Genomic DNA, 72,089 nt, shown 5'->3' on the forward strand with positions numbered 1-72,089 from the left:
CTATAACTGTTGAACTAGTTTCCCCACTACGTACACAAAATGGAATCACTCTTGCTACAACATTTAGAATTGTTACTCAGATCAAAAGGAGAGGGAGGTCTCAATAAACTGTACTTGAAGAAAACAGCGATCATGAGGTATTATGAGGTACGGGAAACATCCTATATAATAAAGCGTTCTTACCATCTTATTATTGGGCTCAATTCAAATCAATGAATCAACTTAGTTATCAAAAGAATATGGATCTACTTTTTTCATTACCATACTTCGATAACAAATTTTCTAAGAAATCTGTTACATTTCTGGTCAATGATATTTAATATGTGTCGTTCCTCTGAGAAATGAGAATTTTCACTGTAAAGGAATACGAGGGGGGAAAATGGGCATCATTGCTTTTTATTCAGTCCAATAATTGTGTCTCGATTGAGTCCAGATGATGAAATCTATGTACAACAATGACCGTACACTCGTATACTTACTGTCATCTGTCTGAGGTGCGGACAATATCGTACTGTGTTTCATCTTCACTTCCTCCACGTTGGACGCTATCTTATCTATCATCTGACGAATTTCTTCAACCTACAAAACACAAAGAGTAAGATATATCATTTTTTACGTGTAAATAATCAAAAGTACCAAATACGGCCATTCAATTTCAATATACATGTATATGATGTTGAAAAGTAAAAACTTTGAATTTCCGACTGTTTGAAATACATGTATTTTATCCATCATTAATACAACAAGAAAGTCAGTTATGGACTACCGGTATTATGTTGGGTCTTTTCCAAAGTCTCTCTCTCCTTCTTAGGAAAATTTTCGTACCCTATATTAATTACATTTTTTATCATGTGAGAGGGTGTTTTCTACAATGACGTCATTAGCATGCACAATTAGCATGTAAATTGTTACTTAAATCTTACACATTTTTACTTTTCTTAATATTTTTGTACATTTTTCTCAAGTTTGATTTTTCTTGAAGTCTGTTGGATCATCTAGAGGCACGCAGCTTTAAGTTTTGAGCAATCTTGATGTGCTGATTATTCATTTTATTTATTATGATAATTCAATCTGCCAAACCTGATATGAAACCTTAATATAATCATAATAAACCTTGAAATAACATGTATTTCAAGAGGTCAAAATTAATACAAAGTTCATAACCTTCATCTATCTTCTGGACAAAAAAAGTCAATAGACATTTAATTTTAAATACATTATTTCTGTCTATAATGTCGGCTATATATAAACAGAATTTCTATTTCATTTCACAATCATTGAGAATTTTATTATTACATTTGATATGGCAATATAAACAAAACTGCTATGCTTGTTTTCTTTTATAAGCCTGTCATTTTAACTTGGCTACTTGTTGTAATAACATTTCTTTAGATTTATTCATTCTAATCATTCTCTACTTTATAATTACTACAATATTCACAGTGGATTTTCTTTGCAACACTGCTTTTTCTTTTTTGTTGGGTTTAAGTCAGTTAACTAAAATTGGCGAGGTCATAATAAAAATAGCTTTCAGCATATTAATAATTATAGGAAGACCTCAGGGGTTTTTTTTCAGGCATCAGTCCTTAGGAAAATTTATCAACCTTTCATCAGCTTGCTGGACTGTTTCCTTTCTTAAACAAGAGGGCCATGATGGCCCTGCAGTCGCTCACCTGTATATAGGCCCCCGTAGCGGGGCCAGTTTAAACCCCAGGGCTTTTATTTGAACAAACTTGGTAGACACCCATTAGAAGATGTTTCATGCTAAACATCTAAGGTCTAGCTGGTCAAGTTTTTTCTTTACACATATAGTTAAAAACAATGACACACCTGGGGCAGGGCCAGTTTGGACCCAAGGGCTTTTATTTGAACAATCTTTGTAGACACTTACTAGAAAATGTTTCATGCTTAATATCTGAACTCTAGCTATTCGGATTTTTCGAAGAAGATTTTTAAGTTTTTGCTATACACATATAAGAAAAATCAATGACCCCCGGGATTGGGCCAATTTTGACCCCAGGGCTTTTATTTGAACAAACTTTGTAGACACTCACTAGAAGATGCTTCGTGCTTAATATCTAAACTCTAGCTATTTGAGTTTTTTCAAAGAAGATTTTTTAAGTTTTTGTCATACACATATAAGGAAAATCACGACCCCCCCCCCAGGCGGGGCCAATTTTGACCCCAGGGCTTTTATTTGAACAAACTTGGTAGACACTCACTAGAAGATGTTTCATGCTTAGTATCTAAACTCTAGCTATTTGGTTTTTTTCAAAGAAGATTTTTTAAGTTTTTGCTATACACATATAAGGAAAATCAATGACCCACGGGGCGGGGCCAATTTTGACCCCAGGGCTCTTATTTGAACAAACTTGGTAGACATCAATTAGAACATGTTTCATGCTAAATATCTTAGCTCTAGCTCTTTGTGTTCTTTAAAAGAAGATTTTTTAAGTTTTTACTATATGGATATAGGGAAAATCAATGACCACCTGGGGCGGGGCCAATTTTGACCCCAGGGCTTTTATTTGAACAAACTTGGTAGACACCCGTTAGAAGATGTTTCATGCTAAATTTCTTAGCTCTAGCTCTTTGGGTTCTTTAAAAGAAGATTTTTTAAGTTTTTACTATATGCATATAGGGAAAATCAATGACCCCCTGGGGCGGGGCCAATTTTGACCCCAGGGCTTTTATTTGAACAAACTTGGTAGACACTCACTAGAAGATGTTTCATGCCAAATATCTAAGCTCTAGCTCTTTGGGTTTTTTAGAAGAAGATTTTTAAAGTTTTTTCTTTTGTTTGCCATGGCAACCAGAGTTCTGCATGGAATTAAATTCTTTGAACAATTTTCAAAGGTGACCACCAAAGGAACATTCCTGTGAAGTTTGGATGAAATTGGCTTAGTGGTTTATAAGAAGATGTCATTTAAAGTAAAAAGTTTACGGACGCCGGACGGACGACACACGCCGGCCGGACGCCGGACGAAAAGCGATCACAAAAGCTCACCCTGTCACTTTGTGGCAGGTGAGCTAAAATTTTAAAACAACAAGACTTTGTTTTACCTCCATTAGGAAAATCAAGACTTTGACATAATAATTATTCTGTTCAATCTTAGTTATTTCAATATACAGACATACTTGTGTAATAGACCACCTCCAAATAAAAATCAATTTGTAAACTAAAAGAAGGCCTCTCTTATAGTAGACAACCTTTTATTGAAGAAGTAGACAGGCAAAGAAATCTCCAAATGTATTCCATCTGTCTATAAAGACCATGTTCGGTCTCTCATATGGATGGGATGGCCTCTGTTCATGGGTTTGACTGTATAATGATTACATGAGAAACATGTTATGAATAGGAATAAAAGAATCATATTGATTGTGTTTGTTATTTGTGAAGTTTATTCCCTTCAGCATAGTTTAAGTTGAAATATATGTAAAATCTTTCCAAAATCATACATCAATTGCTTTGCCCGATTGCTAAATTTTGTAACATAACATACACACTGTTTCTTGTCAAAAGTTGTCCATGTTGTATCTTTACAATTTTATTACAAATGTATAAGTGTTATTCTGACATTACTTTTAAAGAATATCTTAACTTAAATTTTCATAAAAGATTACGTTATGCTCAATTTTGATATTTGAAATATTGATAATTGCTATACAGTCTTTTATAACTAAGAAAAACAACATCTTTGAGTATGCACTGAGAAGAATGATACTCTAGAACAAACACAGTGTGAATTCACAAAAAAATGGCAGTTATTTAAGAAAGTACCAAATTAACTTGACCAGTATTAAGGAATGCATGCAGCCTCCTAAACATAGTTTGTGAATTCTTTCTTTCAGATTAGAAATATTCAGTAAGAATGTCTATAAAGATTTCAATCAATTTCTGAAATTAAAGTATTCTACCCAAAGATGAGCATAGTATATTTTTTAACACACACTGGAAGCATCATAAATTTTAAAATTAGGCATACTTAAATGATATATACATAAAAGATCTCAAGTCAATGTAATCAATAAAAAATCTTTTATTATCATTTCCCTCAATGCAAAATCACTCGACTTCTTTTCCATTCACAGATAAATCGAGAGTTCCGACATGAATGTGGAATATATATCGTCCTCCAAGCATATACGTACAAAAAAATTGTAAATGGTGCTGTTTATTGATTCCACGTTTACCATTACATTGACAGTTATGAATGATGCTGGGACAATATCGCCCATCATATACACACACACGAAAATTGCTCAAATTACACTGTAGTTATTTGTACGCTTTACCGCTGCAGCCAATTTGCTGCGTTAGCAGAATTTTCATTCAATATGAAATTTTATGACTGTCTTCTGGAAAAAGATACTGGGACAAGATATAAAGTTTGCGCAATGTTCTTCACTTGATATTTTCGAGCGAGTTTCTAAAAATTAGATCCTCAGCGACAGTAAAAGACTAAAAACTCTGAACAGCAAATTAAGTTTTGCTTCACTCACTTTGAAAATGAAACGTTCTAAAACTGTGTGGCAGGGTATTGATTTATAATAATAAAGATTTGTATTTTGTAAGGAACATGTAAAAAATGATTGAATAAATACTGCTGATCAATATCCTACCGGGGAATGTGATATAAATATAAAAGTCTTTATCAATCAATTTTGTTTACTGCTTGTGCAGAATACAGTTCTGAAAAAAGTGCAAGAGGAACTCAATCATATAGTTTAGCAGACACCGGAATATAAACCAATATTTGCATGCTTGCTTTATTGGGACTGCTGCACCCACAACTCTCCCCCTACACCCCCCATCACTCCCACTCTTTTTTTATATATTTATTTCTTTAAACTAAAAGAAAATTCAGAATAACACCTTATAACAGCATAATTACAAACTTATGATTGTGATCATTTTGCTTAAATTGAAATATTGTTTCATGTGTAAAATTCAAATCCTTTATTCTTTTTATTAAAATATTCTTTTTAATAAAATATTCTTTTCATCAATATATTTTTTCTGTTAAAATATAATTCTTTTCATTAAAATTGAAATGATAAGTGATCATTTAAGGCATTGTGAGTGATAATTCATTTTTGTTATACGATTACAAGTTGCTGACTTTGATTGTTCATTTTTGTAATACTGAGATAAACTTACACAGATTATCAACAAAAACCAGTTTTCAACAAATATGATGATGTATTCAATGATTTTTTTTTTTTCAAAAAAAAAAGAGAAGATGTCTGACATTTCCAGAAATAGACCCTGAGAGACACAATTATGTTTCTTTAAAGGAATCTTCAATAAACAAAATCTCGTCAAATTTCTAAAAATAGTCAATATAGAATTAAAAACATCAGAAATAGATGTATGAACTAGAAATGTGTCATCATGCCACGGATGCCCCCGCATGCAGCCAAAATTTCAAATGTTATAATATTTAGTTCCAAATTTGTTTGCACAAATTATTTTTTTCATTCTAAGTTCAAAGCCCTTAAAACTTTTCAATGTTAACACAAACCATTTTTATACAATGTTCAAGGCACTGAAATTATTCAGTCTTAACCATTTTTATACAATGTTCAAGGCACTGAAATTATTCAGTCTTAACCTTTTAAAAATAGCATATTGCATATTTGTAGCCAACATAATGGCTATATACATTTCCACAAAAGTATGAGTGCTGAAACTGAAAGTTCAAATTTTTTCCAACATTCAGGAAAGATAAGTTTGTCTAAAATCATTGAACCACGACCAAATTCAAACTTAAACTGCTTATTCCTAAGATGTATCTATATTATTTTCAAAGTGAAAGGGACATAACTCTGCCAAAAATCATCGAACCATGACCAAATTCCAACTTGACCTGCGCATTCCTTTGACATATCCATATGTCAATTTTGAGTTGAATATGTAACACTGTTGGGTTGATAATGAACAGAAACTGTAAATTTCATATCATTTTCAAAGTGAAAGGGGCATTACTCTGCCAAAAATCATTGAACCATGACCAGATTCGAACTTGGTCTGCGCATTCCAAAAACATATCCATATGTCAAATTTGAGTTGAATGTGTAATATTGTTGGGGAGATAATAAACGGAAACTGAAAATTTCATATTATTTTTAAAGTGAAAGGGGCATAAACTCAGCCAAAAATCATCCAACCATGACCAAATTTGAAATTGACCTGCGCATTCCTTTGACGTATCAATATGTCAAATTTGAGTTGAATGTTTAATACTGTTGGGGAGATAATAAACAGAAACTGAAAATTTCATATTATTTTCAAAGTAAAAGGGGCATAACTCTGCCAAAAATCATCGAACCATGACCAAATTTGAACTTGACCTGGGCATTCCTTTGCATATCGATATGTCAAGTTTGAGCTAAATGTGTTGTACGATTGGGGAGATAATGAACGGAAACTGAAAATTTCATATTATTTTCAAAGTAAAAGGGGCATAACTCTGCCAAAAATCATTGAACCATAACCAAATTTGAACTTGACCTGCGCATTCCTTTGACGTATCCATATGTCAAGTTTGAGTTGAATGTGTTGTACCATTGGGGAGTTAATGAACGGAAACTGAAAATTTCATATTATTTTCAAAGTAAAAGGGGCATAACTCTGCCAAAAATCATCGAACCATGACCAAATTTGAACTTGACCTGTATTTTCTCAAGACATATCAATATGTCAAGTTTGAGTTGAATGTGTTGTACCGTTGGGGAGATAATGAACGGAAACTGAAAATTTCTGTTATTTTCAAAGTAAAAGGGGCATAACTCTGCCAAAAATCATCGAACCATGACCAATTTCGAACTTGACCTGTATTTTCTCATGACATATCCATATGTCAATTTTGAATTGAATGTTTTGAACTGTTTGGGAGATAATGAACGGAAACTGAAAATTTCATATTATTTTCAATGTAAAAGGGGCATAACTCTGCCAAAAATCATCGAACCATGACCAATTTCGAACTTGACCTGTATTTTCTCATGACATATCCATATGTCAAATTTGAGTTCAATATGTGCAAGGGTTATTAAGATAATGAACGGAAACTGATGATGACGGAAGGACGGAAGGACGGAATGACGGAATGACGGAACAGGGTAACACTATATGCCCCTGCCATTATATGGCGGGGGCATAAAAATAGGCGATATTTTGATATAGAATTTTAATGATTACAGCAGATCGGGGCACAAGGAAATAATGTGTGTTACAGACTATTGTTAAATATTCTGTCAGATCTGCGGTAAAACTGACGTAACTGTATATAAATAATAGAAACTGATATTATGATCTGGTACCGAGGCCATGGTAATGGTAAATCAATGAACATTGGAGAAGAAACATGTAAATTATATATCATATTAAGTAATATTGGCTGTAAGTGATTTGTTTCAATAATCGAGGGTGGCGCTATGTCGTAAATCACGGTTATGTCTTGCTAACTGAGCCTCCAGCTACATTTTGTTAACATTATCCAACTATAGATTTCACTGATTAATTGAATTCTGTAAATAATTAATCTATTTATTGCTGACAATTGCACAATAACTAACCAAATTGATTTAGTAGTTTCAATTGGTACTAAGTAAATATTGCTACAAAATCTATAATGCATGTTTTTTGAGCAAATTATGCACTTTTTTTAACCTTGAGATAAAAAATCGAAAATATTCTTTAATAATTAACTGTCGTTTTTTTTTCAAAAACCTTGAGGACTGGTATAAAAATATAAAAATCTAGGGGGGGGGAGCGGGGGGAATCTTTTATGTTATCAATGGTTTGAAAATTGTTTGATTCTTACATCTTTATGAATTTTCTATGTAGTTCTAAAAACAATGAGGAAATTAAAAATCATTCACCTATTATAATTTATTATAATTCTCAGTAAACATTCTAATCTGTACTGATGTTTCCTGACATGCCTAAATTTATGCACTTATTTAATAAGAAAGACAAAAAAAAAATGATAAGAGTGAATTTGGTTTATGAACATATCCTGGTTTAGATATGTAAAATATGGAAATACATACATATTTTGATTTTAAATTACAGTGCACAATGTATGTCGGCAGCTGTAGCTCTATACTTCTGACATAAGTCTCTACTGTATCAAACATTATGCTAGATTCTGGTCAGACTCAGCAGTAAGGTGTTAGGTAGGCTTGCGTTACACAGGCGAACTTCTGTATCCATCAAGGAAATATTAAATCCATATCAGACTGCTTGGACATAAGTATTATGTTGCTGGTTATTAAATCACTTAAGTTTGAAATTTGACAACCAACAGTGTACATGCACAGCCTGGTCACAGTGGTCAGACTACATGGATATGCAGGCTGGTCTGGCTCTATACTGGGGGCAAAGACTGATAACTTTCAGTTCCAGAGGGTCAATTCAGTACCTCCAAAGAAAGAAACATAAAGGAGCCAGATGGCTAAAAACATTCAGTAATTAGGGGATGAGGCCCTAGCCTCTTGCTTTTGGGAAGAATCATCACACAAAAAATGCAAATTTGGGAAGTAAAAAAGCCTTTGAAGACTTTGGGAAAACTGTGTGATTTTGAAGAAAATTTTCACTGCTCTTCCTTTATAGGCCTCGGATATTTACAGTGAAAAATCACTGACATTGCTTGGGGATTTTACCCAGCTAAGAGGTCATATTGCAACCCCCTGCTCTACTTACTCCTTCCTAAAGTCTGAGACAACACGGTCTTTTACTCTCCCTTTATTTCCATCCAGTTACAACGACGCTGAACCAAGTACCCCTGACTCAGAGCTCTAAGAGATAATTTTTTCCCAAGTAAAGCTGACATATAAACATGTTTCCAATACTTAGCTAAACACACATCAGACGTGTCTCTATGCAGCTGACCAGTCCTAATCAAATTGTCACAATAAATTCCCTGTCTTCTCTGACATTTCATTAGACTGGATATTTTCCCACAGAATTTAACCCTTAACCTGCTGAATCTATGTAATGGATTTACCCTGCTTTAAATCTCTGGAAGAGTCCATTTCTTATTTAAATATCGAAATTACAAGCAAAAGTACATTTTATACCGAAAGTAACAATAGAAGGTGATTTTGTAGTTTGGAAGATTATCTGTTTAACAACATAGATTCATAAATCTTTTACTTCTTACTCAAAGAACCATTTATTTTTTTCCTTGAGGAGATTAATTTCTGCTTGAAGTCATGCAAGGCTGCCCTATGCCCCTATCCACCACTCTTTGCACGCAATACTTTGTATTTGTTCCAGCTAGAGGAAGGATTTGTACACAAAAGAAACAATTAATCATATAGAATACACAGCAAAAAATGGAGTTCATCAAAAAATATATTGATAATTGTCTTCATCAAAAAATATATTGATAATTGTCTTCCTAAAATTGGGCTACTAACAGTATTCAAGCCGGGTCAGACTGCACAAAGTCATTCAGATTGGCCTTGTAATATACTCTTATTGGTATCGTTTCAGCACCTTGTTTGCCCATTTTTCAGTAGTTCATGTTGAATTTCAATCTTTCTTGAATATCTTAATCCATTTCTTAAATTATTTAAATGCCTGGATTATATATTATTCTTAAAGTTACTTTTTCTTTCACGTTTTCTTAAAGGTATGATAAAAAGAAAGGGGGTGGGGAGGCAAAGTTCTCAAACTGTGACCTGCATCTATTTTTTGAATGTTATAAATAAAAAGTATGATCTGACAGCTAATTGGATAGCGTTCTGGCATGTAAAAAAATGCAAATGCCTTACACTTGATTTGAATCCACAGTAGGCGAATCAGACAGAACCCACAGTAAGGGAATCAGACAGAACCCACAATAAGGGAATCAGTTAGAACCCACAATAAGGGAATCAGTCTGAACCCACAATAAGGGAATCAGTTAGAACCCACAGTAAGGAAACCAGTCAGAACCCACAACAGAACTCACAATGAAGGAATCAGTCAAATCTCACAGTTAGGGAATCAGTAGAAGGCCACTGCAGTCCCATTGGTTTAAACTGCCGTGTTGGTATTTTAACTCCAGAATCTTTCAAGGATTGGAGAAAGTCTCAAAATAGAACTTGTTAATGGAAAATATCTTCACTTGTTTCTTGACTGTGCAAAAGTAAAAAATGGACAAGTTTTCTAGAGAAAACACAGTTTGAAAACGACTTTTTTAACAAAACTCAGAAAATTTTCATCATGATTAATTAACCTAGATTAGTCATTAGAAATGAATGAATTCCTTTAATGGCCAATTGAGACTGCAAAATGTCTTGGGCAAAGTACCTGCTTGAAATTTTTATCAATTTTTACACTTTAAGAAGTTGGAAAAAAGATTTTAGCCAGTGTGACCCCTACCAAGTATTGTTTGAGGGCAATACACTGTGATGCAGTTTAGGGCATTTGGTAATGTAGCTAGGGCATTGATTGATGTAACAAAGAAACTTGGTGATTTACAAAGTAAATTATGTCTGCAAGATATATTGTTATAATGAAATTATTGTTAAATGTATAAACTGTTCATCATAAAGTTTTTTATATGTATGCCTCATGGGCTTTTAAGCCTAATGGTTCTGATAAATAAACTTTGTACCTTACATATTTAGTGGTGTACCTAGGGGACTTAGTGATGAAAATAGGGCTCTTAAGTAATGAACCTAGGGCACTAAATGATGTACTTAATACAACAGTGATGAACCTTGGACATTAAGTGATACAACTAGGGCACTAGGTGAAGTAATTTGGATAATGAAAACTTTTTTCCCCCAACAATTCCCACCTTTGAAGACATTTCAATTAGAGAACTCATTCTCCTAAATAGTAATTTCTGGTAAGTTTTATTGGCAAAACATACCATGAATCAGATCATCCGTTATCACACTGTACTTATAAGACAAAACATTTCATCACCGACTCAATATCCTAGCAATTCAGACATTTTCTCATTTTAGCCATCAATAAACATATCAGCTTATTGATGAATGGGTGTGTATGATATAAAAGAATTATGACACATAGCTTTTTTCTCTTTCATTATGTGACTCAATTTTTTCTTCCCTGTGAAAATTATGAGTATTAATTCCTTTTATCAAATCAAAAGCAAATTTAAGCTTGATAAAAATTGTATTGTCCTTTTTTTCTTAAAAATCTTTGTAAATCATTCTTTACCTAGAAAGAACATTTACAGAATTTTACTGTTCAGGTTATTTTGGCTTATTTTATAGACACTAATTCTGTTGTATTCTTCATTGAAAATAAATTTATTATCATTTCCCCTAAAATTGATGGTCCAAAGTTTCCTTATGTAAACAACTGTGTTAAAGGTGTTGTAAAGTGTTTGAGCTCTTTCCGTTTCAGTTAAGGACAATATTTTCATACTTGTACGCAATTTATGATGTTGACTGCCCAAACGTCTTTTTTTCCAGTCCCAAGGGTGTGGGTCATGCACCCATCTGTGATAGTCAATACCCAATTTGGTTATGAATATGATATATATTAAAATCTTAATTGTTTTATTACATTACCTGTGCGAAGAACTCGTCCATAAAGCCCCCAGAGTCCACCCCAACTTGTACCTCTTCAGCCTCGTCATCATCACTCTGGGTCTAAAATATAAAATGTAAAATACTTTTATTACTCCAAGCTTCTTTAAACTTATCCCTGCTAGTAAAGGCCCAATATGCCTAAGAAATGTTGTTTTTTTTTGTTATTTCTCAAAAGGTCTTCTTATATTTGGTGTCTTGTTACATTTTATTTTCAACTCTTTCGAGAATTTTCTATATGGATATAGAAACAACATAATTTTACCATTTATAAATTATTCAAAAATATTTCATTGGATATAGCTATATACCCGTAGAATCTTAAACTAATGACTGTTGCTTCAATATTATTCTTAGTATTACAAGGGCATTTCTAACAATACAGAAGAGAGATATCAATACTTCCTTAAATATGTGACTAACGAAAATATAGAGGATATTTGTTTAGTTCAGTGTAAGATCGGAATATATTTCACCGAGTGAGCACCAAAAGGTATATTTCACGAGTGGCGCAGCCACGAGTGAAATATGATCTTTTGGTGTTCACAAGGTGAAATATATTTAGATCTTACACTAAACTAAACAAATTTTCTTTTTATTATATGCAAAGAAACGTTTTAAAAGACATTAAACCTAATACTTAATGAAAAGCGCGCCAAATAATAATACAACGTGACGTCATTTACGACGTCACGTCATGAAGTTGGTACCCAGTACTGTGCACGCTGGTATTTCACTGAAACAACGTAAGGGGCTTAAATTCAAAACAGTGAAATTATCAAAGTGGTAATTTCACTGTTTCAAACAGTGAAATTACCAGTTTTATATCACTGATATATTTCTATAAACCACCGAAAAGCATGTAATAAATTTATATTATTTGTATAAAACAACACAAAATATTATTCTGTTTCATATCAAGGGGTATTGTTAAATCACTACGATTTGTGAAACTAGATTCTTCCATAATGATCCTTGTCTTGAAAGTTCTGAATCCCACTTTCACCACATTATTAATAGTTTGTATTGTACATGTACAATACAAAATATTATGTAAAGCTGGAAAACAAGTGTGAATAAGTTGCTTTACTCTCAAATTCATTTTTGTGTATATAGGAAACATGTAGGTTTGAAATTTTATTTTTTTGACACTTACAGCATATTTAACAACAGAACTGCTGTGATACCAAATATCTAAATTGATCACATGGAACTCTTTCATTCCTCCAGCTTCAAATGTTGTTAACACAATTGTTATGTAATACGATACATGTATGTTAACTTCTACAATAATAAAATTCTGCTACATTTCACCATCCAAAGAATCAGAAACTTATGCCGATGACTAGCTATTTGTAACAATGGCAAGTTTAAATTGAATCAAGCAGGCAATATTTTGTCTCTTTCCCCAACAGAAATAGAACAAATCAGCACTTAATTTCTTGACCTTTGTCTCTACATGTATTGGATAATCAGTTCAAAGAAACGCTTGATTAGATCACAGAAAATTGCTTGCCGCAATCTTCAAGTCTGATGTGACATGTTTTCATTCAGTTGCCAGAGTAACAGTGAAATTGCTAACCAAAAAAAAAAAAAATCTTTTCATACCTGCAAAAAAGGGATGTAACCTAGTCTTGTACATAGTGTCATAAAAAATCACAGAAAAAATAGGAATTTAAGGAAAACCTTACATTAATAGAAAATTTTAAAAAACAAATGAAACCAACAGATTTTTGAAAAAAGAAAAGGAAACCAGGTTAAGTTTTGATAATAAAATAAGATCTAACCTTGTGCAGTTTAATATGCACAGGCAAAATATAATCCCTTTAATCTATCACAATTGAAAAAAAAAGTTATCCCTCCTTCATAAAAAGGAAACAATTAACTTCTTATAATTGATCAGATCTAGGGCAGGAAGTTCAGGTGGTTATTATTCTATAGAAACAAAAGGTTACTTTGACAGGTGCTGACAACTCTATATGAAAATTATCACAGGAAATGCTTCCCCTTGTTTGCGCTAACACTTTTTTAACAACACATTACATAAAGTCTTTAAAATCCCTTTTCACTTTTAATCACTGCACTTAATAGATCCAATTGTGGCAACAAAGAATTAAGAAGTAAGATTATTAAAGCTAAATAATTCTTCACTTGTAACAGTTTGTCATATCATAAACATACTGTATATATATGCAGGTTAATAGTCATGTGAGAACAATACATGTTCTTATATTGAAATATTACATTAATATATTCATTAAAATTACCAGCTGTTTTATTACAGCTGAACATATTTTATATGTACATTTAACAGTAACATTGTGTTCAGATTTTTGCTGCATTCACTATAATCAGGACTTGTTAAAAAAGAAGAAATTTTCTTGGATACATGTACATGTTTTAAAAGGTAAGTCAGTTAATCAATATGCCTACATATTAATATAATGTCATTCTCAACTCTCTATAAGATATTTGAACATGATGAGAAATTTATGTCATATTTATGCTTTTATAATAATTATAATCTTATAAATGTATACTCTTTTAAAGGAAATCCGCTGAGAAACATAAAATGAGGATTTGTTACATTTTATTAAATCAGCTGGGGCACTTAAATAGAAAGATGTGCAAATGATAAATAAGATATATATTTAGAAGCTTAGAAATGAATTGAAAATCGTATTAATTTTTATGCTGTTCTTAGCCCTATTTGTTTGCAACATTTTTAATTTAAGGTCATTTTCACAGTTAGAGTAATTATTCTGAAAAAACTGAGTAAACCAATAAGCATTAATCTCGAAAAAATTATTTCAAGTCAAAAAACCTCAGTGGAGTCCCTTTAAAATGTTGCATGAATCAATGTACACATTTTTTTTTAACAGAATGAATGAAGGTAACCTATACATTGCCAATTAAATCCATTTAATGTTAACTTAATCCTCTACAGCAATCCAATAAGTTTTTTTATGAAACTAATGAAAAAAATATCTATTTCTAATGGTTTCATTTCCACAATTTTTGCTCAGTCATTTAATTGATTAATCAAATAATTAATTAAAAGATGAGAATCTATATTTAGTCAGTGGTTGTTTCTTTCGTTATAAACTGATATTTCGAATCAGTTTTTTATGGAACTAAAGAAAAATTATCTATTGATTATAATAGTTTCATTTCTCAGAATTTAACTCATTCAATTAATTAAAAAAAATCCATCCTATCAGATGAGAAAAAAATTCCAGGTAAGAATCCTCATGTTTTAAATTATCTAGTTCTAGTCTGTGGGTGTTTCATTCTTTATAAACTGATCTTTCCTTAATAATGTCAGATTTTTTACAGACGTTCAAAACATCATTTTTAAACTTACTTGATACTGCTAACACTGTCACATGACTAGTACACTAGAAGGCTTTATTGAAACTCTTTGCTGTTTATAATTGTCTTTCAAGAAAGAGTGCACTTCCAATAGTTTGGTAGCCATTCTATCCATCATTATTCAAATGAAGGGAGGGAGACATTTCAAATTGTCACCATTTTTGTAAATGAACAATATTGACAAATAGAAGGAAGTTCATTTTATATAACGTTTAACCTTTTAATATTAAACATTAAGCATTTAAACTCCTTTAGAAAAGGTTTAACATTTTTCTATTTTACGGTTAAGACGGTCATAATCATACTGATGAATTATATTGGATATAAATGCATACTGATATAGGTTGAAAAAGTGTAACTGTATGGATACAGCAGCTGACTCCTGATAGGAACATAATCATTATAAGAAACCAACAATCATTATAAGAAACCAACCAGAGGTGACAGTTATTTTGCTGCTTATATTACAGACTTCAATAAAGGGCCTCAAGATATCCAATTGAAATTTTCTTTAAAATCATGCAGTTTTCCCAACAATTTGAACTTAAACCTGCATTTTATACTCACAAATTAGCAATTTTAGTGATAATTTTCCCATAAAATCCCAATTTAGAAGTAAGTGAGAAAAGTCACTGGGCGAGATTCCCTTTCTACCTCTTCAATCCAGACTTGTGCAGCAGAGTTCAAAAATTCAACTCCTTCACTGGTATTTACAAGTAGAATCTGGACAAGTAGAAAATTCAGGACTGAAAATTATATATGTTCAAATTCCATGATGGAAAACTGGAAATCAAGCCAATTATTTTTGGGTATGCACAAAACGCAAACTCATACAGACTAATCTGACTATCCACAGGTGCATTCAATTCACGCTCCCATCAACAATTTCTACAGTTTTACATGTACATACCCATAAATTATTGGCTTGGTTTCCAGTTTTCCTTCTTAAATGTAACTTTGAAAACGTCTGAAATACATTTATTCCAAAGTTCTGTCTTTAACTTGCCGACATCAAATTAAACAAGATATGTTTGTAAAACATGTATGCCCCCTATCAGCAGCCAATTATTCATGTGATAAGGTAATTATGCATGACTTCTGACCCAGTGATCAAACAATTAATAAGGGTTATCAAGTATCTACTGGTCATGACCTTGACCTTTGACCCCTTGACCCAAAACTCAATAGGGGTCATCTGCTGGTCAAGACAAATCATCATACAAAGTTTGAAGTTCCTAGGCCTAAGCGTTTTTACTTAATTGATCAGAAACCGTTTTTTACTTACAAGGTCAATGTGACCTTGACCTTTGACCCCAAAATCAATAGGGGTCATTTGCTGGTCATGACTAATCACCATGCCAAGTTTGAAGTTCCTAGGCCTAAGGGTTCTTTTATTATTGATCCGAAACCGTTTTTAACATACAAGGTCAATGTGACCTTGACCTTTGACCCCAAAATCAATAGGGGTCATCTGCTGATCATGACCAATCACTATGCCAAGTTTGAAGTTCCTAGGCCCAAGTGTTCTTTAGTTATTGATCAGAAACCGTTTTTACTTACAAGGTCAATGGGACCTTGACCTTTGACCCCTTGATCCCAAAATCGAAAGGGTAATCTGCTGGTCATGACCAATCATCACACCAAGTTTGAAGTTCCTAGGCCTAAGGGTTCTTAAGTTATTGATCGGAAAGCAATTTTTACCTACAAGGTCAATGTGACCTTTCCCTTTGACCCCTTAACCCCAAAATCAGTAGGGGTCATCTGCTGGTCGTGGACCAATCACCATACCAAGTTTGAAGTTCCTAGGCCTAAGGTTCTTTAGTTATTGATCGGAAACTGCTTTTTTACCTAAGAGGTCAATGTGACCTTGACCTTTGACCCCTTGACCCCAAAATCAATAGGGGTCATCTACTGATCATGACCAATCACCATACCAAGTTCGAAGTTCCTAGGCCTAAGGGTTCTTTTTAGTTATTGATTCCGAAACTGTTTTTACCTAAGAGGTCAATGTGACCTTGACCTTTGACCCCTTGACCCAAAATCAATGGGGGTCATCTACTGATCATGACCAATCACCATATCAAGTTTGTAGTCCCTAGGCCTAAGGGTTCTTTCGTTATTGATCGGAAACCGTTTTTACCTACAAGGTCAATGTGACCTTGACCTTTAACCCCTTAACTCCAAAATCAATAGGGGTCATCTCCTGATCATGACCAATCACCATATCAAGTTTGAAGTCCCTAGGCCTAAGGGTTCTTTCGTTATTGATCGGAAAACCGTTTTTACCTACAAGGTCAATGTGACCTTGACCTTTGACCCCTTAACCCCAAAATCAATAGGGGTCATCTGCTGGTCATAACCAATCACCATACCAAGTTTGAAGTTTCCTAGGCCTTAGGTTCTTTTTGTTATTGATCGGGAAACCGTTTTTACCCAAGAGGTCAATGTGACCTTGACCTTTGACCCCTTGACCCCAAAATCGTTAGGGGTCATCTACTGATCATGACCCAATCACCATACCAAGTTTGAAGTTCCTAGGCCTTAGGGTTCTTTACTTATTGATCGGAAACCGTTTTTGCTTACAAGGTCAATGTGACCTTGACATTTGACCCCTTGACCCCAAAATCAATAGGGGTCATCTACTGATCATGACAAATCACCATACCAAGTTTGAAGTTCCTAGGCCTTAGGGTTTCTTTAGTTATTGATCGGAAAACCGTTTTTGCTTACAAGGTCAATGTGACCTTGACCTTTGACCCCTTGACCCCAAAATCAATAGGGGTCATCTACTGATCATGACAAATCACCATACCAAGTTTAAAGTTCCTAGGCCTTAGGGTTCTTTAGTTATTGATCGGAAAACCGTTTTTGCTTACAAGGTCAATGTGACCTTGACCTTTGACCCTTGACCCCAAAATCAATAGGGGTCATCTACTGATCATGACAAATCACCATACCAAGTTTGAAGTTCCTAGGCCTTAAGGTTCTTTAGTTATTGATCGGAAACCGTTTTTTTGCTTACAAGGTCAATGTGACTTTGACCTTTGACCCCTTGACCCCAAAATCAATAGAGGGTTCATCTACTTGTCATGAACCAATCACCATACCAAGTTTGAAGTTCCTAGGCCTAAGGGTTCTTTAAGTTATCACTCGGAAACCATTTGGTCTACGGACCGACGGACCGACGGACCGACGGACCGACGGACCGACAAGTGCAAAGCAATATACCCCCTTTTTTTCAAAAGGGGGCATAATAATAAGTACATTTGTTATTCATTTAACAAATAATGACAGTTTAAACATCATGCATGAAATGCAAGACTAGTAGTGTAACATGCAGGGAAGTGGAGTTTAGCAGAGTGATTTAACGTTTTTTATCCCTGTTAACCCATTACCACATATATACGCGAAACAACGCACTTTCGACCCCCCACCCCTTTTTTTAGGCCTGAAATAGTGAAAAAATGTCCTATTTGGGCCCAAAACATAAGTTTTCGTTTTAGAAATGTTGCTTTAAAAATTTAACACTTTTTCGGCGCCGCCCCCCATCCAAAAGATACATCAGGGGCTTGCCAGAAAGGGGATGTGCCCCCTTCTGTTAGGGGGGTTTGAAGAAAATTTTGGACTTGTGAGAGGCTAAGAATGACCCCAGGTCGATCATAATGTAACGTTTAACCAACCCTGAAAAGCCTTTGACTCTATCTCAATCCCTTGAGCAGTTGCAGCACTTTGAAATAAATTTTGATGGAAAAAATCGAGGCAAATAAGTGATTTTTGGCAATTTTGAGATGTCCCCTCGTTGCCATGGTAACAGGAACTTTAAGACTGAGCATGTCGTTACAAAGGCAATGGTCCAGTCAACATTTGTGCCAAGTTTGATTAGTATTGAAGAATTTTTCATAGTTTCATAGCAGTTTGAACTTGTAACAGGAGACTTTTCAGTGAAAACGGCCATTTTTCACAATATGCTCATGGGGGAAAGGGTTAAGACATCCATCTTGAACTAAAAGTGCCAAAATTCAGTTTAAAGCACTGATTCTGCAGACTAGATTTTTGTGGGGGTAATTTAAAGGAAGAACCAAGGCTTATTTGCATTAAAACATTTACCCTGTCAGATATCTGTTTACATCAGAAACTTTGATATTTTGGCCACTAAAGCCCAGGGCTATCTTTTGTGGTGTATTTACCCTTGTGAGAAAGGGTCAGCAAGCACAAATCGCTTGTTAACCCAGACCGTACATGTCTAAATCTCAGATTCCATGACTTGATGTGTAACAGTTAAAAGTCAGACAGAAAATGTGCCAATAACGACACAGAACGGGTTAGCAATTTAAACATACATGCAGTTACCGGAAATAAATGAATTTTGGATACTCAAAAAATAATTACTGATTGTCGTTATTGGGATGGCACTAATAATAGCAGAAATAATTTAATGAAAAGCCATCCAAATAAAGGTAGATAATGACTGTCATAGAAATCTCTAAACTTTCTTAAAAGAAACATCCCTTCTAAAAATTCAAGCGTAAGGGAATTTGCATACAAAACCCTGGTTAGATTCCCAGCTTGAATATACCAGTTCTGTCTGGTGTCCTTACACTCAGCAGAACATCCACAAAGTTGAAATGGTCCAGCGCAGAGCTGCGCGATGGGTTACTGAGGACTATCCTACATACAGCAGTGTCTCCCTTATGTTACACCCCAGTTACACAGAGCCATCAGTGACCGGTAGTTTTTTTAGCCAAATTATGGAGTGAACTGATGACAACTTATTTAATACTGATATCACCTATTGGTCACCTGTTTTCCACCTATCAACTGCTATTGGGGAAAGATAAGTTTTATCGGTGAAAAATTACCGATCGGGATTTTTAAACATGTTAAAAATTGTCGATTACAAATAACCGACAGCAACCTATATCACGAGATATGCAAGGTCTTCACCGATCGGACAAAGATAACCAAATATGAATCACCGGCCATATCTGACGGAAAGTGTTAAACCACTGATGACTAGCTCTTCTCCTTTACATTTCTTCTTTAAAACTCTCGCACAGACACGCACCTGCATATAATAATAGAAAGAGGGTGTTGCAGTATAAATTGATAAGATAGAAAACTTGATTTGCAAATTTCATTCCGTCATTCATAAAATTAGTGCGTCAAAAAGTTGAAAAACACAAGAAACTCAGAGCAGAAACACTGTTAAAGTGAAAAAATACCTTTACCACTTAAACTGTATTTATAACTCAGACTTCCCTAAAGTTAAAAAAAAGTGTCAGACATTCGGTCTGACAAACCATGAAAATCTATTGGACCGAAACGAAATCTGTCAGACCGAATAAAATTAATCAAAATCAAAGGAAAACTTGTTTTTGTATTTCTAAGACACTTTTCAGTTTTATTTTTTTGCCGTAAAAATCGGCACAGTCTGTACAGCGCATTTTCATCTCCTCCCTGTCATACACCGAGTCACGGTCCTGCTTCCATTTTTCATTAAATTTTGTCTCAGGTCCATTCTTTTCATCCTTTTACTGCTGTTCTGCGCGCTCCTCTGACGTAAATTTAAGTTTTTTCCCATGTTTGTCACCTTTAGCGACGTGGAAAAATGCCGGACAGTCGGACCGAATAAAAATTGTCGGACCTCATAAAAATTTATCGGACATGTCCGTTGGACGAAGTCTGATAACTCTTTTAAATAATGGTAATGAGAGGTACATACATCATGATAATTCTGTCATAATCAATAATACTGTGATAATGTTAAAATAGAAAGAAATATGTTAACACTGTTGGGATTTGAACCTACAATTTGATTTCAGTAAAAGATTAAGATATGTCAACTTCAGTCTACAATTTAATTTTAAACAAATTCTGACAGATCGAAAAATAACATGTATCAGAATTCAGATATTAAAGAAATATAATGTCTTAGTCAATGAAGTGCACATTTGCATCTATTTCTTTAAAATACTGAGTATTAAATGGATAGAAACAAAAATAAATTTTGATGTAAGTTATTAAATAAATCATTTTATTAAATTTGACAGTGAGTCAATATTTAGCAGCGGACTTTTGTATGTCAACACCGTTTTTTACTTCAGTGGAAACACCTACCGCTTTCAGGGCCGGCAGGCGGTCTTTTGTCATCCTGCTTTACTTTCAGCACAAACGGCTGGCTATCCACATTAAATTAACACCAATTTTTTATTCCAAAAATCTACAGAACCGCCATGAGTTATGTTAAAACGGGAAAAATCAATACAATTTTAATATATACACTAGTCTCGCTTCCGCTGTCACTGCGCAAGCGTCAAAAATTCATCTCAGTCTTTCCGGATCCGGCCATTTAACTCAAGGTAATCGACTAGTTTCGAAAGAAGGAAGTTCTTTAGATTAGGGACACAATTTCTGTTGTTCATTTTATTTTTTAATTAAGATAGTTTTGTGTAAGTTTTTTCTTGATTTTCTTACGATTTCCTAATGGAAATGTCATGGAAAATTCCCGCCAGTTTGGTTCAAACCGGCTCTTACCGGATTTTGAAGTACACAAAATTGCGCCATAGCTGAGAAATTTATATACGTTTTTAAATCTGTTCACATCACTTACACAATTATTTACAGGCGACAGGTATTCTTTTGAAATGTCTTATATATTATACAGTTAACACATTTAATATGTATTTTAGCTTAATTTCGTATATTTAATCGCGTATTGTTCTTCATTTTTGTACGGTACTTTGTTTCGTTTTCATTTTAAAATTGGATGCGCATTTATTGTTTCATTTATTTGTTGGCAAGATTTTGAGTTTGGATATTTGTGAGTTTTGTCTCTCAGAGAAATTGTGACCGCTATTATAAATGTTTGAGAATCATTTTTACAGAAAACAAAAATTCTCTGGTTCTCTTTCATTATCAAATTTTCTTGTTTTGTAAGGGCATCTTTGTCTATGTAAGTATGTTGTCTCTTAGATAGCATTTTTTAGTAACAAACATGATAGTTTTAATTAATATGAAACTGATTTTATAATTGTTTTTTTCTGAACCAGTAAATAAAGGCATGCTCTCAGACCAATAAAAGTAAACAATGTATAGCCTAAATGTATATATGTATGTGAAATGATAATAACTGAAATTAATTTGAGAGTTAGCTTAAGATAAGACATTAAATCACACCAAACTTATGGTTTAAAAACGGCAAAATTTGTATCATTTTAGCATCAGAAAAATGTGCAGCCTGACTGGGACTTGAACCTGGGACCTTTGGAATACCGTTCCACGGCTCTACTGACTCTGCTATCTAGCTGTTGCACTTTTTCTCCCCTAAATAGTGAACAGTTCTGAACCGTGACATAATCCCCTGCTTTATTGAAATTCGACCTTGAATTTCACAGAGTGACAGAGCAATGTAAATTAAACTGAGCTTTATCAAGTCACAAGCACATGTTGGGCGCCAAATGTCACAGGGTGAGAAAAATGTGCAGCCTGACCGGGACTTGAACCGGGGACCTTCAGACAACCGTTCCACCGCTCTACCGTGAGCTATCCGGCCGCTTACACCCTTTCGCCCCTAAAAAGTGAACAATTCTGAACCGTTATCAATTTTACTTGAAGAAAAGGGAAATAACTCGTATTTTTTCACTCTATATACCTCGATTATTTACGTAGTTCATATGATATATAGACTTTCAATGGGTGTATTGTGCTGGGAATCTGACAATCTTTTATTCATTCACCGGGCATGTCAATTAAGTGAAGCATATCCTGATAAAACTTCTATTCTGTTAATAAACCAAGTATCAAATTATAAAAAAAACTTATTACGTACATAAACTACCAAATAGTTTATGGTAGGTAAAGAAATTCTTGCTTCTCATGCATTCAGTTTCATTATTATTCATATTAAATTTGAAGTTAAAGTTGTGTTATTTTATTTAAATGTTTTATATTAATTTACTTCAGGAAAACACTGAAAGTTAACAATGGCTGAACAACAGCAAGTTGATTTACCAACATTCAAAGTAAGTCGGTATGACAGCATGTCACATTGTTGTTCCCTTGTGTGTAGTTTTTTGTGGTTGTTTTAACTGTACAATTTGTATGTTAATAGAATTTAGGCAGTTTGGCTGGACTGGGGTTATGGCAATCTGATGAAACTCTTGACTAAAATATTTTTACATTTAATAAAAGAAATATAACAAATTGTATAACCCTAATCACATTAAGTTTGTTCAAGAACTTTTTGTCCACAGTAAGTTCATATTTAAACTGACATTCAATGATATTGAGTATTTTGTTATTGGTAAATCTTTAGGTGAACTAATAATATTTTGTTTGTCTTTGTATGTTTTTGGTTTTGTTTAGTTTTTCCAAAAAAAAAAAATTGCCATTTTAGCATTTTTTAAAATATAGCTAATACTTGCAATTTATTTGAACTTCAGCTTGTGTTGGTGGGAGATGGTGGTGTTGGCAAAACAACATTTGTGAAACGTCATTTAACTGGAGAATTCGAAAAAAGATACGTAGGTATGTAAAAGATTCTGGTTTAGTAATCAGATAAAGTTTTGTTTTCTATCATATAATGTCACTTCAAAATTTCTAAATGACATGTAGGCCAATGCGACCATCGCAAATACATTTTTCATTTATTAGGACAAATTGGGAATTTTCATATCCTGAAAGAGGGCTAATTGGGAATGTTTTGTGTCAGGATTATAATATCAGTATTTTCGAGAAATGTGAATCATTCTGAATTCTTAAAAAAATGTTCATATTTAAGAAATGAAATACTAAAGGTTTGTCATGAATTGAATTGACAATATATTTGAAGTTTGTCTCATAAAACAATAAAGAAGGAAAGAATTAAAGTGGTATTTAACCTTTCTGTGGAGTGTAAGCCGTTGTTTAATTAAAATGTTAGTTTTTTAATTGGAAATCTTTTCATCAAATTACAAGACAAGTTTAGCTTAGTTTCATTACAATCAATATATCTTCGGTATTTTTGTACACTGATTTACCTTTAAACATTACAGAAACCAGATTCTATCACTGCCTTATTGTGTTATTATTGCAACTTGAAAAAACGCGGCACATTAAAATGGCTGTCAAAACATTTAGTTAGAAATGTTTACCAATGTAGGGATGTTGTGTGTAAGTCGCTTAAATTGGTAGTTAAATTACCATGATTTTAAACGGTATTTATAAAGAATACTTGGGGGGGTTAATATATTAATGTAATTGGCATAGGTACATGTACGAAATGGGAATTGGTCCATTTACCAGACCTGTGTAAAGAAATATAAAGACGCTGAAAACTTAAAAAACATTCTTTGTTATAATGCCAACTTGACAGATTTTTGATAACCACCCAGTCCAACTTTGAACCATCTTTTATTTTTCAGCCACCCTTGGAGTAGAAGTACATCCATTGAAATTCTACACCAACAGAGGAGAAATTTTATATAATGTATGGGATACAGCTGGTCAAGAAAAATATGGAGGTCTTCGTGATGGCTACTATATCCAAGGTAGGTATACTTGTAAATCTTAAACCCTGTGAAGTTTGTGTACTGGTTATTCCCTGTTCTAAATTTGGAACAATTTATTTGAAGTTGAAGGAGTTTCAATATCAAATTACTAGAATTGTGATACCGTGGGTAGATATTTGTGTACACTCGCATGCAGGTTCTGCAGACCCAAGGCAAATAAACTTGCTGGAAACTAAGTTGATATATATTGCTGTTGAATAGTCATGTAATTGCTCTTTTTCCATAAATAATTAGTTATAAGCAGTCATCACTTAGTAAAATTTCTTTTAAACACGGTAAAAGTTTGCAAGTATTCAGTTAAAAATTACATTAATAAACTGTAATATCCACAAAGTTATCAAGCATTCAGTTAAAAATTTACATTCATAAATCATTATTTCCACTTTATCCATTCAATGGTAATTTTTAAAAGATGGTAACCTTTCTATGTTACTTAATATGTTTTTTATGCCAATTTACAGGTCAATGTGCTGTGATAATGTTTGATGTCACGTCAAGAGTAACTTACAAAAATGTGCCAAACTGGCACAGAGACTTGGTACGAGTGTGTGAGAATATTCCTATTGTCTTGTGTGGAAATAAAGTTGATATCAAAGACAGAAAAGTGAAAGCCAAAGCTATTGTATTCCACAGGAAAAAGAATCTCCAGGTATTGTATTAATTAGAAATAGAAAGTATGAAACTAAATAAACAATACTTGCTATGTTAGGTGTTACATGTTTCTGTAACATCTAAAATAAACTAGTCCTGCTTGTTTCACCGTCTCATTCTGCATTTCATATGTGATTTTCAAGATTAACTGCAACTTAAATTTACAAATAAATTTAACTGTATTGAATAATGGATGCACCCATTAATTAATTGGATCCAGATATTAAGTTAAAGACAGATTGAATATAGACAAACTTATTATATATTTCAATGAAGGAAAATCGAAAGTCAAGTTGATATTTTGGGTATGTATAAAAGATATGTTAAATTGGTGACAGTGGCATGAATCGAATGCATCCATCTGTGAGTGTTATATACAAAACATTTTTGACATATAGCTCAAAATAGTGACTAAGCTTCCAGTTTTCCTTTGTGAAATGTAAATATAAAATATTTTCATGCTAGCAGTCTTCTACTTCATTGAATTTCCACTTTTCCATGTTGATGAGAAGACGTTTTTCTACCTTTATTATGTACATTGTACTTGTAAATTATACAAGTGGAATTTTCAAAATCAGTAAATTCTGTTTTAAGTAATCGGTAATGATAGCAAGAATTAGGAGCCTACAGGGATTAGTTTGAAAAAAAATTAATGTGGAAATAACAAATTTTGTATTCTTTGATAATTCTATTATTTATAAGTAATTGATTGTTGGTGTTTCAGTTAAAATTACAAATGTTTCTTTGTTTTAGTACTATGACATCAGTGCCAAGAGCAATTACAATTTCGAGAAACCTTTCTTGTGGTTAGCCAGGAAACTTGTTGGTGACCCAAATCTTGAATTTGTTGCCATGCCCGCCCTTGCTCCCCCAGATATCACAATGGACCCAGAATTACAAAAACAGAACGAATTGGAACTTGCAGTAAGTAACTCCTAAACATACTGGAAGGGTGACATTGACTGTTTATTCAACTTAAGTATTCTGTAATTTATAAGTCTATGTGCATATGTAATTCATGATTTCAATAAAATACTTTGGGTTTGACAGTCTAATTTGAATCCCTTTCTCAAAAAGTGCTAAAAAGTCCTTGAATTTAATAAGTGCTTAAATTTGCTGCAAATATGCTTGAATATGATTGAATGACACAGTGTTTGTAAAAATCTGCATTGGAACAAAAATGATCCAATTAAGGAAATGTTAGTTCAATGTCAACAGTAAGGGAACTAATTGCAGTTGACAAGTTTAGGTATGAATTGAACATAGTTGTGCCCCTTGTTCTATAGAAACTGAATACGAACAAGGATTCAAATAATGGTTGCTAGTCATATTACCGATATTTGTTACACTATATATGTGTGAGTGGATGAACAATGATAATTAAATTTGCTGGTCATACTCGAATATTTTAGTTGCACAATACATCAATACATGTATAAAAAATTTTACATAATGAAGTGTATGTTATTTAGTAGTCAAGAATAGTTTCCAATGTTTTATGATTTTAAATGATAAATGTGCCACAAATTGTGCCTGAAAAATGGGAAAAGGTGCTTTTAAGTGCTTGAATTTTGGCATGAGACAAGTGTACAAACCCTGTTATTGTTGGAGCAGTAGAAGTAAAAATGATTTCTGCACATTATTTTGTAGTACATACTATTAGATAATTGCCTTCTTATTAATTTCATGTTGGTTAATACAATATGCTTTTTCTGTTTACAGCAAGCGGTGAACTGCGCCCTGCCTGATGACGAAGATGACTTGTAATGCACACTCCACGCTAGCTCAGTTATTGTTTATTTATATGTGAACTTGATAACTCTTCATTTGCCTTTCACTGTCTCCATATGGTACAGCTAAAATGGATATTTCTTGGTGCAACTTTTTCAGATGGACTTTTTATATGAATGATAATGAAACACTTGTAACTTTATAAAGATTGCTTTAAAGTTTGAACAAAAAAAAAAATGGCTAGGATCCCAAAATATGGAGGCAAAAAGGTGCTGGTGTTGCAACAGAGATATTCCTATGGAATGATAACAAAGAAAAATAGCAAGGATAGAAAAATGGGGAAATAGGATTGTGGTATAAGTTACGTAAATCAAAGTGGAATTTTTTCATAAAAAGTTCATAGATAGGAAAATGTCTGTTCCCGGTCTTTCTTTTATCTATCCTGATGAAAGTCATTAATTAGTGCTTTGTATAACAATCGAGGATGATTTGGTATTATTTTATTATGCACATTGCTGAGGCATGTCACTGGTGACTTTATGGAAAAAAAATTATGAAAATTTGTGTAAAAATGATTGATGGAAAAATGATTGAAACATATTTGGATACAGGCGTTGTACATTTTATTGAACAATTTCCATATTTTCAACTCTGCCATAAAATATCCAGTGACCATGCTTAAACTCAGTATGTTAATGTCATCACTGAGATTACATCATATATATATCAGCATCAAATATTTGTCACTTAGTTGGGTTGTTTTTCGATACCAAATCTGAATGTAAAAAAAGATATGTTGTGATGGAATTGTGTTCAACTCGTCATGTGTAATTTTGTCTGCATATAGAAGTCTGTTTAAACATGACTCGTATTTTTTGTAGAGAATTTCCGACCACTGTATTTATTTGAAATTTTAAAAAAAAATTGCTCAATCGGTATTATAAAGCGAACTATTTGACAGATATTTCCATTTTTAGATCATTGTGTGAAATTTAACCCAAAAGAATTAGCTCAGTCTTGAAATATTTCAAAAATTATATGCCTTGAAATTTTAAGTGTGAAATATAACCTATCCAAGACAAGCTGATTCTTTAGATTTGATTTCATTCTTTTAATAAACACCTCTTATAGTTGCATTTAAAAAAGAAAGTTACCCTGTGGTATTTATATTATAATTTATCAAAGTTTTTTTAACTACTATTAAAGAAAATTGGTTTTGTTATAAATCTGACTAAAAAAAATGTTCATTTGAATTTGTAACTATCCTTTATAGAATGCAACTGTATGATATAACAAGTGTTTTACTGTGCAATTGTGTTTTTTCAACCAAGAATTTGTGTGACAGAATTTTTATTTTTGTAACTGTAATATACAAATTGTCTTTTTTTAGAGAGAGAGGGAAAAAAAAGATCAATATTATTTTTGGAAAGCATAAGTAAAACTAGCATGTTTTCAACTGATATTTACATTTTGTTTGATGTTCAAGATGGCTGAATACATGCTTGTAAAGCGAATATACATATATTTTGTTTATGTTTGGGATGTTAACTTCAAAATTCTCATACAAAATTGTATTCAGTCTTCATATTAACATTGTTGAAAATCCATTGTAATTGCAAGTATATGAAATAAAAGTAGAAAAATTATCTTCTTTTTTTTACTCTTAATAAATGAGCTGCATATAGTAGTGTTTCCTAAATTAAAACTGCCGAACGAACAGTGTATCTAGTGCTTTTTAGCTCACCTGAGCATATGCTCAGGGTGAGCTATTAGGATCACTCTTCGTCTGTTGTCCGTTCACACTTTTAAAAGGACATCTCCTCTGAAACCATAAGGCAGATCATAATGAAACTTCACAGGGATGTTCCTTGTGTGAAGCTTTAACAAAGTTGTTCAAAGAATTCCATTCCATGCAGAACTCTGGTTGCCATGGCAACAGAATGAAAAAACTTTATATATCGAAATTGGCCCCGCCCCAGGGGGTCATTGATTTTCCCTATATGCATATAGTAAGAACTTAAAAAATCTTCTTTTAAAGAGCTAGAGCTTAGATATTTAGCATGAAACATCTTCTAATGGGTGTCTACCAAGTTTGTTCAAATAAAAGGCCTGGGGTCAAAATTGGCCCCGCCCCAGGGGGGTCTTTGATTTTCCCTATATGCATATAGTAAAAACTTAAAAAAATCTTCATGTTCTAATGGGTGTCTACCAAGTTTGTTCAAATAAAAGCCCTGGTGTCAAAATTGGCCCCGCCCCGGGGGTCATTGATTTTCCTGAAATGTGTATAGCAAAAACCTAAAAATCTTGAAAAAACCCAAATAGCTAGAGTTTAGATATTAAACATGAAACATCTTCTAGTAAGTGTCTACAAAGTTTGTTCAAATAAAAGCACTGGGGTCAAAACTGGCCCCACCCCAGGGGTGTCATTGTTTTTAACTATATGTGTATAGTAAAAACTTAAAAAATCTTCTTTTAAAAAACCCAATGAGCTAGAGCTTAGATGTTTAGGATGAAACATCTACCAAGTTTGTTCAAATAAAAGCCCTTGGGTTAAAATTGGCCCTGCCGGGGGGAGGGCGGAAGGAAGATCATTGTTTTTCATTATATGTGTGTAGTAAAAACTTAACAGCATGAAACATCTTCTAATGGGTGTCTTCCAAGTTTGTTCAAATAAAAGCCCTGGGGTTTAAACTGGCCCCAATCCGGGGGCCTATATACAGGTGAGCGACCTCAGGGCCATCATGGCCCTCTTGTTTGAACTCAACTGTCTGAATACCGACTCCTACATGGACATTAGTTAGAGACTGCAGACAACTTCTGTTTTGTTCCACCGAGTATAAATATTTAATATTACCTTGGATAATGATATCCTACGGAACTTAACAAGACATTTATTTTTCATGTAGATGGAATTTTTTAATTTTTACTGATACATGAATTTATTACATGCAACCTGTTTTAAAAATCCTATCGCCATAAAATTTATATAAGTTAATGTTTCGCACTTGTTACAGTTACTTAATATCTATTATTCATAAGAACTGCCAAATTAAGAATGAGTGTAAAATCTAAATATTTTAGATATAAGACCTTTGATATGTATCGAATGGCCGTCATATCCACTTTTTATAGATATATAAAATTTCTATAAATTATTAATAGTAAATAAATTTAAAACATGTTTGCCAAATTTAACCTTAAGGTATAGAGAGCCTTATGCTTCTGTGGATTTTAATGCACAACAAAGATGCAGCAATCCTCTATTATGAATCACAGTGTAATCGTGATTTTGAAAGTAAGTCTGAATGTGACACAGTTTTAAAGTAGTTCGCTAGACATATCTCTGCCTCATTTTTGGTTTACTGTTTGGTAAAGGATGCTTCCTAAAAAAAAAACTGAATTTAAAATTTATAGGTCACATTTTGGTAGATATTAACCCTTTACCACATATATACGCGAAACAACGCACTTTCGACCCCCCCCCCTCCCCCTTTTTTAGGCCTCAAATAGTGAAAAAATGTCCTATTTGGGCCCCAAACATAAGTTTTCGTTTGAGAAATGTTGCTAAAAATATTGAGCACTTTTTCGGCGCCGCCCCCCATCCAAAAGATACATCAGGGGGTTGCCAGAAGGGGGATGTGCCCCCTTCTGTTAGGGGGGTTTGAAGGGGGGCGGAGTCCCCCTCATCGCCAAGAAAATTTTGGACTTGTGAGAGGCTAAAAATGGCCCAAGGTCGATCATAATGTAACGTTTAACCAACGCTGAAAAGCCTTTGACTCTATCTCAATCCCTTGAGCAGTTGCAGCACTTTGAAATAAATTTTGATGGAAAAAATCGAGGCAAAATAGTGATTTTTGGCAATTTTGAGATGTCCCCTCGTTGCCATGGTAACAGGAAATTTAAGACTGAGCATGTCTTTACAAAGGCAATGGTCCAGTCAACGTTTGTGCCAAGTTTGATTAGTATTGAAGCATTTTTCATAGTTTCATAGCAGTTTGAACTTGTAACAGGAGGCTTTTCAGTGAAAACGGCTTTTTTTTAACAATATGCTCATGGGGGAAAGGGTTAACATAAAAGGACATGAATGGTACAATGTCCGATGTTCGCACTGTGGTGTCTGAAAGGGCGGGTGGACCCTTAGAATACATACGAGAAACTGTGTGTAATTTAGTGTTTTACATTATATACTTCACTTTTTGAGTTATAATGACCTTTGTCAGTGGTAAAAAATGGATCAATTTTTACGGAAAAAAATGTCTAATAGACAGGCAGTTTGTCACACAGACACTTTGTACGTGGAGCTTAAACGCCTTCAAAATCCAAATAAAATGTATATAAATTTGTCAATCCCAGCACATGTACTGATCATATATATACATACATAAACTTCATATAAGCCGTTTTGAAAAAAATCATATTTCAACGTCTATAATTATAGACGTTGAAATATGATTTTTTTTTCAAAAAGGCTTATATGAAGTTTTTTTTTATATATATGCTCAGTGCATGTGCTGGGATTGACAATTATACATTTTATTTGAATTTTAAAGGCGTTTTAAGCTCCACACCCAAAGTTTTTCTGGTTTGTGACTGCTTCGTGTTAAACTTATATTAATTTGTTAAAATTGTTTTAACGTGTTATATTTAAGAAATGCAAGTTAACCTGAATCACACATAAATATTTTAGATATATTAGATTTAAGAATGCAGCCTGTTTGTGTACGCATAAATACCTTAATTAGCTTCAATTTAAGTGTGCAACCCATTTTTAGCTGGATTATTGGCAGAATACTCGAGATAATGCAGTCACCCATTTGTCGGCATCGGCGTTGCTGTGGTTAAGTTTTTACGTGTAAGCTGGTATCTCCATGAAGGGAATGGCTTGAAACTTCACACTGTTGTTCTCTCTGATTATCTAACATGATTGGCACTTTGCTTTTTATGCCCCCGCCATATAGGCTGGGGCATATAGTGTTGCCCTGTTCTGTCATTCCGTCATCATCAGTTTCCCTTCATTATCTTAGTTACGGTTGCACACATTCAACTCAAATTTGACATGGATATGTAATGAGAAAATGCAGGTCAAGTTCGAATTTGGTCATGGTTTTAATGATTTTTGGCAGAGTTATGCCCCTTTTACTTTGAAAATAATTTTAAATCATTATCTCCCCCATAATCAACGGTATTACACATTCAACTCAAACTTGACATATGGATATGTCATGAGAAAGTACAGGTCAACTTCGAATTTGGTCATGGTTCGATGATTTTTGGCAGAGTAATGCCCCTTGAAAAAAAAAGATTTTCAGTTTCCGCTCATTATCTCCCCAACGGTATTACAAATTCAACTCAAACTTGACATATGGATACGTCAAAGGAATGCGCAGGTCAAGTTTGAATTTGATCACGGTTCCATGATTTTTGGCAGGGTTATGCCCTTTTTGACTTTGAAAATAATATGAAATTTTCAGTTTCCATTCATTATCTACCCAACAGTATTGCACATTCAACTCAAACTTGACATATGGATACGTTAAAGGAATGTGCAGGTAAAGTTTCAATTTGGTCATGGTTCGATGATTTTTGGCAGAGTTATGTCCCTTTCAATTTGAAAATAATATGAAATTTTCAGTTTCCGTCGGGTATTACACATTAAACTCAAATTTGACACATGGATACGTCAAAGAAATGCGCAGGTCAAGCGCGAATTTCGTCGTGGTTCAATGATTTTGGACAAAGTTACCTTTCTTGAATGTTGGAAAAATTTGGAATTATTCAGTTCCAGCACTCATGCTTTTGTGGAAATGTATGTAGCCATTATTTTGGCTACAAATATGCACTATGCAATTTACAAAAGGTTAACACTGAATAGTTTCAGTGCCTTGAACTTTGTATAAAAATGGTTTGTGTTAACATTGAATAGTTTTAAGGGCTTTGAACTTCTAAAATGAAAAAAAAAAGTTGTGCAAACAAATTTTGAACTAAATATTATAACATCTGCATGCGGGGCATCCGTGGCGTGACGACACATTTCTAGTTTGCATATTAATTCCCCCTTTTCGCCTTTTTTGTGACAATTTTAGGTAATCAAGATAATCAAGCACTGATTTACTTTATAAAACGTCTTAATAACAAGCATTTGTACTTTTTTTGGGACAATTATATGTATCCATATAGGTAAGAAGGAGTGAAACTCGTATTTTCACTCACCTGTATACATTAAATAGATTCAATTTAAGAATGCAACCTATTTTCGCACACACCTATATATACCGTAGAGATTCAATTTAACAGAGCAACCCGTTTTTGAACACACCTACGAGGGTTGTCCCAAAATATCGTAGACAAAGTCTGTTACTCAATCAATTATAATACAATAGAGTCCTCCAGCTAGGGAAAAGTCAATACACTTTTTATGTGTGTCCATGCGAAATAAAATCAAAATACCTCCAAAATTGACCAAGTTATCAAAATTGAAAGAATGCTACCTATACATACCTGGCGCATGCCGTCATAAACGTCATGACGTTATAAGATTTTTTAAAATGTTTTTCAAAGTATTCACCGTGTTTCGCTATGCACTGTCAGTGTGGGGCGACCCATTTATCATAAATGTTTCAAAACAGTCCTGCTTCAATGTACTCAACACACGCAGAGTTGAGTTTCCTAGTGGAGTTCGCTGAAGTTTTCGAACATGTGACCTCGTAATTGTGATTTCAAATAAGGAAACACTGCAAAGTCTTAGGGCGTACGGAAGTCTCTGAAAACCTAACACATCACGTTCAATCTGTGTCTCGTGAAATCTATGGCAAGGTGCATTATCTTGATAAAATATAATGTTCTCCATGTAGTCAATTAACGCACGCTGGACGCTTCTTCAACTTAACACAGTTTTAAATGATATTGCGTTGCGCCGCATTTTCATCTGACGTCGCCATTTTGGGCATTTTCAAAATAGCACTGCTGTTACGTATTATGCTACCGACTTTTTTTCAAATTAACGTTACATATAAACGTCTGTTGGTGATATGACGTAAAAATGAATGACGTAATTTCACATGAATGTATTTCCCATAATTATTATTATGCAAGAAGTTAAAGGCATTATTTGAAGAAGCATGCTCTCAACACTGACCAATATTTTATCGAGCTTCAGGTATGTTGTACTGTTAAATATAAACCCTGATAAAAAACGTTACCTAATATATTTGCTATTGACTTTAAGTAGGTACATTAACAAATGACCAAGGAAGATATCTGGTAAATTTTATTAACTTATGACGTCAGGTTGAAGAGAAAATAATGTAGTCTACGACATTTTGGGACAACCCTCGTACATACCAAAAATAAACAATTTACGGTATTTATTGAAGTGCAAAAACGGGTTGCACTCTAAATTTGAATATCCAAGGTATTATATACATAGGAGTGTACAAAAAACGGGATGCACTCGCATATTAAATCTTTTTAAGGTATATGTGCGTATGCAAAAACGGATTGCATTCTTAAACTGTATCTAATTAGGGTATATATGTAGGTGTATGCAAAAACGTGTTGCCCTCTTAAAGTGAATCTATTTACGGGTTGCACTTTGAAATTGAATGTATTTAGGGTTTAAATGAGTTTGTAAGAACAGAGTACACTCTTATATATTTTGCTACTGTTACTCGTATTATAATCATAAATTACGGGTATATATATGGTCTTTATTGTATAAATATCTATTCAAGCACATACATGTATTGTCATTAATTTTTAGATATAACCTCATTGTTGGAAATCTAATTATTTCAGTTGTAAGTAACTTTATTTTATCATTATCACCGTGGATATCCATTAACACAGGAATGTGCAAATAACGCAGGAATTGTGCAAAAGTTACACAGAATTGTGCAATGTAGTTTCTAAAGAGAGCACTGCGATAAGTAAATTGACCAATATTTTTTTTATTGTACACCAAATTGGATGAAATCAGTTAGCACATACGGTTGCTGAGACATCATCAAAACTATTTCCATGAATATGTTTATTTTTCAAGGTCATTCATGAAAATGACGACCTGACTGCGCATTGATTAAATACAATAACATACATATTACTTGATGATTTTTATATTCGATTTACCTGAGACATTTTCCAATCTATTCGTGTCATATTACACTTAATTTAGCAGATAAAACGTAACTGAGACCATTTTTACGAGGTAACGCCGAATCCGTGAATGAAACACTGAAGCAACGGCGGTTATCTCATTAAAAGTAGCTAAATCGTATTTAACCAGCTTCCTTATATTGTTATACGACACTTCTATCTTGACAAATGTCTTGGGTATACATACTATAAAAAATGTTTTAAACATTTAAATGAACATATTTATTTGACAAAACACAAAAGTCACCTTCAAAACGGTTACCAGGTTGTCTTCTAAAAGAAGTAAACATTTAAAAAATCTATTAATGCTTTTTAAAGTATAATGTCGTAGCAGCCGTATGAGCTAACTCATTTCTTTGAATTTTATTTAGAATAAAATATTTTGTTTCGTTTACTTACTGCGTTTTTGGCAATAGCGTTGCACAGATTCGGCGTTAATTTTACGTTATTTGCACATTCCTGCGTTACTGGATATGCACGTTGATTATAGTGTTTAAAAATCAAAATCAATAAAGTGTATACATAACCTATCAGCGATATAAATCACAAAGAGATCTTGTTGCAAAATAGTTCGCAAATGTAGGGTTTAATAACAATCCAAATAAAGTTTCCTTTTAAAAGGAAAGGCTTGCCAAGTTGTGCCATTATCCCATCCCTTTTAAAATGATTTTTTTTAAAAATCTTTATGATAAAGAAATAATTATAAAATAATAATAATAAATTGACCTTATATACCAGTAAAAACAGGGTCCCTATGTTTTACAGGTATAGAGGGTCAATTAAATATCACTATTATTCTAATCATTTGTATATCATAATGTGTTTTTAGGATTTTTTTTTTTAAAAAAGTTCACTTTAAAAGGGGTAGGTAGGGTAACCCCAAGAATGGACGAGCACCTGTGCCCATTTGTGCCACCAGTGTTATGCATGCAAATTTGGACAAAAGAAGGACCAGAAGTCTACTGATTATAACTGAACCGGAACATGCTGACGATAACAGTATCAGCTTTTTTGTAAAAACGAATATTTTTTGTCAAAAACGATTTGAAATCTATTCTCTATTGTATAAAACTAATAAAGAAAATAATCAATCGTAAAAAAACTAACATTGGCTCTCCCAAGTGGAGAAATAAAAGTATCTATCTATCATACTGAAGGGAAACAATTAAGTGTGCACATTTCATTTTTCACTTTTTTCGCAGAAAGAGTCATTCGTTTTGGCAGTTGCTTATTTCATTTAAATAGCAGCTTTATAGACAAGTAAATGCACTAAAAGACTTCGTTACGTGGTATCAATTAATATGCATGTATCAACTATGTTACACCTAAAATATCTATGTCCACAGATATACCAGAGAAATAGATGTTATCTATGTCTCTGGATATACCGACAACACAGGATGCGCTATCTGTAGATCAGCACGTGGTATGGTTAATGATATGCATGGGCTATTTTTAGAGACACCGATCACTCCACGTTTAAATCATCCTATAATTTATAGATTACCGGAGTAACTAAAAATAGCTTAGATTTCCGTCAAAAATTACTTCGTCTGATTCCGCAGTATTGTTACGATTGCAGCGGAAACCTAGACTGGTTTCCCGTTCCATCATGCACTAACAAATGTAAGCAGGAAACCACCTGTTCGGAACAACCTTTCCAAAACAAAATGCAAACAAAATAAATTTGTGATTTATCAAAATCTTTTCAAGTCTCAAGTTATATAAACTTATAGGATTAATGTTTTGCTACTGTGGATTCCTAAAAGTAATTCCTAATAGTAATTGCTCATAAACGCATAGCATCATAAAAACATTCAAAAATGTCTATTGTCTTGCCTTTCAAGCTTTATTCAAAAGCTTATGTTCTTTTCTTTCATTTTCATGCTAAATCATAAACAAAAACTCTCAAACAATGTACTTATCAATTTAAAATAAAATATAAAAATCAATCTATTTTCTCTATCGGCCATACTGGCTAAGTAAGGCGCTTTACAGATTGATTCCAAATTTTTGATCGGAAAATATATTCAAACACGCTGACGGTGCATGAGCAATTATTTCGTTAAATAATATTCCGTTTCAATTTTCTGACTTAGTTAAAAGCTTGCATTTGAATTAGCCAATCAGATTTCGCGCACGGTTTAAAGCGTACCTTGATTATTTTATTAAATAATTAAAAAAAAGTTATTTACCATTAGGTAGACAAAATTTAGCCAGATACCTCTACTGTAATCAAGATAGTTAACTTTTTTCTTTCTTTTTCTTTTTCAATATACCTACACATGAGATTATCGGCGGAAACCACGGTACACATTCCGAATGCGTATGCGACAAAACGCCTGGGTTACCGAAGATGACATGAGATATAACCAAGGAAAATATTGCTAAACAACTTATTTACCATTAGAAAAAAAAACATGGCCAGATATCTCTATTCTAATCAAGATGTTTAAAACAACATTTTTGTTTCATTTTTTTATTTCAACATGCCTAAACATGAGATATAATCAAGGAACAAGGAAAATATCGCTTTTAAAACGATCTGTATGACCATAAAACGAACATAGCAGATTAAATATTTAAGTGTAACAATAATCTATAGCAGCAACACAGCACCTTAAATTCATTGATACGCGATCACTTAGGTCCATAAAAATTAATAATTCTAGAAGTGCATTATGTTAATATTAGAAAATAATTGTTTTTGACAATTTTTCCTCAATTTTACTCTTTAAATTCATCCGATATATTTTAGTTATATTATTACGCAGTTAAAATTATTGCCTTACTAGTCAGGCAGAAATTCAAGTCAAAACCTTTAAAAAAGAAAAATAACATATAGGATTCTGTATCGCATACACATATTTACAAATGAACAGGAAAAATACGGTTTATTTTAAGCGAGAGTGGAAATATATTTTAGTTTTGTAAAAAGTTCAAAATGAGAAAAGAAGATGAAAGAACATTCTCTCATATGGCTTTACTTTGTTTTTATTGCAATTTTATCTCTGTTCTGTGTGTATATATAGATGAGACTATTATAAAATACATAAAAGATGTCATTGTTTGCAGAAATATGTACATGTAATTCATTTCTATAGTCAATGAAATATGTTTAAATAGCTTTGTATAGTGAAATATCTTGTAAATCTACTATTTTAAGGGACATAAATTTGATTAAAAATGTTATTTACAATAAAGTTGAGTTTGGTTTGTGATGATAATTGTGGGATATTGTTTGCTGCTAAGATCAGATTTGTTGGACCAAAATTTTCTACACAATTTCAAATGAAGATGAAATGAGTGTGATAGACTAATACATTGGCAAAATTAAATATGAAAAGTATTCCTTTGTACTTCAAAAGTTCCAGACAAACATAAAGTTCAGTGAGGTTTATAAGCATAATAACATTTTGTTTTTTAAGTTTTAAAAATGATTATCCTTAATAAAATCCGCACAGGGTGGTATAAATTGAATTTTTATGGTAATTTAAACATAACCTACTTAAAAATTGATTATTTGTATTAGAAACAAGAGGGCCATGTTGGCCCTGAATCGCTCACCAAAAACAACTGTTTTTTTAGTGATTATAGAAATATGTTTTTCAAATAAACTTGTAGAAAGACATGTCAAGGTCAACTTCAACTTGCATCTCTAGTTATAAGGTTTCCCGACACTGATTGTTTTTTCTTTCTTTATAGTAAAAATGATTGGAACCAAGTTTGGTGATCATCCATCCATTAATTTGTGATAAAATTTGCATATGATTGTCTTTCAAAATTGTGATTTTTCTTTTTACTTATTTTAAAAATGAGATTATTACAAAATCTGTTTGTCAGAATGACACCACCGGTCAATATTTATTTAAGATAACATAGGTATACTAGTCAACTCAACCAGAAAGTGAACATTCAGGTTAATTATCTTACTCTCTAATAGAAATGGGAAAAATGTAACTTTAACTACAAAGAGGAAAAAAGCAAAAGGTTGTTTTGATGAAATGTATTCAGTAAACAAGAAAACAACTTTACATACAGGGTAAAAAAGTGATCTTGTATGAAACAGTGCAAAATTACTTTCAACAAGTGATAACCATGTTTGCAAAATGTGATTCTGAATAGAAATAATTGAAACTGATACTAAAATAGCACAAAGAATAATAAGTGACAAATTACATAAAGACAAGCAAGAAAACTTCTTAAGTTAACATGAGTTCACTTAAACTTAAGTTTTGTTCCTTATTGTAAAATGCTAAGTTACAAAAGATTATAAAGTAACATAGTTAAGATGAAAAATAATTTTAGCCATATCTATATTTATGAAATAAATTCAAAAATATACTTATAATTTTGAGTGTTTCTCTATTGATTTTTTTTTTTTGAATATTACCTAATGAAAAAAGAAAAGAAAAAAAAGCAACAAAAAACAAAACAAACTGAGATCAGGGAAAGGGTTATGCAGCTGGAGAAGACCAGTTCAGGCTAATGGAACAATTACAGGTCTATCGACCAGGGTAGTCTACTCGTATATATTATTATTATATTCTCATATAATACAACATATATTGTAAATGAGTCTCAGTGAAAAACAATCACCTATCTTATTTCATTTCCTGTATTGACCCGATCAATAGAATGATGCAATGCCTGTCCCAATCTAGAGCACAAACAGAAAGATACAAAACACATGTCTTCAAGATCTCTGAAAAGCAAACAGGTCATGACATTAATACATTCAATCTTTTTTTATGCATAACATGTACATACATGCGAACTTTTTTCAATGTTTAAGAAGAAGAATTTACTTAAAAAAGAGGGAGATTTTTTTTAATTGACAATATACATAGCAGAAAATTTTGAAATGAAAAATGGGGCGATTTCTTTAATTTTTTAAAGCACCCCATATTTAAAACTTTTATAGAAGAAAGAGGGAGTCTCCTGCTCAAATTGGGAGAGTTCACATGTATGCATGTACACATATATGAAAATCATTCCAACATGAGTTATTTTCCTTTCATTATTAAACTATAATTTGAAGAAATGCCATGGCCTGGCCGGGACATTTTAGGTTAAGTGCCCTCCTAATAGGGGCTATTCAAATTAATATGAGCAAAAGACTACCTAAGAATGCTACAGACAAAGTTTGGTGATCATCCATCAATAATTTCAGTAGAAAATGATGTTCAAAGGTTTTTCTATTTCTAGCTTTAGCGGCCCCTAAAAGGGACAAATCAAATAAATATTAGCGAACCTGATAAAAGACTACCTAAGAATGCTACAGACAAAATTTGGGGATCATCTATCAATAATTTCAGTAGGAAATGATGTTCAAAGGTTTTTCTATTTTTGGCTTTAGCGACCCTAAAAGGGGCCAATCAAATTAATATGAGCAAACTTGATAAAAGACTACCTAAGAATGTTGCAGACAAAGTTTAGTGATCATCCATGATTTTTTTTCTATTTTCAGCTTTAGGGGCCCCTAAAAGGGGCCAATCAAATTTATATAAGCAAACTTGATAAAAAATAATCAAGAATGCTACAGATTAAATTTGGTGATCGTCCATCAATCAATTCTGTAGAAGAAGATGTCTTAAGGTTTTTCTTTTTTAGCCCTAGAGACCCATAAAAGGGGCCAATCAAATTAATATGAGCAAACTTGATAAAAGACTACCCAAGGATGATACAGTCAAAGTTTGGTGATCATCCATCAATATATAAGTTCTGTAGTAGAAGATGATTAAAGCTTTTTCTATTTTTAGTTATTAAAGGGGCCAATTGAAATGACATAAGCAAATTTAAGTGTGACTGTCACAAGGATGCTACAGACCAAATTTGAGGTTAATCTGCCCAGCAGTTGAAGACGATTGTTGACGCATGGCGACGGACGGCGGACGCCGGCGTATCCCCCTTTGATACTAATAGCTCACCGTGAACCTTCGGTTCTGGTGAGCTAATTAAAAACACAGTAGAAATTTTTCGCTAAAATTTCTTCCCGTGTTCTTTTCTCTTACATGTATGTGCTTTATTCCTTTGATTGTATGAACATATATTTGACAAAACTTACATCGTAAGCATACCTATGGAATCAATTAGCAGCTACGCAACTATAGATCGATCTTCATCATTTTTTCACGTCATTTTTTTAAATTTTAATCGAAGCTCTATTCATTAAATACGCCGTGCGTAATGGCGTATCGGCAGGCACGCCACTGATTAGTCTGTATGTCGGACATTTGTTTATCGACTGTATAAGAAGAGGATTTAATCCAATCGGAAAGTCCTCGTCTATTATCATTAATAACCTCGGAAACAGTAGTTCTACCACGTGGTTTCAGAGAGATAATGTAAAATGAATGTACATATTATTGACATCCAAAAGAAAATTAAGTCTGTTTTGGTACAATTATTATTGAAAATATGTCTTAAAATCATTTGTAATATAAATATGCCCACTGATGTTCAATTTTAAACAAATCCGACTCAAAGTATTTTGTACTTTCGGTTTCTACAACCATAATTGTTTGTTTGTTTGATTGGGGTTTTACGTCACATCGACACAGTATAGGTCATATCGCGACGTTCCAGCTTTACTGGTGGAGGAAGACCTCAGGTGCCCCTCCGTGCATTATTTCAGGCACGAACGGGCACCTGGGTAGAACCACCGACGTTCCGTAAGCTAACTGGATAGCTTCCTCACATGAAAGAATCCAAGTCCCTGTCGGGATTCGAACCCACAGCGGTGAGGGGCAAGTTGTTTGAAGTCAACGATCTTAAACACTCGGCCACGGACGCCCCTACAACCATAATAATAAATTTACAAATAATCAATGGCATCGCCCACCTGCTGAATGTTCCCACTTTGACCATTTTTTCGTCGACTCGAAGGTAAAATACAATTTTATCATAAGAAAACGTAAAAGTATCTAAAAATAATGTATGAATCGCTATAGTATTTGAGATAATTGTAAAAAAAAAATATAGCCTCATTACCTGGTTTAGGCCTGAAAACGGGATAAATGTTTTTCTCTGAATGATCCCACTCGGACTTTTCCCGAAACATATATGAAATAAGGTCGAAAACCTTGAAAATTATTTTAACGTACCGGAACATAAACCGAGTCATGTTTACCCATTTTTCTAGATTAGTTTCAAATATTTCTATTCAGAAGTCAGTGTTTCTTAATTCTTTTTATAAAAATGGGAAATGCTCACACTCGCACTCAACTTCAGAGAAATTCCCACTCGGACCTAAATATATACAAATTTTGAAAGCACATTGCTGTGTTAAGATATTATTATATTTCAAAATATTTTTATATTCAATTTCATATATTCATATAATCAGTTAGAATTCAATGAAATAGCATTTTTAAAATACGATACTTATATTTAGATCACTAAAGTTGTGACATATTATATCATAACAGTCTCGTAAGAGGATCAGTTATCGGCCTAAGAATAAGACAAAAAAGGTTGTATTGAAACAATTCCTCGTTAAATTGAGTCTCTGAAATAAGAAACAACTTGATTATACATTTTAAAAATATAATAACGTTTTGTTTTGTTATTTGTGTTTGTGACCAGTATGGAAAAAGGTATAAACCACATTGCGACGTAAGGAAGCACATGGCAGAACATCTTGGCACGGCATAACTGGAGCAAATATTTTAGATACCAACTGTGGATATATCTCAGTGAGGAGGAATACTGTAGAAAACACAAGAATAATAGGTCTTTGAAGTACACAAAGATAATAGCTCTTAGAAGTAATTGTCTTTTGTTCAGTTTTTGCGTTAATTTTTGGACAATATGTCATAAAGGATCAATTTATCTGAAACTTCACTGGAGGATAGATTTCAATAAAGTAAAATACCGCAAACAAGAATGACAACTCTCCGGTTTTGGAGTTATTGCTCTTTGTATTCACTATGATTAGTTTGCAAGGACCATACCTCTAAAGGTATTTGAGATATCAATTGAAACTTTATATTGAACATGTTTAATAGAAGTGAATAGCAGAGCATAAGGACCAGAAGTGTTCACTTAATGCTTCTCTGTTGTTTTTTTTCTTTGTTTTTTTTTTATCATGGCAGTGTTATTATTTGTCATGATTTATTATGTCTAGGCTATAGCTTTTCATTAATTTTCACGAGTGTCATTACTTGGATTTTTACATGTATGTAAGGGTTACTTCCCTTATGAAATGCATTTCCTCCTTTTCGGCTCTATGATTCCTTCTTGTATGATTGTTATTATTTTAACGTCATTTAAATATCCTGAAATCAATTTTCTATAGTTTTATATCATAAATATAATGTTCAAATGAAGATTTATCAATATTGTATGTTCCAAAAAGCATTATTTGTAAAGATAATACCGAATTTACATTTCATAAAGGGAGGTAATTAGAAATATATTTTTTATTAAGTGTAAGTTGAATTCTTCAACAAGAAATGAATGCATATATTTTTTTAATGATTACATATAATGTGGACATACATTTGCAGTAAGTATTTTACATATTCCTTAATGTTTGAAAATTTCAATTGGTAACAACCTGAAATATAACTTACAGGATCTTTTATTACCAAGATATGGTAAAGACTGTGATAAAGAAATAACTGTGATCTTTGTTTTCTTATTTGTTTAATTTTGTTATTTTACGTAAAAATACGTACACATGATAACTTTCATACTTAAAATTGTCAAAGTTGTCAATTATTGTGATGCATGCTTTATGTGCCATGGTATGGCAGTACATTGACTTGTTAACCATATCATGACAAAAATGATTTACATGTTGTTCATTAATAGACCATTCACATCAACCGCTATATATTGACTTCTTTATGTTCATAAACGTACCATTATGTTGTTTTAAAATCTAAATCACAAGTTTAACAAACACGCAAATCATTGGGTTTTTTTAATTATTAACAAGATATTAAAGTCAGCATCTAATATGTGTACGAGTCCAACAGAATCTTAATCCAGTATGGTACTAAACAATGTATAATGACTTCTTTATAAAACACCACCATTTTTTAACATCTAAACAAAACTTTATTCTTGAGATCCAAATTGTCCATTTAAAGTCTTATAATCCTAGCTTTGTTGTTGGCAATAATTTTGAATCATCCCTTCAAATCCAACACAAGTCAAGTGCACCTTTTTGTAAAGTGATCGTGTCAGTTGAAACTTTGCCCTGCCTAACGACGTCATTCTTCAGAATCAAAGAAGTGATCTCTGTAAAAAAGGAAAAAAGTTAATGTCGCCAAACACAGTTGTTATTGACAAAATGGTGTAAAAATTGTGAGAATAATACATAAAAGCTTTACACAGCAATGTGCTTTCAAAATGTATATATTTGGGTCCGAGTGGGAGCATCTCTGAAATCGAGTCCGAGTGGGAGCATTTTCCATTTTTATAAAAAAAAACTTTCAAAAAAACTGACTTTTGAATAGAAATTTCCTCCTCCTTTATTTTTTTCATTTTTCGGTTTTAGCCATTAAATTGTAACCATTTATCGCATATACGCCCACTTTGAACTTTACTCCTCCCACTTATTCAAATTTTTCACTTCGAAATTTTCTATTTTCTTCGTGGTACCGCGTAACTTTTAACCTTAACGCCGATTGCGCAATAATTCAACTATGATTTAAATGAACCATTGTAAGAAGTTTTAAAAAATGTAGATGGTTTAGACGATTTTCTTTAAACTAGGATAGTTGCGCATGATGATACGAACGGATGACATCAAAAATGTTTCTTTTAGGGTTTAATTAAAGGAGGAGTAAATTTACTTTTGATATTTGGTGAGTAGTTTTTTAAGTGTTTTTTCTTTAATAACATTTTTTTAAAATAATTATTTCCACTGTCGTCCCGATGCGATATCTTTCTCACTTACTTTTCACTATCAATAACAAATATACTTTAGTGGCGCAAAGTGTGGTATTGGATATTACATGTATGTGCTTAATCAAATGAAGTCACTCATCTTATAATTTGTACAGAAATTGTAATCTCATTATTATCAGTTATCTTGGAAGGATTTTGGCATTTTAATATCATTTTAAATGTTAATTCAAACAAAGCTTTGTCTTAATGTTTATAAAAAAGTAACATAAAAATAACAAATGCTTTGTTCTTTATTAATGCACTTTAATTACAGTTCCGTAAACAAATTCAACAATATGAAATCTATTTTCAACAGTTATCATAATAAAATGTATTAGTATTAGACAACAATAAATTAAGATCTTGTTTCAATATCACATTTATTACACGCATATATTTGATACATTTTACAAAAAAAGGATAATTAGCTGATTAGCAATATGACTATGTATAAAATGAGGAAATGCATGAAGATTGGTAATTAAAGTAGAAAATATATCTCAAGGTAAAAAAAAACCGTTTTATCAGTAACTTATCACAAATATGATTATCATTGTGTCTGAAATTTTATGTATGAACTTTAGGTTGTTAAAATATTGTTTTTTAGAGATTTGAATTTCAAATCGGAAATTGTTTTTACACCTTGTAGGGTTATGTTTCTCAAAGTATATTTGTATCAGAAATCCTACGCATGTTTAGGACTACCCCTTGTAAAAGGGAATCTGGAATTCACATTTTTATTAGAAAAAAGCATATTATATCTCAGAATTTATGGTTATCAAACATTGACTCGCATCTTTTGCGTTTTTCCTTATCGTTGATTTGGTGTAATACGTAAATGGATAAAAAGGGTATATTTTACATACGCCTCAATATTCATTAACATGATAACATGAACATTTGTAAGGTTTAGGTTAACTCATTCAGCTGTGCATTCTAGGTTTACATTATTAAGATATTCATTCCCCAGTGTACGCTTTTCCAATACGACTATGCTTATTTAATAAAAAAAAATATATGAAATTTATTGAAATATGAATAAGATTGGACTAGTGTATATAATGCTGAGGACTGACAGGAGAGACAGGTCAATTCCCAGAATTCAGCGACTTATTTCCTGACTTGGCGTAGTACCCCACATATACGGGATAGACAGGGTTGGGCATGTCAGTCCTCAGCATTATATACACTAGTCCAATATCATTCATATTTCAATAAATTTCATATAAATTTTCTCTTGGACTACATATACATGTAGAAAATAGAAAATACATGCTGAAAACTAACAGGAAAAATTTAGAGACAGCCAAGTCAAGTTAGCAGTGGCTCAAGGTGTACTAACTAAAGTTTCAAACAATTTCAGTGTGTGTCTATAATTATTTATTACACCCGACTTTATCTAAAAATACATGAAATGCATGTCACAATACATAAAGTATACAGTATATAAAATGTCTATCAAATCAAACAATTGATAATCTTTACTACACCAGTATTTATAAATGTACACATTTTTATTGTGAAACAACAGCTGTATTTGTAGATAAAATAGCATCTGCAAATGCTGTATCATTAGTTATAGGCTTATTATAATACTTTCTGAAATTACACTCTCTTGTCTTGACCAACCAGCAGTACGTAAAATGTTTGGTAGGGGCAACCTTAATTTGTTTACAATTGATACAGCTGATGATCTACAGCTATGATCGAGGTCGGAAAATATTGGTATCTATACCTGCATCTTTCATAACCATTTTTACCCACCTACCTATTGTATCTTTTGTTACCTTTTTATATGGCCTACAAAACCTTATGAAAAGAGCAGTTTCGATATTTCTTATATTCTTTGTATCGTTGAGATAAAGTTTAAGTAGGCTCACTATGCATAATCTTTTGTCCGTGTATTCTTTAAACAGAGCCATATCTCTCTTTCTATAGCAAACAACCAAATTTGACGAGTTATATCATTGAAATTGTATTTCATAGACCCTTGTTTATTGATGCAGATGACTGTAACTGTATAATCAGATCTTATTCGCGCATTTCTTTGCAGAATGATTGAGGTTCCAACAAAACAGCCTTAAGTTCAAGATAATTGATATGATTTACAAGTACACTCTCTTTCATTCCATTGACCACCTGTTGCTAGGTCATTCATAACACTACTCCACCCCTCTTTGCTTGAATCTGTAAAGATCACAGTATCATGATTTGTGCTATTCACTGTTTTTTCACGTGTGGGTAGATTAGGTATCCACCATTGAATATCACTTTTACACTCTTCATTCAATTGAACAGTTACATCAAAGTTCCTTTTATTGACCCTCAAAGCCTTTTTTTTCGTAATCTCTAATCGTTTGTAATATATAGCAGCATGTGGCACCACAGGAGAGCGTGCCACTAATTTCTTTATTACTTGAGATAATTCTCTGATAGTACAAGTGGTCATTGATAATATCAAAGCACAGCGGGCTATAATTTTGGCACATTTTTCGTCAACTGTCATTGTGATGCTATTTAGCACAAATCCAAGAAATTCAATTATTTGTGTAGGAATGAAACAAAATAAAATATAGTAAAACAGAATCCCTAAAGAAAGCCCAACACGGCAATATTGAAAATGTTGCAGGCTCGGTTTGATTGAGCCTGTTCATGGACGGTACTGGAAAATGCAAGTTACCGTCCACGCCCCCTAGCACCGGCTTAAGCAGAATTCAACATTTAACACAAAATGGTGAAATTTTTAATTTAGAAACATCCGCAGATGTGTTCATACGGCGGTTATCATGGAACCTGAAATGTGACACAGTAGTGCCATTCCATGAAAAGCGGCGTATGGTCCCCAAGTAAAAGAATGCTTTTGCCCTAAACGAGAATACAATGGGCGGAACTAAATAAAATGGAATTTTGAAGGGGGAACAGAGGTTATGAAGCCTGCATATCACAGATAAGACGTCAAAAGACAAATTTAAAAAGCAGGCAACATATCCTAAGGGTGATTATACAGTATTCAAGTAGGAATACTGGAACCACCCAAGTTGAAAAAGGCCAAATAGAAGAAACAAAAAGTACCACATTACATGTATACACGACAACAAAGTCGTGCTGAACGATCATATAACATCATTGATTAAATGTACGGGGAGACTTTTTACAGCTGCCACACGGCACAAATAACACGGATGTGACAACAACATTTGCTTGGGTGAATGGTCAATCCTAAACTATCAAACAAGGAAACTGTCTGATAAACATTATCCTCACATTCTTCATATGTATCCCCATTTAGCAGAGTATCGTCAATTTAAAATACATTTTAAAAATATCTTTTTCTAAGTTGAAAGCAAACACATTTTAATAGTTTCGTAAAGTACCAAGGTCCTAAATTCAGACCATTTGGGAGGCAAGTATACTGGTAACATACCCCATTGAAAAAGAATCTCTGATATTTTCCATATGTTTTTTTCACATTGACACTGTAATATGCGTACTTAAAATCACAACTAGCAAAGAAAGATCCTGGTTTCATTAATGTTATAGCTGACTGCAATGTTTCCATTTTAAAATGCTTTGAAATGTTTTTATTTCTTTCTTTCTGTTTTATTAGGCATTTCTGTGCTATTTCAACAACAGATGAGCACGCTGTTAAAATTAAGCTCTGGGTTTTAGATAAATTCATGTCTTTATTTCTCAAACTTTGATGGGCATCTTCCCATAGTTCAATGTTAACCTTAGGGACACTCATATCAATAACATATGCAGGTCTGTGAATTTTTTCAAGTACGTCTTTTTGATCTTTCTTGGAAAGTCTTTTTCTAAGAGACAAATTGATATTACTGGCAAGTTTTTCGTGGATTTCGTCAGTGACATTGTCGCTTTCATTGTATAGTTTGTTCATTGAGCGTAAATCTTCGCAGTCACTTGTGTCAGATTTCTCTTCTTCTGAAGAGACGTCATCTAGTTCATATGACGCAGGAGCATTTGAGGAAGATATACATGTATTACTGCTTACTTGTGTGGATTCATTGCCACTTTCATCATCACTCACACGGTCATTTTGGTCATTTGTTGTTTTTTGCTGCAATGCCTGGACTGTCTTTAAAAGCAATGTTTGCTGGTAAAGCATAGCATGCAATATACCAACATGCATACTTTGGCCCGATATTGTGGGGATAATTTGCCCCTGTTTGTTTGGGATACTTTGCCACTGTTTGGTGGGAATACTTTGTCCCGAAAGCTCAGCAATATCTGACTGACAAGATGATTCATGTTGAGAATTAACACTTTCCATTTTTAAATTAAAATATTTTGTCACAAGTTTCTCACAATTTCTTATAAAATCCGTATATCTTTCTCATGAAAGTCATAAAATCAAAAAATGTTATTACAAAAATCATTATCTTCCATAAAATATTTGCACACTTTTCTTCTTAAAACACATTATTCCAAATAAATAACCACTACATTGTATATGATATCACAAATCCTTGATTAATTAATCTTATAAGCCACCGCTATTTATCAATATTTTTTCTGTAAACTGGGAATTGACCTGTCTCTCCTGTTTGTTCTCAGCATGTATATACATGTAGTCCAATAGGTGTATTTAACGGTGGCCGGTTGCGGCCATTTCAAACTCGCGAGAAGTTTATCATGAGAAGTTTATCATAAAATGTTGCGGACAACTTACAAATCCGCGAGATTTTCTGCCGAAATCGTACAAAATGTCGCGAGAAGCATACAAACCTCGATATTTTATAACAGTTGTTTGAAACAGCAAGGAACATTTTGGCTCCAGTGGCCGGTAGAGTCCATGGTTTGACTCTACAATAAGTCCTTCGTTTGTCTTTAAAAAGTCGAGGTACCGACAAAAATCTTCGACATTTTTTGGAAGTTTTGTAGAAATTCTACAAAAGTCGAGTGGAGAAGTTATAGGCCGCGACTTGTTGATCCTCACCAACGGTCTCAAAAATATCGGGCGGAAAAATATCATTATGAAGCCGCGACGGTGTTTGGGATGTAGACGATTACTTGCTCCATGAACAGACTCAATCCAACCCAGCCTGCAACATTTTCAATGTTACCTTGTTGAGCATTCTTTAGGGATTCTGTTTTTTCCCTATTTTATTGTCACATCAGTGTTATTTGTGCCGTGTGGCGGCTGTTAAAGTATTCTCGTACTTTTAATCAAAGGTGTTATATTTTCGATCTGCACGGCATGGTTGTGAGAACATGGTTTTGGAACATTAATTCCTTTCAACTTGTGTTTTACTACATGTAGTTGGGTGGTTCCAGTTTTCCTCATTTGAATTCTGTTGAATCTTAGGATATGCTGCCTGCTTTTTAATTTTGTCTTTTGATAGCTTATCTGTGATACGCAGGCTTTATTACCTGTGATCCCCTGTCAAAATTCCAATTTATTTAGCTTTGCCCATTGTTTCCTCGTTCAGGGCACACGTTGTTCTTTACTTTGGGACCATATGCAGCTTTTCAAGGAATGGCACTTACGTGTAACATTGCATGAAGATCCATGAAAGCCTTCATATGAACTTCATATGAACACAGCTGCGGATGTTTCTAAATTTAAGATTTTACAATTTTTGTGTTTCAATGCCAAATTCTGCTTAAGTCGGTGCTAAGGGCCTGGACGGTAACTTGCACTTTCCAGTTCCATCCATGAACAGGCTTTATCAAACCGTGCGTGCAACATTTTAAATTTTGTAGTGTTTAGTGAGATTTCTTTAGAGATTCTGTTTTTCCCTAGTTTAAGCGCAGACACAAAACCCGTCGTAAAAAGTCGAGGCCTATAATCGACTTTTTACAAGGGTATGCATGAAAACACAATATCGCGGATTATAATATCCGGAATCGGCTCCCTAAGATATTATTTTTGCGAGACTTAGACTACTATTGAGGCAGAAAATTAAAAAACTCAACTTATAACGACAGAAGTGTTACAAAAAAGGCACACAACTTTCATTTATGTAAAATTCCATGGCTTGAGATCAATTACTTTTTGAACTTCACAGGACCCAAGGTGAAAATTGAAATTTTTTACTGATTCAAAGCCAATTTCTCTAGAAATACTGTGCAAATCAACAAGCGAAACCCCAGATGCACAACTACTCATGTGATCAAAATTCCTATTAAGTTTCATAACTCTAGGTTTTAAATACTTTTGGAGCTACGCACGGCACAAATTGAAAATAGCAAATGTTTACTAAGTCAATGGCAATAATTCTTACAAAACAGAATAAATCAAAATTCATTGGTTCTTAGAGCAGAGCATACACAATTGGAGTAACTTGAAACTTTCTAAACTTTGTCGGGTTGGATAGATCGTCGTCCGCATACATGTAGGCCACAGAGTATTTAATCTTATAAGCAGTCACTACTGATTCGAAGCAAGACCATACTTTTATTAGTATTATTTGACTTCAATGAACACATTAAAATTAGTGACATAACATGCAGTACCGCTGAGCATGGGTAATCCCTTTAACTGCAACATACATGGCAGGACACCTCACTTTTAAAGGTCTACACCCTGAATCGGTCTTGCAATTTACAGGCGACATCATGTAGACTGTGTAACTGAACATGTGTAAATCTAATAACAGGAAATGACTCGAGTTATTTTTGCAATTAAAGTCAGCGGCGTCTTTAGTGTTCTTTGCGTAGTAGCCGGTCAATTCTTTTAATCTGGATAATTAAAACACCTTTTTGAAACGAAGAGACCAAGAGTCGGTAATTTTCATTGGATGTTAAGTAATCTTACAAATTTTATTTAACGACATTTAAATATCATTTCTGCACACACATACACATAATATATATAAAGGATATTGAAAAGGTGAAGATTTAATAATAAATTTACTTGACAAGTTGAATAAAATCATATTATTCGAGCATCTGGAAAGCATAATATTGTTTATTGAACAAAGTCAATAAATTTACTGTTGCATCTTCACGAATAAAAAATCTGATATATATTTATCACATATCAAAGTAAGAATAGTTGATTATTAAAAAGAGACTTTTTTCAATGATGAGCAATGTGTATACCGGACTTTTACCCTGTTTGTAAAAATGCAAATAACGTAACATTAAAATGCTACAACACTGTCCTTTTTAGTTCTTCTTATTTTTTTTCGAAGACAAAAGAGAAGTATTGTTGCAGTCTAGCGTGGTTGCTGTTACCATTGCCGTTCGCAAACTTTCACATTGAGCATAACTTTTATGTTCTTGGTGTATTGTTTCCAAACTAGGCCACAACAACCCTTTTGGGACAAGGCATTCAAGGTTAACTTGACCTTCCATCTTGACCATGACATTGAAGGGCAAATTATATAAAAAAATCATTTCTGCAACTTGCTCTTTCCTTTTCATTAATGAATGGGTTGAAATAATATTAAAACAAATATGTTTCAGGATAAGACCTTTTTATATATAAAACTCAGATTAACCATGGCTCATTTATGACCTTGACATTGAAGTCTTTATTATTGAATTTCCACTAGATTTTGCTATTAATGGATAATCTTCATACTTGAACGAAAAAAACCTAAAAAAACAAACTTAAACTGACTGTGACATTAAGCTTCACGGTCATATAGTTGAATTTTGGTTAAATTGTCATAGTTTTGTTATTTATTTAAGGATTTGATTTATACTTGGACAAAACAAGACTTGCTTTCAATTAAGAATATTGAATGATGTAAATGTGACCTTGTATTTTAATTGACCTTGACCATCAAGGCCAAATTAATAGAGTTTTCTTGTTGTTGTTTTTGTTTGTTTGTTGGTTTTTCTATACATAACTTGCTATAACTTTGTAATTAATAAATGACTTTACTTCATATTTAGACACAAGATCATTTAGGTCATGACCTTGATAGACATGAAACTCTAGTTGAACTTGATTTTGTATGACCTTTACCATGAAGGTCAATTTAATTAATTTGCACCTATTATTTTGATAATTGGTTGTAACTTTGTAATTTATGTATGATTTTCTACATATTTGGACAAAAACACCTTAAAATTAGTCAAGATTTTCTTTAATTACCAAGTTATAGTTGAACTGACTTTCATTTTAAGTTTTAAATGACATTGAACGTCCTAAAAAATGAACAGATCATACCCTTGAGCTTAAAAAGACATTGACCGTGAAGGTCAATTTTTTTAATTTTGGTTGGTTTATTTGTCATAATGTGATTTTGTTAAAAAATAACAAACCCCCACCCCCCAAAAACCAAGACCATTGCTGAGTAAACGAATGCATATCTACTAGACGCCGCGTGAAAGCCTATTTTTTTAACAGCCTTAAATATGAAATGAGTCAGTGTTTTGCGACCTTGTATATTTTACTTGCATTTTTTCATTTTGAAATGTTTAGGGACTTTACGTACTTTTTAATTGTATTTCAAATTTTAAAATGTTTTTTTAAAGGACCTCACTAACGTCATTTTCTTCTCATAATTATATTACTTAGCATTATTTTTAGGCTAAATTGTCGATTAAAAAGCTGTCTGAAGTGCGAAAAATATGGCTACATCAGTAACAAAAGTTTAAAAAAATTGTTGATCACAAGGCAAAATAGCTTTGGCTTGTTTTTTTTTTAAACTCGATAATATTAATTATATTGAACTCCCTTTATATATTACTTTATCTGTTTGAATTCATTATATTTTACGGATCTACTTGATCTTGCGGATCCAGTTGACTTTCGGAAATTGAAATATAGTTCTGTGGTCCCAATCAGTAAAGAAGACAGTAAAATGTCATTGTTGATTTGTGTAATATGTTAAACAGAGAGGAAAAACTGTATATTCGAATGCTGAATCAGTTCCAATGTGTAGTGCAGTTGGTGACAGTATATAAATCTGTACTGATACCATCATTTTTATGATGGTGACTTTGCAGTGGCTTTACTTTCACGACTGTTCTGCTAGGCGCTGTGCTGTGATTTTTCTGGCATATCGATTTTGTGGTATGTGTTCATGAATTCTCTCATTTCTATAATAATTTACATGCACACTTAATCTGATCCCACTTAGGGGAAAGTACAACTGTATTGAATTTTATTTTTATTATTATTATATAGTAATCAATCATATATTCATTAAAACCAAAGCATTTTATCAGTCAGTACTGTGCAAACATTCAAGAAGTTCACATCGTGACTCGTTTACACTGAGACTCTCATTAGTGACCTAGATACTCGAATCCCGAGAAAACACACGTATCATGATAATATTTTTATCTTTGAAGGAAGAAAAGATAAAAGGAGAAGACAAGACGTAAAGAAAATAGAAAAAGAAATTCGGAGGAGAAAAACAGCACAGAGAAAGGTTTGCACTATAGCTAAAACACTAAACAGATACTAACTCTAATTGTCTTGTAGTGTCAAATAAATTAATTATCAGATAATTAATGAAATATTGACCATATTGTAGGGAAATTTATTACCCTTCCAGATTTTTTCCGCCTTTTTGATTGGATATTGATCACCCGAAAGAAATTGATATAACCGAGCCAGACGGGTAATATACACACTAAATTTCCCCGTTTGGTACCCAACGTTGTAAACAACATGCGCGGAGATGATGCGCGTACGGTTCGATTTTACGCGGTGTTAATTCCGATTTAAAAGCACCTTTTAACTGTCAAATGATAAATATTTACCAAAGTAGAGTTATGATACATATAACCATCAGTATCGAAAACAAATATGACCTTGTGAAAGCTTGATATTAATTACAAAAAAGTGCGTTCAATAGACTACTCCTTTTCTCTTGTTTACTTTTGTAAGGTACGGGAAAAATACGTCATGTATTTATGTGACGTCATGTTGTGACGAAGAGGTATCCTAAAGGGAATCTTATTTCGACGTTTCATTTGAAACAGCAATGATTATTTAAAAAATCGTCTAAACTCGGCAGGGGAAGGGTAATAAAATTATTATTTTGGTTTTGGAGTGATATATGTGGATATATTACCTGCCAAGATAAAATATCACCCTCGCCTAACGGCTCGGGTGATATAAAATCTTAACAGGTAATATATCCACATATATCACTCCAAAACCAAAATAACATATAATATATCATAGATAAAAATAAATGTATTCAAAGATATTTCTGTCTGTTTTCCGTGTAAGTATATGAAATTACATGATAAGTAAATTCGACGTTGTTCATGATTTTCCATTAATAAACAAGAAGTTTTGAATTAAAAAAGATTAACGAGACATATACTATATTGTAGAGACAAATGTATACTGGAAGATAAACTGTTGCATTTTACATACATCTGTCCGTTAGTCCGTTGGATTATAGCTACAAGTACACGTTTATTTCAAGAAATTTGAGAACGGCAAATAAAACCATTGTTTTCATAATTTTCGATTATTAAGTGTGGTTTTATTTATTTAAATATGTTTATGAAATATATACTATATTTTAGGGAAGAATGTTTACTTTAAGATAAATAAAAAAATGCATTAAAAAATATCTCTGTTTGTTTGTCCGTTGTAATATCTAGAAATACATGATTATTTGAAAAATGGCAGCAAATAAAACCGGTGTATTTTATGATTTTCAAATATGAATCAAGACGTTATTTATTAAGGCATATTTATAAGATATTCGCAAGAAGATTAATGTAGTCATGGCTACTCTTAAAACGTAGGGACGTCGTCAGAATATATAAACAACTTTGTTGGAATAATATGTAAAAATAACTACATGTAGTCTAAACAATATTTAGTCGGATCATGCTCACCGAGATTCTAAAATGATTCTTAATGATCAACACTATTTTTTGTTCAATCACATTGTAGTATTTTTCAATTTTCTGCTAAGTCTAACTTTGGTTAATGTGTACTAACTAAGTAAAAGTTACTTAATCCGTCGTCTAACCAGTCCAACTAATTTCAATAATGCATTATATTAGGGAGGAGTAAGAGGTGTGGTTTGCACCCTGAATTGTAAAATATATGGGTTAGGCGGAATTTCAACTCAACACTTTGGCTTCAAAACAATGCCAACGTAAAAAAAGGCTAGGTCAGGTGTTTCTAAATGTGAGGATACAATCATTTATTACGTAGGACACGCATAGACAAATGATTGCATAGTAACCTTTTTATATCCTTTTAACTCTAAGAAAAAAGTCTGTTTATAAATTGCTGATTGTGTTGATAGGAATTAACTGCATTAACAATCCTTGATATAAGTCGTGGGAACAACCTACTAAAATAACAGGTCACATTCACATTAATATTTAAAACCCAAGTATTGTTAGAGACCCAGCTTGCATGCTTTAGTCCTTTGACACTTTAATATACTTATTCAAACTAATATAATCTTCAAACTAATAAATATACCTACTTTAATAGCTTTTTTTGTAGAGTATTACTGGGTATCAAAAATCCTTTAAAATATAAATATAATTAACCTACATAATATTAGATAGCCACAAATTAAAAAAGAAAGCACCAGAATCCTCAAAAAACATAATTTTTGAATTTTTATAGTCACGCCAAGTAAAAAAATAATATTTTTTACTCAATTAATACATTAAATTAAACGTGTGTACAGTAGGGTGAACGTTTCGGTTGTTTTCGTGCATGCATTTTTCGTATATCGTGCGTGCGTATATCGTGCAACGTACGTTAGATTAAACACTTTCTTATGCGTGCGTAGTTTACATGCGATCAACGTTTTTCATTTTTCCCGTATCGCTTTTCGTTAATTGTGCGTTTGAAAGCGTGCATTTGTTATCCCCAGTAACGTTTAGAGTGCGTCTGCGTTTGGCAAAACGCAGAAAAAAGTACCATATATTGCGTCTGTTATTATTGAGGACAATATCTTTAATAGATCTTTTTGTAAATTTCGGGTTTCTTAAAGATGTAAAAAATGTTCAGTGTCTCTTTTAAAAAATAGATATATTAATGAGGTAATATTTACATTATAGGGTGAATACCGGATTTCGACGTGCTTTACGCCGAAAATAAGAGTTTGAATCTTATTTTACATATGATTTGATATTTTAATCTGGTCAGATACGTCCCATACAAAGGTCCAAAGTGTCAAAAGTATGGTCCGAAGTGTCCAATGTATGGTCCGAAGTGGCCAATGTATGGACCTGTACATCGGTATGAATGCAACTCTACGATCACTTAGTTTTATTACGGATAAATCCTACTCCGCACTCACTAATCAAATAAATTAAATCTTACACTATTATTTTTCTTTACTTGAAGTTGAAAATCAATATAATATCTCTAATTAGGTTACAGCTAATATAACATAAGAACGAATAGCATATAGAAATTTAATTTTGATTTGCATTGTCTAAAATAGGTAACTTAGAAGATAACATAAAAATATTAAAAGATAAGTTTTATTGTTTCTGAATAGCGTAATCAAAACTGTGTCGTATTCTACAAAATTTAAACAAACGCCGCCATCTTTGAACGAAAATGGTTTGTTTTTGTATAATTAGTTATGTTGGAAATGACTGAAAACCAGATATATGTATTAACACGCTCCACTATTTTCCGCATGTTGTTAGTAAAACTATTTTGTAAAACAAAAGTTATAGCGAACTTGGTTTCTTCATATATGACTTGTTTTAACATGATACTCTATGTGGTTTAAACATAAAAAAACTTAAGTTATAAGGACACTAATATCCAAACATTGTTTGTATGTTTAAATGACATTCCTAAGGGATCAGAGGTCCATATCTGTCACAAAATAAGGAAGTAAAATACATAATTTATCAAATAAAGCATGCAAGTTCAAGATCAGACAGTCAAATAAAGCTTGCAAGCTTAAACCCAAACCCTATTATCTATCTTTTAAATATGTGTTAACTGTTTATTTATTTGCTGTTATAAAAAATAAAAAGGTCGAGCGTTGCCCACGCCCGGCGGTGGCTATTGTTAAGATTTTGTTGCACAAGCTAGTTGATTTATGGAGAAGCCCGATTGGAGTGAGACCCGATTGCAAGTATAGATTGAGGCGTTTTGCTATTTTTGATTTTGTTTCGTCTGTGCATGCTCCGTGTTTGTCAAAGTCAACTTTTACCGAACTGCTAAACCAGCTAACGGGTCCTTCCTGCCGTCTGCTTTGATATGATATTGGTCCACATAATTATGTGTTTGGTTTCGTACTTAACTATTTTATGCGCGTAAGGTGTTTTCTTATTACTTTATGGGGAAAACGAATTTTTACGTATTCTATTATTTAGTCACATTGATTGTATGTGCGTGTGTACCTTTCTCCCGTTGAAGATCTGGTTTCAGAGTATTTGTTTATTATATTGTGTATTTGTTCCGTATTTGTGGATGGAATAGGTATCGGGCTATATTTAGTGCTTTATTTTGAATTATTTGCAGTCTATTTTGTTTGTTTATCTTTTGCTGCGGTACATAATATAATGAATTACTAATATTAAAGCATAAAATCGGATATTTTCCCCTCTTTTGCCCATGTTATAACGGGACCAAAACCATGTGTTAACATAGTCACGCGCTCTTGTTATAGCCCGGTTTTACCTATGCGCAATACATAAAGAGCCCAGTAAACAAGCAAAACCAAAAATGACAATTTGGCCTGTTTGGCAAAGTGTTATATTGAAATTATTGATTCGAGGGCCTCAATCGCATAACGACGAGCAGCATTCAAGTAACTATGACGGAAATACGGCGTATAGACATCGCCGCTAATCTTGGTTGTCGCCCTTTCTAAGAAACGGACAGTTGTCAATGTAGACAAATAAATGTCATTCAGTTTAACCCTCAAATTAACTTACAAAACAAGATAACACAAAATGAATATGAGAAAATGTTGTTTTATTGATGTTTATATTGATAAAAGCTCTTAATATTTCTTTAAGAGAATAATGTTTAGTACCTGGTATTCTTTTGCTTGAAAAGAAAAACGATTATGATGTCAACCGTCAATCTGAAATAATCTGGGAATTTCTGAGGGTCATGTTTTGTCTTGGGCAGAGAAATTTAATGTATTTTTTTCTTGAGTTAATAAATCTCCAATGTTAAGCTTTGTTAAATCAATTAAAATTAAAATTTTTGAACGGTTCTGAGCATTTGAATTTCCCAAGTTGGCCCCGGAAAAATAAAATGCATACGTAAAACATGTAGAATTGGATAAATACCGTCCAAGCACAAGGTTTTTATGTATGTGTTTTGTATTAAATATACATCATGAATCTTTTTTATATATTTTATGCTATAAAAGCGTCAACGCTCGTTGATTTTGTGTTATAAAGTCTGCAGAGTCCCTCGTCACTGTTGGAGCCCTCGCCCTACAGGGCTCGGGCACCAACCGTTCCTCGGGACGCTGCAGACGTTATAACACGAAAAAACGTGCGTTAACCCTATCTTAACGCTTCATAAATTCTACATACACATTTTGTGTCAGTCCCCATTCTTTATCATAATATATATATATATATATATATTTACACATTAAAATTCGATATTTGTCTTTTTGTTTCTTTTTTTTTCAATAAAGAGTGCTGGAATTTTCACGGATATATAACCCAAGAACTTTTCCGAAGTTAAAACTAGCCACACTTAATTCTGGGATTAATCATTTTCTGAAAAAAAAAGAGTACAATAAGATGTTAAGTATATAGGTCTGTAAGATGCTGGATAATTTTTAGCTCACCTAGTCCGTCGTACGTCGTCCGTCGTCCGTTGTCCGTTCACACTTTTAAAACGACATCTCCTCTGAAACCATAAGGCAGATCATAATGAAACTTCACAGGGATGTTCCTTGTGTGAAGCCTTAACAAAGTTGTTCAAAGAATTTAATTCCATGCAGAACTCTGGTTGCCATGGCAACCGAATGGAAAAACTTTATATATCTTCTTTTTAAAAGCCCTAAGAGCTAGAGCTTAGATATTTGGCATCTTCTAGTGAGTGTCTACCAAGATTGTTAAAAAAAAGCCCTGGGGTCAAAATTGGCCCCGCCCCAGGGGGTCATTGATTTTTCCCTATATGCATATAGTAAAAACTTAAAAAAATCTTCTTTTAAAGAACTCAAAGAGCTAGAGCTAAGATATTTAGCATGAAACATGTTCTAATGGGTGTCTACCAAGTTTGTTCAAATAAAAGCCCTGGGGTCAAAATTGGCCCTGCCCCGGGGGTCATTGATTTTCCTTATATGTGTATAGCAAAAACTTAAAAATGTTTTTGGAAAAACCCAAATAGCTAGAGTTTAGATATTAAGCATGAAACATCTTCTAGTTAGTGTCTACAAAGTTTGTTCAAATAAAAGCACTGGGGTCAAAATTGGACCCGCCCCAGGGGTGTCATTGTTTTAAACTATATGTGTATAGTAAAAACTTAAAAAATCTTTTTAAAAAACCCAATGAGCTAAAGCTTAGATGTTTAGGATGTAACATCTACCAAGTTTGGAAGATAATTTTTTTTCATTATATGTGTGATGTAAAAACTTAACAGCATGAAACATCTTCTAATGGGTGTCTTCCAAGTTTGTTCAAATAAAAGCCCTAGGGTTTAAACTGGCCCAAAATCCGGGGGCCTATATACAGGTGAGCAACCTCAGGGCCATCATGGCCCTCTTGTTTTATTATTTGCTTGTAAAAGTGGTGTGATAATAGCTTCATTCTAACTTTACAGATCCATCTTACAGATTTATAACGTTATGAATATAATGGTGATTTTGTTTCTTCCGGAAATTTTTTGATAATGTTCTTGTGTTAATTGTTTTCAACCGGAGCAAAAGACTTGTAATTTTGTAAAATCTTATCGAACTCGTGAAGCGTAAATTTCTTGTTGTATAGTTTGTGTTCAAAGTCGGGTTCGGCGCTTTTTATGGGGCTTTCGGGTGTCTTTTATTTTTCGCGAGACAAATAGCGGCGGATGGCCTCTGATCACTACTTCTTATTTCATATTTATTCACTAACACATTTTCCCCTTAGGATTGGTTATGGTGACACTTTGAATGTTAAACGCGGTATTTTACGTTTGTGTTTGTTGCGGTCCATTAAATCTATGGACACAGTCCCATATTTTTTACGGTTAGTTCGATACATTATTTTGCTACAGAATTGTTATGTGCATCCTTTGCTCATAATGATTGATCATATGTATAAGATAATTTCTTTCTGGTTCGGGTCGGTACGGTGTATGGGATTCGAATTTGCTAGGGTGATTGTTATGATTCTCCTTTTATTTTCTTTTATGTTTATGCTGTGGTGGAGAAATAATTTATTTTCTTTAATGTCATTTTTGGCATTTTTTTATATCTTTATTTGTTGTTGTGTTATTGGTTTTTTCTTTATTTTATGCCTTTATTTTTAGCCTTACTTTTGTCAGTTGTCTTACTGTTATCATTGCAACTAACACCCGGTTTTATAGTTCTTAGAATCTGGCTTATTTGACCTTCACTTTTATTGGTTAGCCCTCAAGATATTATATATTTATGAAAAAGAAAACAAAAGATCTTCTGCTTTTTGCACAGAGTGGATCATTACATATTTACAAGATAACCGAGCATGTGCATGAGGGACCTCAATATAAAGTCTCATCCGAAAGACTGACTGGCAATTATAGTAGGCAAGCTACAATTTCGAGATTACAAGTCTCGCGTTCTAACCGAATTGGCTATGAGGGCCTATGAATTAAAAGTCATTTTCAAGTATATGTACTTATTTTTTCTACATATTTTTCTACAAACATATCCATATTTTCTCTTTCTTTACGCACGTTTTATAAATACTTAATTTATTAATATTGTTTTTATGTCGAACATGATAACGTACCAATTTAATAAAATGAGTTGTGTTATTTAATCATTGCATTTGCATGAACCAGAGTCTCTAGGTAAAAAGTTTAGGTCAAACTTAGAAATCATTGAAAAATGCTTGTTCTGAGCAAAACTTCCACATTAATCGGGGGATTTCAATGTTACTTGGCACAAATATTCACAAGTGTGACACATGTAATTTAGGTTAATAAATTATTATTTGTAAAATAAAAAGATAACAAGTTTAATAAAGATAATATTAAAGGAATCGCCTTCTAATAACTAGTTTTAGTAAGATTTTTATTAACATGAAATGATTGGTCATTTGCTTTTAAAAACTTTTTATGGCAGTTATATTTTTTAAATAAAATTTAAATTGTACAACGTAATGAACATTCAGGTGTTCTACTTTTAAATGTTAGACGCGTTTAATTCCGATGCAACAGATATTGAACTCATAGGACATGTTCAAAGTTAGGTATGCTTAAAGTTAGAACACTGATGTACACTTATGTTAATTTTTGAACACTTGATAAAACAACAGATCTAAGTCATAAAGCGAAGAAATAATATTGAGATGTTTTAATTATTCTTCAGTTATTCACAATAACTAAATTAATTTTAGTTTATATCCAAAATTTCTTTTTGTCTAACTCTAAGCCGTATAAACAGTTATAAAGAAAAAAATAAATATTTGAAAGACTTAAACAATTAGGACCAGAATGCAATAATAATATAAATACTGTATAAAGTTCTTACAGTAATTTTAGTACATTTTATTTGAATTATGCGTTTCATATCAGAACACAAAAATATGAGTAATAATCAGTTAATCACACAGCAACATAACATGTCTCTCAATATCCTAACATTGTTTTAATTATAATTATTGCATGTTGTATTATTATATGTGTTACTATTCCTGTGTGCATGAATGAAGTCTTATAATGTCTTAATATAACACATGACTTAAGGATAACTTCCCAAAATTTCTTACAGAAAATAAAATCATTTTAATAAAATTTCTTTTTTTTATTATTCTTCTCAAATACAAATTACTGTGAGAGTCTTGAAAACAGAGACAATAAATAACAATGTTCTATGTCGAAAACAAAATCGATTTCAAGTAACTGAATTTAAAACTCAAACGGACAGTCTCCAAAGCAATTGTCCTCTCCTCTGAATGCAAGATTATGTAACGATTTACCAGAAAACACATTCCAGTCATATATATCTTTATACACTGATAACAATACCATGGCTATGCATTTTCTTACCAAAGTCGGTTTGAATCCGTAGCTAAAACTCTTGTACTACACAACATTTTGACAAAGTGTCTGGTCATCATTGTTTATAACATTAATATACTATAGAATAACTTGATTAACAGTTACAACTCATTAGGAAATGTTGGAATCTAAATATTGTCCGTCTATTGTATCGTTAAAGGAAACAAACCTCAACGATCTGTATGGAAGTCTTGAAACAACATCCCCTTCCAGGGGCGTACCTCGGCTTATTATGAGTGTACGCCGAGTGCCGGTTTTTGTCCAAAGGATCGCCAGTAACTTATATATCAAACATAGCTATGTGCTATAACTTAGGATTTCGGCGATATTTAAGCTAATTGTACTACTATCGTCTTATCTATAGTTATGAAAATAACATCAAGTACATATATTGAATGTAAGAAAAATAGCACGAAGTCTAACGTGTACACTGTTTTAAATAGTTCAAAAATTATTTGCTTTTAGAAAAACAAAACATAGCCAGGTGTCTCTCTTGTAAAAAAGATGGGTTTTATTTCCTTTTGTAACAAGTTGAGTTTTTTTGTTTCACCATACTTAACGTGAGAAATAATCAAGGAAAATATGCTTTAAAATGATCTGTATGACTTAAATACAAACAGAACAGCTTAAATGTTTAGTGTAACGAAAGGTTATCGTATTCACAGCTAAAATTTAGTATCGCACAATCATTTAGCTTCCTTAAAACATTTTTAATGCGTATTATGTCAATGTTGTAGACAATAAATATTGTTTTAACACTTTAATACGTCATTGTTTCAGAAGTGTGCAATTTTTTGACTCAATAAAATAATAAAGTAGAAACAATTTTCTGTATTGATTTTTTTGTAAATACTGACCACATACGGTTCTATATCAAGAACAGCTGTATTCTTGGTATACAAGCGAAAGACATATTTAATTTGATAAGTAGCATTAATGGGAAGATGAACATTCTTTTTCATCTGTCACACGGTGGTTTAAGAAACTAAAAAGTGGTGTGGATTCAGTAAAAGATGCACCTCATGCACGTCAACTTCGCCAAAAATGGTAGAAAAAGTAAAGGATTAGATTGATACTGTTGCAAGATTTACACCTAGGTATGCAGTTAAATGTGTTTGTATCTGTGTAGGACCCTTTCATACTATTCTCAGATGTGATTTTAAAATAAGAAAGATAAGTGCCAGGATGTAAACCCCGACTTACAAAAGAGCAAAATCTTGTTCAGGTAAGAATCTCCAAACAACAGTTCCCTAAATTCAACAATCGATCTTTCACAAATATAATCACTGGCGATGAGACATGGGCTCATACGAAAGCCTAATAGTGTCAAATAAATAAAAGAATAAAAATGCAAAGGCGTTATAACGCGAATGAAGGCGTTATTACGCGAATTAAAAGGCGTAATAACGCGAATAAAGGCGTTATAACGCGAATCAAAAGGCGTAATATCGCGAAAAAAGGCATTATAACGCGAATCAAAAGGCGTAGTAACGCCTTTATTCGCGTTATAACGCGAATCGAAAGGCGTTATAACGCGAATAAGGGCGTTATTACGCGAATCAAAAGGCGTAGTAACGCGAATAAAGGCGTTATAACGCGAATCAAAAGGCGTAATAACGCGAATAAAGGCGTAATTACGCGAATCAAAAGGCGTAGTAACGCGAATAAAGGCGTAGTAACGCGAACCAAAAGACGTAATAACGCGAATTAAAACGCATTATAATGCCAATTTAATACCGTATTTATACTAATCAAATTGCCTAGTAACGCGAGAAAGGAAGACCAATATTGATCTGAATTTATTGCTCAAGATTTAAACTCCTATAGAATAATACAATATACATTTACAATAACTATCATTCCATTTGCACAGTAATAATGCAAACTATTTGTCATAAACTAATGAAGACTCTTTAATATTTTTTCCAATATAAGATGAATTGGTGTCTTATAGGTCCATTGGACTGGACTTAAATAAAGTAAATCTGAATTCACATGTATCACATCATTGATTTTAAACACGTCACTATAGTAAATGAATTTCTTTTCTTATCTTTTCTTTTCTTTTCTTATATCTTATCTTATCTTATATGTGCGTCATATGTTCAATTATCTACGGATATGTCCTGTATAATTACTTAATAACCGGTAGTATCTTCTAATTATGTGAAGTATCTAAAGTTGGGTGATAGTAACCTCTAATCCGACGAAAGCATTTCCTAATAAAAGATTTAAAAAAAATCAAACTGTGGTCTTAGGACGTATCCGTACAGAATTGAAAATAAAACGTACATCTTGATCAATTCATTTAGATCAACATTGTTCTTCCTTTCTTACATGACTAGGCCATTGTTTGGAATTTATATGGTATAAAATTAGCGTTATAACGCCTTTTGTTTTGCGTTATTACGCCTTTTGGTTCGCGTTATTACGCCTTTTGATTCGCGTTATAACGCCTTTATTCGCGTTATTACGCCTTTTGATTCGCGTTATTACGCCTTTTGTTTCGCGTTATAACGCAAATAAAGGCGTTAAAACACGAATTGAAAGGCGTTATAACGCAAATTAAAAGGCGTAATAACGCGAATAAAGGCGTTATAACGCGAATTGAAAGGCGTAATAACGCGAATAAAGGCGTTATAACGCGAATTGAAAGGCGTAATAACGCCTTTATTCGCGTAATAACGCGAAACAATAGGCGTAATTACGCGAATCAAAAGGCGTAATAACGCGAATAAAGGCGTTATAACGCGAATCAAAAGGCGTAATAACGCGAACCAATAGGCGTAATAACGCAAAACAAAAGGCATTATAACGCTAATTTAATACCATATAAATTCCAAACAGTTGCCTAGTAATGTATGGAAGGAAGAACAATGTTGATTTAAATGAATTGATCTAGATGTGCGTTTCATTAAATGCTCGAAAGAATTTCGGGCATATTATGTTATACCCCCTGGTGTCCGTCCGTCCGAGCAAACATTTTGGGTTTAGGGGCTATATAACAGTAAAGAGAACAAAAGAGAACAATAGGTTCATTCCGTGATCAAAGGGTTTATGGGCTAGTAGCCCTTAAGAAAACAAAGAAAATAACAAAGAAAATAGCCCCTAAACCCAAAATGTTGGAACGTCCGTCCGTCCGTCTGTCCGTCCGTCCGTTAGCAATTTGGTTTCCGTAGCATAATTTAAGTTCCATTTGGCCACAATATTCAAACTTCATAGGGGGATTGTTATTTGAAGGAGGTAATACTTTATGACCTTTAAGTCACCAAGTCATCTTATATTGGCAAATATTAAAGAGTCTACATTAGCTTATGACAAATAGTTTGCATTATTACTGTGCAAATGGAATGACAGTTATTGTAAATGTATATTGTATTATTCTATAGGAGTTTAAATCTTGAGCAATAAATTCAGATCAATATTGGTCTTCCTTTCTCGAGTTACTAGGCAATTTGATTAGTATAAATACGGTATTAAATTGGCATTATAATGCGTTTTAATTCGCGTTATTACGCCTTTTGGTTCGCGTTACTACGCCTTTTGGTTCGCGTTACTACGCCTTTTGATTCGCGTAATTACGCCTTTTTTCGCGTTATTACGCCTTTATTCGCGTTATTACGCCTTTTGATTCGCGTTATAACGCCTTTATTCGCGTTATTACGCCTTTTGATTCGCGTTATAACGCCTTTATTCGCGTTGCTACGCCTTTATTCGCGTTATTACGCCTTTTGATTTGCGTTATAACGCCTTTATTCGCGTTGCTACGCCTTAATTCGCGTTATTACGCCTTTTGATTCGCGTTATAACGCCTTTATTCGCGTTATTACGCTTTTGATTCGCGTAATTACGCCTTTATTCGCGTTATTACGCCTTTTGATTCGCGTTATAACGCCTTTATTCGCGTTATTACGCCTTTTGATTCGCGTAATAACGCCTTTATTCGCATTATAAAGCCTTTGCATTTTTATTTTTTTATTTTATTTGACACTATTAGGCCTACGTAGGTTCACTTTTATGAGCTAAAGCGAAAAAAGATACATAACAAAATATGGGCAACCAAAGGAAGTCAAAGGCCTTGCATAGCAAAACGCACCATGAGCTTCAAAAAGGTAATTTTCTTTACCAATCTAGGTTCGTCCGTACCAAAGGGTAAATCTGTAAATGTCAAGTTTTACAAAGGCAAAGCCCTTCATAATTTTAAGAAATATTTCAAAACCGTCAGCTATGAGTTCCATGCTCTTCTTTTCTATGTATTTCTTAAAGCAAATTTTCTGACCCAAGTATATGACAATAATTAACTCCGTTTAATTTTAAAGAATTTGTGGATTAACACTAGAAAATTGAACGGAAAAATATATATTACTCTAACAAGGTCACCGGACATGTCTTCCTACCTATCAAATTTTAACTCTCATAATATATTCCTGTGCTGAGCTTCCATGACTTATTTAACCCAAGGTGAATATCAAAACCCGCCAAAATCATGATCCCATTTTACTGAATGCATAGCTACAAAACATACATAAATTTCTTAAATAAATTAAATTCGAATTACTGAATAATAAACTTTATCAACAGAAACATATCATGGAAGAGAATCTGTACACAGATACTATATTACAACATATCTTTAAAGCTCTACCACAAATAAATGCATATGAATTTCCGATTTTTATCGTCTTGTAAATAAAATATTGAGAAATATTGATGAAATAACATGCATAATTTTATTTTCCGTGTTTTTCAAAAAAAAATCACTGTATTGAGACATATTTTCCGTTTTTCATTTTTGTATTTCTTCTAAACTCAGCCAATTCATAATTTAAAGGGAAAGTCTTTCGGATCGAAAGGTCAAGACAGAGTCAAGACTATAATAAACAGGAATATATAAACCGGGGTTTATTTTCATCGACTGGCATGAAAATAAATGCTTCGCTAGTGGAGATATACTATGTTTTGTGAAACAAAACGTGAATGTAGTTTCGTTGATGAAAAATTCAAGTGATTCGAAAATTGAGGTCTTCCCCGCAATGCTTTTAATGCTAGACTTCTTTTATTGCAATGTCTATTCTAGGAGGGGTGGAGAGGATTCAATCATATTTTGAGAATTTCTCCCTTTTTCAGAGGCAGGGAGAAAAGTTTACATAGAGAAAGAAGGAAATAGATGAACAAATGTAATAAATTGTCACTTGCGATAAAAATCCCCCCCCCCTGTTTTTCAAATCCCAGAATAGACACTGTCCTTGGCTTTTTTTTTTTAATTTAAAGATGTTACTCATTTAATTAAAGACACATTGTTTTTCTTTCACAGATGAGTCTTTGCTCTGATAAAGAAATTTCCCTTTCTTGTGATGAAATTTTCAAGAACATGGTATGTTTTTCTCTTAAATAACAACAACAACAACAATTATAAAAACAATACTTATTATAATTGGTCATGATGATGATATGTTAAGGTTATATCTTATAGGAATCAAACGCTTAAAGACAAATGTGTTTGGAGCAAAGGTGACAGACATAACAAACTGACACAGAATCACTTACACTTCCAGAAATATGATAAAATGTAATTTCTTGATAATAGAAAATATCTAAAAAGACTCTGCAGACGTTATAACACGGAAAACGTGCGTTAACCCTTTATTATAGAAAACTATGAAATTTTTAACGTGCATGTAAAATGAATGACTAAGACTAATTTCAAACTAACAATATTAACAATACCTGTTTTTGTAATTTCTAGAGTGTTTTTCTAGTAAAATGAATTGTTTAAAAACAACTCGGTGACTCTGTCGAAGTTAATCATAATTACATCAAATATACAAATATAATTACGCTTCAAGCCCAAAATATATAGAACTTATACAGAAATTCATGCTAGAACCTTTAAAAATGTCATTTTTCGCATGATTTGAGAAAATAAAATTAATTATATATTTTTGTCATTCAAGGATGACTTTGAAAATGGACTACACAAAAATTATTGCATCCAATTTTTAAAATACACCGAGGTAAGTTCTGCACATCAATATTATATTTTTGCCGAATTCACATTTAAAAAACCTTCGTAAATGAAATGTCGTAATTTGTAACGTCACACGTCATGATAATAGCTTTTCTTGAGGTACTTGTTTCCTGAAGAAAAACAACAACAACAACAAAAAAAAAAAAAAAGCAAAAAAAAAGCTTGTCATAGTAAATTAAATTGTAACTATACAATTAATCATTAATCACTTTTCTTTTGCTTCTTCTTATTTTATTAGTTCACACAGTTTTAACTTGGTGAATTTTGTGTGCAGCTTTTTCCTACACAAAACACTTGATAATCCTTTAAACAAATCGAATAAAAAAATAATACTTTTACGTCGTCGAGAATGTCTCAATAAGTTTTGATAGCAATACAATTTGCTTTCTGACGTAATTCAAGAACTAATAACTATAAATAATTCATTAAGCATAATGATTATATTTACTTTAGTTAAAAATTTCCTTTGGATTTCGATGAAACTTTAAATCACTTTGCGTTTTCACACTTTTTCAAGTTTTAAGTATACTGAACTTTTTTGCTTGAACTATAATACTTTAAATATTTTTGTCCTCAGGAACATAGACCAGATAAGATAAAACTACGTATTAGATTTTTAAACAAACAGGTAGGTCAGCAACTTATTATTCCTTTTTTATGAAATAAGATTTATACGTTAGATTCAAAGTAACACCAATGCCTAAAAGTTGCACAATAAAGATGTAGACTAATTCTGTGTAATGTTTTTTAAACTATTGACTCTTTAAAGTGCTTTGATAATCCCAGACAGTAAACATATTTTGAAACGAATGATAGCCATCCAATGCAATTCATGTTGACCGATAACATTTGACTTAGCCTTATTCTGCACAAATTTTCATTTCATTTAAAATTTATTCTTTAAATTGTTTATGTTCCCCTTTACCTATTTATCTAAAAGGTTCAATACACTCTGCCATTTTAAACATCAGATGAAGTCTGTTTCAGGATGAATTATGGTGTCGTCCTGAGGAATTATTAGAAAAAATGAAAGATATTTCGAACGACATTTCAGAAAAAAAGGTATACTCTTATCTATTTTCGAGTACTTTTTGTTGAACGATAAGAAAGTGTCGGTCTTTATATAAAAATATAAAGAGGTATATGAAATTTGTTCAGACATGTTTTAACGTCAATAAAAAGCATATAACTAGAAAGTCAGTGTCCGAGCCCCTGAGTGTCCAGATGGATCTTGGATTATAAAAAAAAATCAATTTCCATAGCAATAGCTAAAGATCAGTTATGTTTATTTTCACCTTGAATTGGTTGTAAAATGCATTATATCAAATGTTATCAACACCTTATGGTTATATCTAAAACATACTCATCAATATTGTTTTTGATGTAACTGGCTAAAGCATTGTTATTTATTTATGGATAAACTTTACATTTAGACACAGCATCTTAAAGATCAGAACTGTCGAGTAAATCAAACCCAAATTGACCTTGGCTCATGTATGACATTGAAGTTCAAACTATTGAATTTCCAATCATTATTGCTATTATTGACTCAAACTTTGTTATTGACCAATGGACTCTTTTCATCCTTGGGCAAACAACTTTTTGTCTTCTTAAGGCTTAACTGACATTTTCATTGAGCTTTTAATGACATTCACAACAAGGTCAAATTTTTGAAGTTTGGTTAAGTTGTCATAATTTTGATATTTATGTACGGATTTGATTCTTTTGTGGACAAAGCAAGTCGTGTGACTACACGTACATGTTGAATCATTCCAATATATTATTTACTTTTACTTGAACCTTTCAGTGAGATTAACGAATTTTGATTATATTTCCGTAACTTTAACATTCATTTATGGAAAAAATGGTGTGTCTAGACAGATCCATTTCAATAAGAAAAAGAATAAGAAACTTATTTTTCTTTAATTTTCTTTTTCAAGATTTGTTTCAACCGATTATTTGTTTTTTTATTAAACAAGTAAAACAAGTCAAGCCCTACTTTCTAGAGGCATGATATTTTAAACATCGCTCAATCTCGTTTTATAAGTACAGAAAATTAATACTGCAAAATAAATATCAAGTTAATTTTTATATATTTTCAGCTTGTTAATTTATTTAAAGATGATCGGGTGCAAAGGTATATAAGTAAAAAACATTACAACGACAAAGATATTGTGTTTCGATGGGTGTCGCATCTCCAAGATATTTGTATAGAAAAAGGCTTAAAGTTTGGAAAACTACGAAGGTAATGTTTTCAAAAGATGTCGCGGCTGAGAAACTAATGCTTATTTTTACAGAGAGATTTGATGCTTTATCTAACAAAATTGCAGCTTTTATTTCTATGAAAAGTACCGAGTACATCCCTAAAAGTGCCATCAGCATAACCTATATCACATTATGATTCCAAGAAACTGACTGTTGAGTTTGAAGGTTTCGATTCCGACGCCACGACGTATGTTCTTATCATTTTTGATTTTGCTGGCGATTTAACCCGACTCATTTTCAGTAACTGTATCCAAGACGCCAGTGCTTTAATTAGCTAATATGTTAAGTTTATACCTCTGAGTCAGGTTTTTTCCAGCAACTTTTTCTTATGATCTGCGCTGTTTGTCGTAAGACTGGAAACCGACTCTAACTGTTCAATTCGTCCCGAGTTAAATTTAAACAGATTCCGGTTACTTGTCAACTTAATGTCCCTAGCACAAGAACTTTCTGGTCTTTAGACCACACTGATTTACCGTCTCTTATTTTACTCTTTAGCGAAGAAGAAATCTTTTCTTTATACTCCTGAAAATTAACCATAGAAACCACAGAGCCGCCTCTATTGTGGCGACTTCCATAAAATAAACTTCTACTTTGGTAGCGTATAAGTCGCAAAACTGTTTGGGGTTTAAACAATTTTAAAACTAGAAATGTGTCATCATGCCACGGATGCCCCCGTATGCAGCCAAAATTTCAGATGTTATAATATTTAGTTCCATATTTGTTTGCACAAATTATTTTTTTCATTTTAAGTTCAAAGCCCTTAAAACTTTTCAATGTTAACACAAAC

General features: G+C 32.7%; 2 protein-coding genes across 4 annotated transcripts; one reads left to right on the top strand and one right to left on the bottom strand.

Annotated features, from left to right (window-relative positions):
* Positions 1 to 479: 479 nt before the first annotated feature.
* LOC132714208 (syntaxin-like) lies at positions 480 to 21,193 on the bottom strand (the record flags this gene model as incomplete). Its single annotated transcript, XM_060697006.1, is given in 3 exon segments — positions 480 to 579; positions 11,545 to 11,625; positions 21,052 to 21,193. Coding segments are annotated over 3 exon segments (214 nt in total), but the record flags the coding sequence as incomplete, so codon positions are not given.
* Positions 21,194 to 21,195: 2 nt separating this feature from the next.
* LOC132714209 (GTP-binding nuclear protein Ran) lies at positions 21,196 to 28,510 on the top strand. Of its 3 annotated transcripts, none has more exons than XM_060697007.1 (7): positions 21,196 to 21,293; positions 22,897 to 22,955; positions 23,376 to 23,460; positions 24,336 to 24,461; positions 24,944 to 25,131; positions 25,887 to 26,057; positions 26,856 to 28,510. In XM_060697007.1, the coding sequence occupies exons 2-7, from the start codon at positions 22,917 to 22,919 to the stop codon at positions 26,898 to 26,900; spliced, it is 654 nt and encodes a 217-aa protein (XP_060552990.1). In that variant the 5' UTR covers positions 21,196 to 21,293; positions 22,897 to 22,916; the 3' UTR covers positions 26,901 to 28,510. The 3 variants fall into 3 exon arrangements, with proteins under 3 accessions (XP_060552990.1, XP_060552992.1, XP_060552991.1); XM_060697009.1 differs by lacking the exon at positions 21,196 to 21,293 and adding an exon at positions 21,319 to 21,383; XM_060697008.1 differs by lacking the exon at positions 21,196 to 21,293 and adding an exon at positions 21,436 to 21,565.
* Positions 28,511 to 72,089: the final 43,579 nt, after the last annotated feature.

The sequence above is a fragment of the Ruditapes philippinarum genome, unplaced genomic scaffold, assembly GCF_026571515.1.
Source record: "Ruditapes philippinarum isolate M1 unplaced genomic scaffold, ASM2657151v2 ctg3651_1_1_1_1, whole genome shotgun sequence".
NCBI classification, from domain to species: Eukaryota; Metazoa; Mollusca; class Bivalvia; order Venerida; family Veneridae; genus Ruditapes; species Ruditapes philippinarum.

Excerpts from the sequence above, each read along its gene's own strand:
- LOC132714209 (XM_060697007.1), top strand. The coding sequence starts at position 22,917 with ATGGCTGAACAACAGCAAGTTGATTTACCAACATTCAAA. Across the intron at positions 24,462-24,943 it reads TGATGGCTACTATATCCAAG|GTCAATGTGCTGTGATAATG; the intron begins GTAGGTATACTT and ends GCCAATTTACAG. Across the intron at positions 25,132-25,886 it reads ACAGGAAAAAGAATCTCCAG|TACTATGACATCAGTGCCAA; the intron begins GTATTGTATTAA and ends TCTTTGTTTTAG.